Here is a 69,840-nt window from a genome sequence, read left to right as displayed (position 1 = left end):
CACCACTTCTTGTTCAGAACAGGTAACTTTTATGAGAACCAATTTTGAACCAGCCGATAGCTTCATAAATGTATCTTGCTCTAACTTCAGATATGTCCATAGAGCTTTGATATTTCAGGTTTGCTTTCCTTTGACCCGACATCAATGGGTCTGACTGTCCCTGGAGAAGAAACATCATCTTTGCAGCAATCGGCTAACTTGGCACATCAGCTTCAACTCATCAAGGATCTCCTATCTGCTCCTATCACCGCTCTAGTTGGCGACTCCAGTGAAATAAAGAACATCTTCGAGCAAATAGAATCCCAACTCCCGGAGCCATTGCAAATCAAGCTTTGGCCAGCCAGCAATCTTCCATTCTTCAGGGTAGAAGTGAATAAAGCACAACAAAGAATAGAAGCATGTCGCTCTCAAGCTTCTCTGAAAGCTGACATTACCCAAAAGTGCAAGGCCCTCGACCAGAAGAAGGCAACTCTAGATATCAAAGCTGACATGTCTGCCAACATGAACCGACTTGACCTCCTGAAGAAAGAACTGGTGGAACTCGAAGAAAAAGTCTGCACCACCAAGAAACTCATCCAGGCCGAGGAAGCTTCCATTGCAAACTCCAAACAAGAAACCCAGGAAATAGCCGAGCAGATACAAGCAGAGTTTGCAGAGATAAGCACCTTGAGTCGGCAGATAATATCAGGCGATGACAAGAACGACGAAGAAATCATTGCAAGAGCTGACGCTGTACGTGCAGAAGCCATCCATGCCATAGAAAGATTTATGAACTAGTAGGACTATTCAGAAAACATTTGATGTCGCCTGTTAAAACCTGAAACTTGTACTCATTTAAAAACATCTTAAGTCGATGGTTACACATCGGCTATTCTTACTTCTCATATATATTCCTTTTTTTACCCGGCCAACTCAACGTGTTGGCCTATCTTAGTACAGCCAGATGAATCTCATCGGCTTTCGTTACTCGCTTTCCCACATGCTCGGGAAATACTTCTTGAGGTGTTGGCCATTGACAGCAACAGGAAACTTGACACCGTCCAGCTCCTCGAGCATGTATGCATTCCCAGGCAAAACCTGATCAACCTTGTACAGTCCGTGCCAAGTTGGAGACCACTTGTCATACTTTTTATCTTTAGTTCCTAATGGCAATACTGCCTCCCAAACCAAGTCTCCAACCTGGAAATTCATTGGCTTGACCTTCTTGTTGTACGCACGAGCAACTTTAGCCTTATTTTCCTTGATTTTTTCCAATGACCAAAGCCTTAATTCTGTCATATCCTCCACATTATCGTTCATCAAGGCTGCATACTGTTCAGCAGATAGATCATTCTAAAACTCAACACGTCTTGATCCAGCTGTGATTTCCCATGGTAACACAGCGTCTTGGTCGTAGACTAAATGGTACGGCGATGTCTTGGTGGACCCGTGACATGAAATACGATATGCCCATAAAGCTTCTGACAACACTTCATGCCAGCGCCTAGGATATTCATCGATCTTTCTCTTTATGAGCTTGATGAGGCTCTGGTTGGATGCTTCAGCTTGTCCATTAGCCTGGGCATAATATGGAGATGATCTGATCAGCTTAATCCCCATGTCATCGGCAAACTTCCTGAATTCCTCTGATATAAAGACCGATCCTTCATCGATCGTAATAGTCTGAGGGATCCCAAATCTGTGAATGATGTGCTCTTTGACAAAGCTGATCACATCTCTTGACGCTACTGTCCTCATGGGCACTGCCTCCACCCACTTTGTGAAATAATTTGTGGCAGCTAAGACCCACTGATGACCCTTGCTAGATGACGGGTTGATCTGACCAATCATATCCATGGCCAACCTCTGAATGGCCACGGTTTGATGATAGGATTCATTACTGATGCTGGCACTATCTGAATTTTGCCAAACCTCTGACATGCCTGACATCCTTTGTAATATTTGAAACAATATTCAAGTATAGTGGGCTAGTAATAACCCGATCGCCTAATCAGCCACTTCATCTTATGAGCCGACTGGTGAGTACCGCAGGCTTCTTCATGAACCTCATCAAGAGCCAATTCGACTCTGAAGGTCCCAGACATTTAAGCAGCAGTCCTTCCAAGGTCCTGTAGAACATGTCATCCCCTATCAGAACATACTTCATAGCCTTGAGTCTTATCCTCCTGGGTGCCCCCCGAGCCGAATCCTTCAAGTAATTGAAGATATCGGCTCTCCAGTCTCCGGGTTCTAGAAATTGAACCTGTACATCGACTCTTTCGGCTGTCTCCTTATAGCCAGAAGCCATCTGTGCCAAATCATTGGCTTCATTGTTCAGAGTCCTACGTATCCAGTGGAAATTGATGTACCTGAATTGTGACATCAACTCACGGCATTGCATCCATATTGGGAAAAGAGCCTCGCTCTCACATCTATATTCTTCCGTGAGCTGAGAAATCACCAGTTTTGAATCTCCAAAAAAATTTCCACCGCTTCTGCACCAGCTGCGAGGAGCAGTTCCATCCCTTTGCGAACGGCTTCATACTCCACCAAATTATTGGTGCATGGGGCAGTCATCCTGATGGAAAAAGAGTAAGTCGCCCCTTGAGGCGACACCAACAGAATTCCCACACCGCACCCATCATCACAAGCCGATCCGTCAAAAAACATAGCCCAAGCATGAATAAATAGTGCAGCAATATCAGTACTGATCCTGTCTGCAACAAGATCCGCCAGTGCCTGTCCTTTGACTGCTTTTGCAGGCTGATACCGAATATCAAACTCTGACAATGCAAACATCCATTTTCCAAGCCGACCTTTCAGGACAGGAGCCGACAGCATATGCTTTATGACATCCGATTTGCATATGACAATTGTTTCCGCCGAGAGCAAAATATGACGAAGCTTTGTACATGTAAAGAATAAGCAAAGGCAAAGCTTCTCAATCTCAGGATACCTGGTCTCGGCATCTAACATGCACCTGCTGAGGTAGAAAACCACCCTCTCCTGGCCGTCGTGCTTCTGGACTAACACCGAAGCAATGGAAGTGTCACCCACGGATAGGTACACGTAGAACGGCCTATCTTGCTGAGGAGGAACCAACACTGGACGCTTTGACAAATATTCTTTGATTTCATCGAAAGCTTGCTGCTGTTCTGCCCCCCAGCGAAACTCATCATCTGATTTGATCTTCACTAAACCCATGAATGGTTCGATGCGCCCAGACAAATTAGAAATAAATCGTCTGACAAAGTTAATTTTACCGATGTGCCTCTGCAATTCTTTCTTCGTAGTAGGTGGCTTCATCGTCTTCACAGCTTCTTGACTCTTCAGGCCGATCTCAATTCCCCGTTCATGCACCAAGAATCCCAGAAATTGACCGGCCGACACGCCAAAGGCGCACTTATTTGGGTTCATTTTGAGCCCAAACCTTCGAGTCCGCTCTAAAACTTGACGCAGATCTTCTAGATGCCCCCAGCTGATTTGGACTTGACCACGACATCATCAATATAAATTTCTACCAGCTTGCCGATGAGATTATGAAAAATGTAATTCATGGCACGTTGATACGTTGCACCGGTATTTTTCAGTCCAAAGGTCATTACCAAATATTCGAACAAGCCGACTGCGCCTGGTACTCTGAACGCGGTCTTGTTCACGTCTTCTGGGGCCATGAAGATCTGGTTGTAGCCAGCATTACTATCCATAAAGCTCATCATTTTATGGCCAGCAGCTGCGTTGATCAATGTCTCCGCAACAGGCATCGGGTATTCGTCCTTTGGCGTTGCTCTGTTGAGATCTCTAAAATCGACGCAGACACGCCATCGGCCATCCTTCTTTTGTACCGGTACCACACTAGAGATCCATTCTGCATACCGGCACGGTCTGATGAACCCAGCATCCAACATCTTCTCCACTTCTTTCTTGACTTCTTCTAGGACTTCAACCTTCATCTGACGTGCTCATTGCTGAAACAGCCGAAACCCTTTCTTGAGCGGGAGCCAATGCTCGACAATGCTTCTGTCTAGACCGGGCATCTCAGTGTAGTCCCATGTGAAACAATCCCGATACTCTTTCAGCAGTGCAATCATCTCCTCACGCAAGGCCGGATCCAACTTCTTGCTGATAAATGTCGGCCGTGGCTTATCCCCAGGACCGATGTCAACCTCTTCCAAATCATCAGTTGACGTGAACCCGTATCCCAGTTTGCCGTCGTCTGAAAAAACGGCTGCGAACGCAAGCGAGTTCGAAAAATTATTCGGCCAACCGCACGAGCTGGCCGCTTCTATACTTCCATTATCATTCGAAACCAAATAATCGATGAGTGGCCAACTGCCAGAGCAGGCCATCGTATGTACGTGATGTAACAATTCCGACCCCAAATAGGATTTTTCTATTTTTTTGGGCCGGTCGCTGGGACCGGCCTCTCTATGTCTTTTACACCCCGTAGCATGCCAGGATGTGTCTACTCTGTGAGGCCAATGGATAAGACCAGCCTCAGTCTATTTTTTGTCGCTTCGATCCGATCACAATCTTCCAGGGCGATCCCTGAGATCGGCTCTTGCCCTTCCGCATCCCAGGCGTTCATGTCTGCGAGCGAGACCTCGCTGGAATCATCTGCACGGACCACCTCCACTTCATCGCCATCCCATTGGACGAGATACTGATGCATTGTGGAAGGGATACAACAGTTGGCGTGAATCCAATCCCTCCCAAGCAATACCGTGTATGTACTCTTGCTGTTGACGATGAAAAACGAAGTCGGGATCGTCTTGCGGCCCACTGTCATCTCCACATTAAGGACTCCCATTGCCTCTAATGGTTGTCCGTTGAAGTCATTGAGCATCACATTGGTCTTGATTAGGTCGGCAGAAGAACGCCCCAACCGGCGCAGCACCGAATATGGCATCAGATTGACTGCAGCACCGGTGTCAACCAACATCCTGTTAACGGGTTTACAATTAATGAAGCCCTTGAGGTACAACCCCTTCAAATGTTTGTAGCTTTTCTCCTTTGGCTTCTCGAAGATGATCGGCTGGGGGCCAAGATCCAACTGTGCAATAGGCAAATCCTCCGGTTGGGGTGCCCGGAACTCTGATGGGAGCACGAACACCATGTTCACATCAGCCGATGGCTTCTCATCGGCTTTTGTCTGCTTGGGGCACCACTCTTTTCTTGGAGGGCGCCTCTCCACCCTTCGCGGGTGCCTGACCTGTTCCGCGAGATCCGAACGTGCCTTCCTCAGCACGTCAAGGTACTTTGCTTCTGCCTCTTCTAGATTGCGCAAGCGCTGCACTCTGCGCTTCTGCGAGCGATTAAGCCCGTCAGGACACCACAGTGGGTGATGGTACCTGTCTTCTTCTTCTGGCTCGGAATCACCCCTAGTCGACCGCTCAACATGTTGGTTGTGACGCACTTTGGGCCCCAAGCGTCGAAACACCGAAGTATCGCCCGACTGATGTGTCTGAGGCCTGCACTCCAGACAATCATCTATAGTGGGCAATCGGCTCATGCCGGAATTCTAGCAGTACCTGAAGAACGGGCAATGCCAGTGGTCGCGTACAGCCTGGCGTCTTCCCAGCGTCCTCCCTGTGCGGTACTCGTACTCTTCTTCTTCCGATTGATATCGGCGACACAGCTTGTGCTGATACTCATATTTTTCCAAGAGCCGATCGGAAGCAGGAAGCTGATTACGGATGTGACGCACTTGCTCTTCAGTAATATGTTGTCGCCCTGGCTCATTTTGATCCTGGGGCTGTTTGCCAGAAATGGCCTCTCTCCTTTGCTTGTCACGACGGCGTACGGGCCCCGCCATGTTGATCTGGAATGAAAAATTCTGGCTCGTAGGAGTGAAGTCCGACAACTCCACCACGTTGGCTTGTGGGAAGGGCTTCGTGTCGACCTTCATCGTGTGTTGAGCCAGGATTAATCGGCCTTGCTCGATAGCCGATTGAATCTGACGACGCAGCTCCTTGCATTCACCCGTGGCATGAGTGAACGAGTGGTGCCATTTGCAGTATAGCCTTCCCTGCAGCTCTTGTGCCGTCGGTAGCTTGTGATTCTCTGGGAGCTTCAGCTATTTTTCTTTGAGGAGCAGATCAAATATCTACTCTCCTTTGGTCACGTCGAAGTCGAAGCCCTTCACAAGCCCCTGCTGTTTGTCCCACTTGCACGGGACAGGGTTTGCCCCCCCCCCCCACGAGTCCACTCTGCCACGGCCACTTCTTGCTCCTCGCCAGAGTCATCAGATTCATCCACCTGGGCCACGTTCACATGGCGCTTGAACTTGTCCTGGTACAGCTCAGGATGGTAAAGCTCATATGCCGTAAGCTTCTGCACCAGGTGTGCCAGAGAGGTGGATTCCAACTGAAAAGCCAGATCCTTGATCGGCTTAGCGAGTCCCAGAACTGCCAGATCGACTGTTTCCTTCTTTGTGATGCACGATGAGTAGCATCAGTTCTTGACCTCTCTGAAGCGCTGTATATATTCTGACACAGTCTCTCCTCACTTCTGCCTGACTTGGGCGAGGTCGGCAATTCCAGCTTCAGCAGCCTCTGAGTGGTACTGGGTATGGAACTGATCTTCCAGCTGCCTCCAAGTTCGAATTGAATCCGGAGCCAATGACGCGTACCATCCAAAAGCTGGGCATGTAAGAGATTGGCCGAAGAACCGGACCCTCAATGGATCCGACACCGAGATCATCCCAAGCTGCGTTAAGTATCGGCTCACATGCTCGATGGAGCTTGCTCCTTCCGACCCGTTGAATTTGGTGAACTCAGGGAGCCGATACTTGGGAGGCAACGGGATCAAGTCGTAGTCACTTGGATACGGCTTGGAATAGCCAATCGCTTTCCTCTTGGGCAGGATGCCAAACTGTTCTCTCAGTATTGCACTGACCTGCTCGACACTAAGACTTCCTGGGGCCGATGGCTCAGCACTCGGCCCAGTAGCATACTTTGCCAGCCACGCTTGTTTCTCCGCGTCTGCTCCAGAAGCTCCTGGGTTTACCATCTGCACCAAGCGTGTTGGATTGACGCTGTCAGGGATGTAGGCACACGTGTAGCCGTGCGGGATCTCCTTGGGTGGCTCGGTGAGGAACTGGCCTTCTCCAGGATCACCGCCGATCTTGTGGACGACGTAGATCGGCGCACTCTGTGGTTTTCACAAATGAGAACGGCAATAGCGGTCTAGAATGCAGTGCAGCTTCCTCCGTGTGACTCCCCAGGGTTGGTCCCGATGGAGAGTACTGGTTCTTGATTATCTCCTGGATGACGCGATGTGCCATGCGCTCGAGCTCGTTCATCAGGCTCTGAGAGTGCCGATGAAGCGTATGGGCCACCATGTAGTTCATCTCCTGACGCAGGGCCCTGGTACGCTCCTCTGATGGCACAGACAAATCTACGTTGTCGAGAGCGCCTTCAGGCGAGAACCCCTTCCACTTAATGCCATGGTTGCGGGTCCTCTCAAAAGAGCCGATGAGATCGGCTTCCAACAGAGCTTTGATCTCATCATACTTCTTCTTGTGTTCAGGAGGGAGCTCTTCGTACGTGATGGGCTTGGGAGTGGGTTCCTGATCTTGAGCTCCAGACATTGTCGCAGTGGACGTTGTTGCCGAGAAGGGTCCCACCGGGCATGCCAGAATGTGTTATCGGTCGAAACCCACCGGCGAGCAGCGACAGGCAACACGAAGAGCCGGGAGGTCGCCGGGGCGCTGGCAGGCACTGCTCCCTCGTCGACGGCCCGCAATTCCGTCACGCGCCCGGAGATTCCGTAGAAAGTCGGGCATGCCACCTGACCTATACCCGATCAGGAGGGTGCGAACGTGCTCCAAACAGTTTCCTGCGTACAAAGACACGTGTAAACATAAGTCCGAGCCGCGGTCGGCTCCCCGGGATGACTCTTGCATCGGATTTAAAGAGCCGATCGAGTCCCGGTGTCAGATTGGATCTGTTTGCATCCGGATATTGTTGAATAAAGCAAATAACTATAAAGCTGCTTCAATTAAATCTAACTAATCTAATCCATGACGGTAAAAGCTTCACTGTTAGATCGGAACATCCTACACGTGATTGGGCCTAATGAACGTAGCAGATAGCTAAACCATAACCCAAAACAGAGGCCTAAGAACTAGCAAGAGCCGATTCCCGGAACAATCCCTATCAAGGCTAAAATAAAGCATCTAGTATGCCACCGGATCATCCAACCCGTTTGCAAGGCCTAATCTAACAGATATTACGCCAACTCCTAAGGGTAAGAGCAAACCATAACATATTAGATCTACTAAACATAAAAGAAGCAGGGTGTTGCCTTCACGCAGCTAACTCTATGCAACGAGAGCTAGTATAAGATGATAACATGATCGCGTAAAGGCAACATGATATTCGTAGACAATTAGCAACAAAAGCACAACAAATCTACTAAAAGCCATGCTACGAACATCAGGATAACTAGCATTACTCTCCATCAAAAACGCTTTAGTACGAGTAATACCAAGGTAAAAGCAAGAACAACGCTGCCCTGATCGCAAGAAGCGATCATGGCAGCATGGCGCTTACTTGGATGAAACCCTAGGATTAGGGGTGGTGATGCGCCGAGATTGTTGTTTGTGAGACGTGATGACGTTCTTCTTTATGAATAACATAGGGTACATATTTATAGTCCGGAGACTTGGGAAACAATCTAAACTAATCTTGTCCCGATCGGACTCTATCTCTAATCTTGAACTAAATCTAAGGATACACGGCCCATGTGGCCCAGATGCTCACGCAGGAGCCGATTTACAAGCCTTCTTAATCTTCTGCTTTGAGCCAATCTTGCTTTCGGCCCATAAATTAATCATGTTAATTTATGGCGATAACAGTTACACGACGTCTGGATCGGAGGGCGGAGCAGGGTTCTAGCAATTCAAAAATCAAAACAGGTTAGCGGGGGCGCCCCCTCCGGGATTGATTTTGGCGGGTGATCAGCAGTTCAGGGTGTGGACGGGACAACGGTGCTTACAGACCGGAGTTCGACGAGCCGACGGTGCAGTCCGGCGGTAGCGGCGTCGATGAACTGGTGGTGCAGGCAGTCGGGTCCGGCGGCAACGGTGGTCCAAGGAGGCGGACTCGACGTGGTGTTTGGGTTTCAGACGGTGACGGCGAGGGGGAAACGCGAATGGGCGAGGCCGCGCACGGGGGTGGGGGAGGAGGACGTGCATGGCGGCGGGCAGAGGACGGCGCGCGCGGCGATGGGAGAGGCGGCGACAGATGGGATCGAGATCCTGTTTTTTTTTATGAACGGGGGTCGCGGGATAGGTGGACGGGGTGGGGCGGACAGACCAAAACCAAATGACAAAGGACGAAAGACCGAGGGCAGACCGACCGCTGAATTTTTTGTCACCCTTAGCCTCTTTTTAGTAGTAAGAGATAAGAGATAGAGATGTATACCTAGTATTTTGGGAGGCCTTCGAATTTGGGGGCGGTGTGCGGTCGCACGGGCTAAACGGGCCCAAAAACGGGCCTGCGTGGGTTGGTACTTGGTAGTGCTGAACAGGTAGGAAAGCGAAAAAGTCCACAGCAAGATATTTGTAGATTGTTAAGTGGCAATGACAGATCATGGAGCTAATATAAGCAGTATATAAGCATGTAGGTTGTGGATTTAAAAAGAAAAAATAAAGAAAATATCCCTCGTGCTGGGTATCTTACTGCTAACAGGTAGACCTGATCATTCATATTTTTATGTTTGTTAAGTGAAAATGACAACGACAGATCACAGCGATGGATTGCAAAGGGAAACTCATGTAGGTTACATATAGTCAGCCGTACCCGCAAAAAAAAAAAATTTACTATAGTCAGCAGGCTGATCTATGGAGTAGAAACTCATGTAGTTAATGGGGAAAAGGAGAAAAAAAAATTTATCTCTCGGCTGGGTCCCTCACTCCCCCAGCCTAAACTCAGGTCAGTTATATCAAGATCCCATTATCTGTCCATAACAGCTGAAAGATATGAATAAATTCTCAGCCCTAATGAAGAGTGGTTCTATCTAGGTCAGACTAACATAGTTCTTCGATCAAATTATATACTGCCATCGACGGTTTCCGGCAGTATGCGCTCCTGCCGGGAGCACGCGAGGATCTGGTTGTACTTGTCGTCTGCCGGGACGGTGTCGGAGCCGACCATCCTGATCTGCACGCCGATCCGCCGCGCCGCCGGAGCGAGGTACGAGTGGTAATACCTGGTGACCAGGCCCCACACGGGGTTGCCCGGGTGGAGCAGGTACCGGAGCTGGAGGTGGGACGTGCTCTCCCTGGCCGGGAACAGCCGCCGGAGCTCGTCCCGGAACGCGGCGATCGTGTGCAGCGACGGCGCGAAGTAGAGGTCGCTGTACAGCAGGATCCAGTTCACCTTGCCGAGCGCGCGCTGGTGCTCGCCGCAGAAGAAGGGCCCGTCCGTCATCTGCCACCCCAGGCTCAGGTACACGTACGCCGGCACGGGCGGCGCCGCGGCCGCCGTCGCGTTGCTCGCCGGGTTGTCGTCGCCGTCCACGACGATCTTCTTCTTGCGGAGGAGGCGCGTGTACGACTGCTCCGGATTGTGGCCGAGCCCGAAGAGGTTGGCGACGGGGAAGTCCTCCAGCGGGAGCAGCCACGTCGTTCCCGGGAAGGGCTCGCAGAAGAGGTCGGCGGCGTCCGGCGGCATGGCCACGAGGAAGACGCGGCCGGTGAGGAGCGCGTAGAGGAAGCCGCTGACCATGGAGAGCATGCGGTTGCCGAGGCCGTCGATGGGGAGCCACACGATGTACCTGCACTCCACGCCTGCCTCGTCGGCGCTGCGGCCGGACCGGAGCTGCTCGACGGACCTGGCGTAGAGCGGCGTGCCGGGGGCGCACCTCCGGTGGCGGGCCTCGTAGGCGCGCAGCTTGTGCAGGAGGTGCGGCGACGGCGCGTAGGGGAAGTGCTTGTAGTACCTCGACAGGAGGTGACGGCTCCGGCACGAGTCGCCGTCCATGCCGGGCGCGAGCAGGCCGCCGAGGAGCTCGTCGTGACCATGAGAGGCGTTCGTGAACATAAAACCTTAAAATATTGAAATGGAGATTTAATTTGTCAAAAATTTGAAATGGAGATTTGTTTGCGTATATGCATACAGCACATGCACGGACGGGGATGAGATGGAAACGAATGCCGACCTCCTCCATTGTTGATGGCGACGAGCTTGGCGCTGGCGATCTCCCAGACCGCCGACGCGCTCTCCCGGCCGAGGACGAAGAATGCGAGGAGCGCCATCAGGCTGACGACGAGCAGCACCCGGCGGCGCCTCGCCGGCGTCGTCCACGCCTCCGCCACCAGCTCTGGCATGCGGGCACTAGCGCCGCCGCTCGTAGTAGTAATCTCCATGGATGATCTCCGGTTGTCTACTCCACCTCGCTCTGTGATCGGCGGCGGACCATGATGGCTTTAATATATATGTGTAGGGTCGACGACGTAGAACAAGTCGACGTCTTCAAACGTACGCCACGGCGCGGCACCTTTATGGATCTGGCAGCTTGCTGAATTGAGTCGAGCTAAACTAGAGCTAGTGAGCCCTTGTCCCGTTGACCCCCCAACTAAACTAGCTAGACCAAAACCCAAGTGCCACTGGTTTTTTGCACACACGCTTCGATAATCCCTGCTGCCAGCTTGCTATGGCCTGGCTTCTCGTGTTCGTGAGTCGCCATGAAGCTGCCTAGCAAAACATGACTCGCGGGAAACCGGCGCACAGGCGCTAGAGTGAGAGTCATGCACAGGCCAGTCACAACACATTCATGAAGAGCGACGGCAAGGGCGGCATCGTTCTTGCGCAGAGTGCTAGAGGTGTGGAGTCTCTAGTGTGGCCGGATTGTGTAAACTCCAATGCGGCTGCTAATCAACATCAGATAATTGCATCATATCGCAAGGAACGAGGAGATGGCATATAACCCGGCGCACAGTCATGGGGAGTCGTGAGGAACCTTGCAGGAAGAGTGTGTGTGTGTGTGTGTGTGTGTGTGTGTGTGTGTGTGTGTGTGTGTGTGTGTGTGTGTGTGTGTGTGTGTGTGTGTGTGTGTGTGTGTGACAACCCACCATAACATGCACATGGATTAACCCTAAGTGACTAGGGTCAAGAAAATAAAAAAGAGGAGATAAGAGAGAGAGGAGAAGAACAAAGAGAAGTCAAACTAAGTCAGATTTGGTCAAACTTTACCCAATTTGAAAAGTTTGGAAACCTTGGATGTCAAACTCTCTGAAGAGTATCAAACAACAGATTTCAACAAATACATCCAAAATTTTAAGTATGGAATTCAAATTTCATAAGAAATAAGTTGAATTTGAGAGGTCATATGAAATGACAAACATTACTATTTAGCAATGTTCAACAGCTCACAGTTTGAAATATTGCTAGGCAAGTCAACATTTGGTTTACATGAGAATACAGTACAATTCTGGTACTGTGCAGTGGAACTAAAGTTGAGGAGTTTGGAGGGTGATATATGTAAATTTGAGGTGCTCAAATTTTGAAAGAAATACCGGGTCAGCCCTGCATTGGAATATTTCCAAGTCTGGAATTACAGTGAAAATGGTCACTTTTGGAGCCAAACAAAGTGGCATTGCATGCAGTATCTTTGAATGAAAATAACCCCACTTCAAAGATGGTTTAATGTTCTATGCAAATATGTCACTTATTTACATGAAAAAGTTTAGCAAGCTAGTCAAATTTGAATTCAAAAAGGGGTAGTTTGAAAAAGCTTTGCTGAATATTCAGAAAAACAGCTTGAGCACTAGCTGTTCAGAGCAATAATTGTATAGGTTAGAGTCCAAACAAAAGTTGTAGAGAATTATCAAAACTAAAACTTTTATTCTTGGATATTTTGAAGTTCAATGGAAGAATTTGGAGAAAAATGCACTGCAAGAATCAGGTTCAGAAGAGTTCAGTCTGAAATTGATGTAAACAGCAATGTTCAGAGTCATTTTATGTGATGTTAGAGGCAAAACTTGAGGATCTGACTGAAAGGAAAAATGTAGCCAAATGTTAGGCCTACAAATTTTATGTTGGGAGTTTTTGATGTTTACATATGAAATCTGGAGATACTTGGACTTGAACGTGGCAGGTTAGAGTATATCGACTGAAAACTCGGCATTTTTGTCCTAAATTCAGCAAAACAGTGATTTTTAGAGCAAAATTTAAACAGTTTAGAGGCAGATTTGGGTAAAGTGGACAACATGAAAGTTGGAGAGAGATTCTCCACCTATAATTTCTCTTTTGGCCAATTTCCATGTTCAGTAAAGAAACAGCAAGCTCTCCTGTTTATCTTGCTCAGCATCTGCTGGTGAAGTATCATAATATGAAGTAATACAGCACGTGAATACTCTATTTTGAAGAAAAAAGAATATGTGAATCCTTTGAATTATGCTCATTTGATCTTAATTATTTCCTGTTATATTTTGCTCATTACTCTTCTTGTTAATTAGAATAATATGAAAGTCATATATGCAATCAGCAGTTGGTGAATCCTATATATTTGAAGTGTGGTCACTTGCTGTTGCTGTATGTCTTGCTTTTGGGCCAGGGGTTCTAGGGGGAAATGAGAAGGACAGTGAGATCGGTGGTTGTGAGCACTCTCATGACCACGGCATGGATGATGACGACAATGAGGCTACTGAGAGCGATGAGGATGATGATGATGATAACGATAGTGAAGCAACGGAGACACTACTACAAAAATCTATTTTGCGAGGCACTTGAAAAAGAGGTCGGAGGCGGGCGCGCTCCTGGCCCGCCTCGGTTAACCGTGGCCGGGCCACCGGCCGTACAACCACCTCGGTTAATACCTTAACCGAGGCGGGCAACTAACAAAAACCATCTCGGTTAATATAACTTAACCGAGGCGGTTGGGTTAAGAAAACCGCCTCTGTTAACAAGTTAACCGAGGCAGTGCATTGTTAATAAACTGCCTCGGTTAATTGTGATTAACCGAGGCATTTTTCTTAAATCAACCGCCTCGGTTAAGTCTGCTATATAAACAGCACCCCCTCTTCTTCCTTCCCGCGGCTCCTCCTCCATTTTTGGGTGTTTTGAGGTCAAAATATCCAAACTTAGCATTCTAGAGGGGGGAGGTTTTGCCTTTGGATTTGGTGGGGGAGGACACCTCAAAAGGTTGATTTCTAACTCCTCACCCTCTCATCTCCTCTCTTTCTACTTGTTTTGGATCTAGATCTAGATCTAAGGAGAGAAAAAGCTAGATCCGGATCGATCTGACTCTTGTATGTTCCTGTGTGCAGGGTCTCCTCATCATGAACAGGGCAGAGTGGATGTACAAGATACCGAGGGCTGGCAACGATCTGACTTTCCTGCGTCATATGACAAAATTTGTTGCCGTTGCGAAAAAGCATCGTACAAGTCTGGGAAGGGAGGGCACCATCTGTCCGTGCAATAGATGCAAGAACAATCTTGTCCAAGAAGATGGCGTGGTGAAATATCACCTGATCCGCTATGGTTTTGTCGACAATTACACCGTCTGGAAGTTTCACGGCGAAGTGGATTCGAGCGCTACCGGTGCATCAGAACGAAACTCGTCGACGACGACATCGTCGGTGAATGAACGCGGACAACAGCCTTCATCATCATCGGCAGCAAGAAAGGGCGGCGATACTGGGAATCGTGATTATGTCAAGATCAACGAACTTCTCCAAGACATGGCAGCCAATGATGGTGATGGGGATTGTGATGAGTAGAGTGATTTTTTGGGGCCCGAAGATGCAGAGATTTTTGAGAACCTTGCTAATCGCATGGACCAAGACGATGTTCTGTTTGGGAATCCGAAGTGGCTCAAGAATTTTAAAGAGACGAAGCAGGCGGCAATTGATCCGCTGTATAAGGACTGTCCGAAGCAATGGACGGCATTGCGTTTTAATCTCCAATTGCTGACACATACCCAGAGGGTAACAAGGTGCCTGCCAATACGTATCGAGCGAAGAAGATGATCCGGCCAGTGTCGATGAAACTTAAAAAGTTCCATGCGTGCAGTAACCACTGTATCCTGTATCGGGGCAAGTATGAGAACTTACAGAGCTTTCCGCATTGCGGCGCGAGTCGGTACAAGAGGAATGCTGGTTGTCGCGCCGACGTGGATGACGAGGGACCCAAGAGTAGGCAGAAGAAGAAGAAGACGGCCAAGCAGACCCCGGTGGTTCCTGAGGACGAGGAAGAAGAGGGCTACGTGAAGAGGAAAAGTCCTGCCTTGTCAGTGTGGTACCTCCCTATGATCGATCGCCTGCATGCGCTATTCGGGAACCCAGATGATGCCAAGCTGATGTTGTGGCATGCATCGGTGGAACGCATTAAGGGCGATGGCAAGCTACGACACCCCTCCGATGGCAAGTAGTGGAAAAGTTTCAATGCAAAGTACGCAAAGGAGTTTGGTGACGAGGTGAGGAATGTCAGGTTCACACTAAGTCCCGATGGGATGAATCCGTTCGATGACCTCAGCAGCACACACAGTACTTGGCCGGTCATCCTGACCATCTACAACCTACCTCCCTATCTATGCCTGAAACGTAGGTATCTTTTACTAACCATGCTTATTTCTAGCCCGAAGCAGCCAGGCAATGATATAGATGTGTTCCTGGAGCCACTCATGGAGGACATGAAGATGCTATGGGAAGATGGGGTAAAAATGATGGATGCGTTCGTAAAGAAGGAGTTCACTCTAAAAGCCATCATCGTTGTCACCATCACCGATTACCCTAACCTTTTTGCACTGACGGGGCAGATGAAAGGCAAGTCAGGTTGTGCAGTTTGCATTGACGGTACCTACTACACTTATCTTGCTGGATCGCAAAAATTGGTCTACATGAGGTATATGCTATTCCTCAGCAAAAAGCACAGGTACCGGGATCCTTTGATGAATCAGTTCTTCTTTGATAAAGAGGCGGAGCCTCAAACTGATGAGCCAGAGAAGATGAGTTATGGGCAAAATGTGTTTGAAATGGTGAAGGGCATAAATGTAGAGTTCGGAAAGAAAAAAGAAAGCTAAGGATGATGGGACCACGGCAAATAAGAAGAGGAAGCAGGATATGATGGAGGAGGAATAACCACCAGTTCCTTTCAAGAAGCAGTCTTATTTCTTCAAGTACCTGTCGTACTGGAAGGAGCTAGATACGCCCCATGCCGTCGACTGCATGCACCTTTCGAAGAATGTTTTTGAAAGCACTGCCGGTATCCTGCTAGACATGACGACTAAGACGAAGGATGGTCTGAAGCCACATCAGGATCTTGTGAACCAGGACATTAGGCCCGAACTTCATCCGACCCGAGCGGCGCCGAGCGGGAAAGTGGACCTTCCGGGCGCAAGCTACAACCTCATGACAGATGAGATCATGAGAAGAGGGTTGTGTGCCAGTGGCTTAGGGCTGTCAAGGTGCCGACTGGTTTCTCTTCGAACATCAAGAGTCTGGTCTCGATGAAGGACTTCACACTAACCAGCTTCAACGCACATGACTGCCACGTCATGCTCACGGTGTTCCTCCCAATTGTGATCTGGGCAATTGGTCCAGAGTACGTGAAGATGGTCATCACACATCTCAGTTACTTCTTCAACTGGATCACACAAAAGGTCATCGATGAAGCTGAGCTGCCAGGCATGAAACAATTCATCGCAGAGACGATTTGCCAGCTCGAGATGTGCTTCCCGCCGTCTTTCTTCGATATCATGCCACACTTGATGATGCACATGGTTGACCAGATTCAGGACCTCGGGCCTATATACCTGCACCAGATGTGGACGTACGAGAGGTTCATGTCGACACTAAATAGTTACGTCCATAACCGTGCTTACCCAGAGGGCTCTATGATCAAGGCATACACAATGGAGGAGGCCATTAATTGCTGCACCAGATATATCCGGGATGGAAATGCGATTGGGTTGCCCGTCCATCCGCACGAAGGCAGAACCTCAGGGATGGGGTGCACGGGGAGGAAAGTACGCACCGATGTAGAAGAAGAAATGCTGCAAGAAGCTCATCACAATGCCCTTAATCAGTTAGTTGTCATGGATAAGTGGGTTGAGAAGCATATGAAAGAGCTCCGTCGTGGTCGTGACGGACGCACAGAGGCTTGGGTACAGAGACAGCACAAGATCAATTTTACGATGTGGATCAAACATCAGGGAATACCTCGCTATGGCGAATCTGATGAGTCGAGGCTTGCGTATGGCCCATCTTCCCAAATCACCTCGTGGCAAGGGTACGACATTAATGGATACAGGTTTCACACGAAAGAGAAGGATAAGAAGAGCGCAGCATAGAACAGCGGGGTTCTATATGAGGGCATCGACGAGGCCACTGGGGACACCAAGGCATACTTTGGGCAGATGGAGCAGATATGGGAACTTGACTACGGCGGTGAACTACAGATACCCATCTTCCAGTGCCAGTGGGTCAAGCCAAATGCGGTTGTCGTGGATGAGTATGGGCTAACCACCGTGGAGCTTGGAAGTGTCGGGTACAAAGATGATCAGTGGGTACTAGCAAATCGCGTCGCTCAGGTAGCCTACTACCCGAAGCCCAGAGAAAGAAAGAAATATGTGGTTGTATCAGGAAAGCAGAGGATTGTGTGAGCTGATGGAGTGCAGAGCCCCGAGGAATACAACAACTACGCGGAGTTTTCGCTCTTTACCGATCATCCACAAAAGATCAAGCAAGTTGAGTCCCGCGTCAAAAAGACAAAGATGAAGCCATGGTACCGCCCGGATGGTGAGAAGAGGACAGTGCTAGCGTCTAAGCCAAAATGAGTTAGATTTAATAATTAATGTAATAATTAATGTACTGAGTTATTGAACTAGAGGTTCCCAGCCGTCGATTTTTGTAACTTATTATTGTAATGGATGAATTCACAGTTGAGTAATCAATTCTGGAGATAATTGGTCTCGAGAATGACAGGTTTTTTAAAAAGCTGAATATTCAGAAATTTTCTGCAAAATTTGGTGCCTTAAGATTATTTTATTTCAGAGTAAATTTAGAAAATGCTAGAGGCAAAATCAGCAAAAGTTACTGAAACCACATGTTAGAGGCCAAATCAAAACATCCTTAACACTATTTTTTCAAAATAAGGTTTGCAAATGTTAGAGGCCAAATCAGCAAAAGTTACTGAAACAAAAGTTGTCAAGAATTTTGAAACCTATAGCTTTGCTTTTTGGGGATTTTGAAGTGCAGTGCAAGAATTTGGAGAAAAATGCATGGCACCAAAGCCTTGGGATGAAATTCAGGGAAACTTAACCGAGGCAGGCAGCATACAGCGCCCGCCTCGTTTAATCTTAACGGAGGCGATTAGTTTAAACTGACCGCCTCGGTTAATCTTAACCGAGGCGGGCGGTATAAACTGACCGCCTCGATTAATCTTTTCTATATAAGGGCATCCTCCGCGCCGGCCCGTTTCAAACTCACCGGCCACCTCCTCTTTCACCCCGAAGGTCTGCCGCGCCGCCGCGCGAAACCCTAGCACCGCCGCCGTCGCACTCGACGCCCGCCGCTGGCCCCTCCCCCACCCCTGCGCCGCCCCTCCGCCACCCCTGCCCGTCCCTCCGCCGTCGCCTCCACCTCTGGTACGCCTCCCTCCACCTCCTCCTCCTCAGCCGCCCCCTCCGCTACCTCCTCCTCCTCGATTTGAGCGGGCGGCCGCGCCATGCCGCCGGCCGGCCGCGCCATGCCGCCGGCCGGCTGCACACCTGCGGGCTCGGCGCCGCTCGATTGGAGTGGCCGGCCGGCCCTGCACGCCTGCGGGCCCAGCACTGCCATGCCCATGGCCATGGCGACCATGGGCATGGCAGTGTAGCGGGTGCGGCAGAGACTTAGCATTATTTTCATGACCTGCGTTTTCGTTTTGATTATTATGCGAGTGAAAGTAGAAACAACATACTGTCTGACTGGCAAGGCTCCTGATCAAGGGCAGGAATAGGCGTTTTGTAATGTGAAAAGTACTTATATATTTCCATTTTCCATTCAAATCAAATATAAATGCATACTTTAAGTTACTTTTTCCAAATTAGACTGTCATCATAATGATCCGTCTCGATGTCAAAGCCAACTAGTTAAAAATGGGCCAATGGGCATTAGTTTTTACGCTTGACATCCATGACCTCATCTTTCGGTCCTGTATGCTTTCATGTTTTCTGGTTTGAGCAAATGATTGGCTTCAAGAAAAAGTAAGAACAAAACTGTGGTAACTGGTAGGTGAAAGTATCGGCACTGTTCCCTGATGTGTGCAAATAAAAGTGTTAACTGAAAATTAATATAGGATACTGGTTGCGTTCCAACAGTCCATGAACTGCTTGTGCAGTGAGGTATCTTCCAAGGGCATGCTCGTGGTTATACTACAAATATGGAATGCTCTACACATGGTTTGCAATGCAGGCTGCATAATCTGAAGAAAGGATAGCACCAGCTGCAACCAAGAAATGAAACTATGGTGCTGCCTGCAATAAATAAGATGCTGTGGCATGGTACATGTATCACCTTTGTAACGTAACATTGCATGATTGAAATGGTACATATTATTTCAAATGGAGTTTGAGTAGAGGCATCTGGAAATGTGTTTTAAGTGAAATTAAACACACTGTATTTCACTGTTCTCTTGGTGCTTGTGATTTGTTGGCTCAGTGCTACGAATGTATAGCTCAATTTATTTCCAGGGTAGTCTGGTCAGCTTTTTGCAGAACAAAAGAGAAACTGTAGTTTTTTCCACTCATCAGTGGGCCAAACTGTTTTCGAATTTGAGGCTGTCATCAATTTCTCATGTTTTAAGCAACAGAAAATAGCATGCCTGCATCCAAATTGTCCTTTTATTTGCACTAGAGGATCCTCCTTCATATTGTGTCCTTTCTGTATAATGAAGTTTCTTGCAACAACCTTTACTTATTGCGATGCAAACAAACCTGTTGCTTGCCAACACATACTGTAGTATTTTTATACGGAGATCCTCGGACAAAACAATCGCAAACACAGAAGGTTGCTTCTGAATGCTTCCTTCCTGCAATCCATTCTATTCTTATGATATGATGTTATGCCATCACTGTTTCTGCTATCATTAAGTAACTACATCTAAAATCCTAAAGCACTGGTAGGATTCTTTCCTTTTGCTTGGGATCCCCTGAATCTATGAGCTATGAAAGTTTATGTTTTGAATTTTGATTTACTTCTGCCACTGGTTGCTGGTTTTGCTTAATTGCTTTTGAAATAAAATGTTGGGCCATGTGTCCAGGCTACATCACATAATTGTTGGATTTAAGGCCTATAATCTTAGCTAGGTGCTAACATATTTTGCATGTCTAACAATTGCTTTCATTAGCTGCAGATCCTATATTAAAATTCAGGATAGTGCTCTATGTTAACAGAGCATAGAGCACTGCAGTGTTAACTGAAAATTGAGATTATTTTCTGAACCAGATTGTTATCTGTTAGTTTATAGCATAGCACTGACCCTGTTTAGTGTTTGAACTAGATTGATCATCTTCAATTGTATTTGCCTTGTTACAAATAAAAGTGGCGATAGATAACTCTCTAGCATGAATTGAGATTAATCAAACAGGTTTAATTGTATTTGCCTTGTTACAAATACGGAACTAATTTAGTTGTAAATTTAGATGCTATAGATGTAAATTAATTTGAATAATTTATTTAGTTTCAATCGAATTCAGCGATCGAGCTTGTAAATTACTGCACTTGTACACTATTTTTAATCTAGTAGCTACTGAATGACAAGTTAAGTAATCTTAATTGAATTAGTACCTGAATCATGTGTACCTTTTTCAATAGTTTTTTGCTTTTTGTATTGGTAGTACTAAGCTTTATATAATCAACTGTTTTTTTGGTACAACTATCTGAATTAAAAACTTTATAGAAAATAAAGCAATGGCGGGCGAGCCTATTGAAGAATGACGCCAGCCGAGCCCGGCTCCTAGTGATGATGGAAGCTCGTCGTCAGACGAGAGCACTTCATACGAGGAGGAGGTGCTAACACCACCTATCGAGAAGAAATGTTGTACGGAGGAAGACAAAGATCCGAACTATAGTCCTACGCCAGATCGTCGTCCTTCAACACGAAAATCTCGGACCGAGGCACGAGATGCAGCAGATGATGAGGATCGCGTGAGTAAATATCGAATATATACACCCGGAGCATCTGATGGCGGCCTTCTCGCTTATGTATAAAACTAATGTGAATTCTTGTCCTCGACAGCTGCCGGCGGTGCCTTTGCGTTTGGAGTACTCTGAAGAGACGGAAGAACAACCGGAGGAATGTGGGTCCGATCCCACCCCGAGCACATCAGCCAAAACTGCCGCCAGTGCCAAGAGTAGTGAGAAGAAGAGGGGCCAACACGGGAGGCATAAGATTCACGACACGGTGCATGTCATTCGCAAGATAGGGCCACATGGAGAGCCCTTGGAGCCAGAAGAAGTCATCGGCGTCTTCAGCAATCAGTGCTCCTGTATAGTTAGGCGGTACGTGCCGATCACATATTCAGATTGGAGGAAAGTCCCTGCAGCCTTGAAGGGTGTCGTCTGGGGAGAGATGAAGTGACGGTTTATATACCCAGAGGACCAATTTGATGAAGAACTGTGCAAGCGCCATGCTTTGTTTATTGCAGGCAAAGCGCTTCGCAACTTGAGGTCGCACCTCAATAGGCACTACGTGCAGGAAGGGAAGACACCCTACAAAGACTACAACTTCATCACTCATGAGATCTGGGAAGAGTTTGTTGAAAAGATGAGTACCAATGAAGTAAAGGTCAAGGGCCAGCAGTACTCTGAGCGCGCAAAGAAGAACGTGCTACCCCACCACCTGGGCATGACAGGGTACGCCGCTAAGAGGAAGAAGTGGCGAAAGGAGGAAATGGGGGCAGCTGTAGCCGGGCCGGAGAATCCATTCGAAGGGGTCGAAGAAAGGGGACGTGACTACTTCTATGCCCGTCGGCCTAAGAAACTAAAAGAGGGCAGGGCCAAGTATAATAAGCCAAAGGCTGAGGAAGCAGAGAAGGCTTTGATTGCAGTCAGTGCGGCCAAGCAATAGGGGAAGTTCAAACCAATCGGTCAGCACGACTTGCTGACAGAGGCCCTAGGTAACCCCGAGCACTGTGGCTGCGTGAGGGGCGTATCCTCGAGACATAGCTGGAAGAATGTGGACTCATGGCAATCCGACGCCGCCTCGCACTACACGAGGCTGAGATACAAGGAAGGCCTCATCCAGAAAGGCATAGATGATTTAATGAAAGACATTGCCATGGGGACGATACAAGAGGCCTTCATGAGCAACGACCCCAAGATGGTGGAGCTGAGGACGCAGTTGTTCCTACAGGCTGGCGTGTTGCCACAACAAGGTACCTCACAACCCCAATGGTACCCAGCCGATGAGATCACAGAGGAAACATTGGCCACCCTCCAAATGCCCTTTGGTAGGACGAGGAGGAAGAAGGATATAGCACAGGGATTAGTACAGCCGCCAAACTCTGAAGACAGGTATAACGGGCAGCCTATCCCGCCCAAATACGCCCTTGTGCACCTGGCGTGGGCGGCAAATGAACACGAAAGGGATGAACTTGACTATCCCACTGAAGAAGGAACCACAACCATCGGTCGTGCTCTTGGCTTCGCGTGCTATGGAACAAGGCAGATATTGTCTTAATTGAGAAGCCGGCGTCAAAACTAGCGCAACGGTCGCCATCTCCCCCTAGTAGCCCAGGTGACGACGACAATGCTGGTGGCTCAGGTGGCAGTCCTCGACATAGCCCGCCCCCCGAGATACAGGTGGTGCACCGGGCAACAAAACACCGCCACCAAGTGGTCAAAAGGGCCCCAGGCAATGTCCTCCTGCGCCGAAGAAGCCTACAGAAGAAGATGACGACAAACCGGCCCACCTCACTACAGAGCAATGGGCCGCGTACCAAATAGCAGAAGAATTCACCTACACAACGGCGTTTGATAGGTACACAATGACAAATTTGACTATGATTGTCTTATAATCGTTGTCTTCAAATTTATTCAAAAATATTTTCTTATAATTATTGTTGAAATTACAGGGAACCAACACCGCCGGAAGTCTGGCCCCTTTTTCCTGATTGTCCTGATAACTTCGAGCATGGAAAGTTTATGTTGACCTTGGGCCAGCTCGTCCAGGAGGAGTCATGGGAGGTTCGGAGGTTTCATCTATGGTACATGCATGCTGCGAAGTTAGGCATGGGGGAATTCATTGTCAGGGCCCGAAGGAGTACTTCCACTTGGAAAATGACTGTATTTTCACCGTCGACTTCCATGACATGCATAGGCTGCTGCGGCGCAAGGAGCTCAACGTCGCGCAAGTCACCCTTTATGCCCTGTAAGTGAATATACCTGTCCATCGATAATGGTACGCTCATTACGATCAGACTAACAATGACATGACGACGATTTGCATTGTGCTTTGCAGGATGCAATCATATGCTTCCCAGCAATTAGGGGATAATATTACCTTCCTATCTCCTATGCATATTACCCAAAGGGCCATTACTGGTCACGATGTATCGGACACGCACCCAAGGCTAGTGAATTTGACTCTGCTGCAGCAAGTAGAGGTCCGAGTTAAAATGCGAGGCGAGATCATGTATAGAAAAGGACAATACATCTTAAGCGCCATGAAGAAGGTCGAAGACGATGGGTGTATTCTTGCCGCGCACCAATTCGGGTAAGTTAAAATGATACTTGCAATAGCTACTGGACTGGGTTCACCGTTTCTCATGTTTTAAGTATTGAGATTTATATTGTTTCAATTGTGTAGCGGGGGACTCGTGGGCCACTGGGTTGTATTTGTCATATATCCTCAGGATGGAAAGGCGGTCCTATTCGACTCCTTGCGCCATACGAACAAGGAGGCATATAAGGATTTCGAATACTGTTTGCAATAGTAAGTGACGACATAATTTCTTATGCACTCTAAATATATTGAATTTGTTGTTGACACTAGTGGTTCGCATACAGTGCTTACAGGAAATACGTGGAAGACCCCGACTGCTATGATCGGAGGTCCGAGAGCAAGAAGCAGAAGTATGGCACAAAACTGCGTCTGAGACGAGATTTCCCGGTACGTATGAAGATACTTATGTGCTATTACATCGTGCGTGCAATCTTTGTGTCCTAATGACTGTCTTACATGAATACAGTGCGCGAAGCAACCTACAAACTCAATATTGTGTGGATATTATGCTTGTGAGTTTCTCAAGACTTGCGGAAGTTACAACAGAAGCTGGCGACAGCTCAAAAAATCCATAGGATGGTGGCGCAAGTCAAGGGTGGACAGGACAAGCATCAGCTAAACAGTATCTGATATTTGTAAGTTTGTCACTGACAAATGTTGTCATGTTGGGGGTTTCTGCTTCTATAACGAGAGTGAGCTAGCAACGGACGACAAGTTCGTGAGGCTACGCAACTGGAGAACCCAACTCAACATGAACAACTACAAGTTGCCGGATCTCGATTAGGTGCCATAGCTTCTGTAATCATTTGAACATGTACTCTGATGTTGAATCGATGTACTGTATTTGTGAATGGATGTAATATATTTCATGAACATGTACTATGCAACTCGGATCGACACATTCATAGATGTAATCACGTTTGAACATGTACACTGTTGTTTTCAAATTCGATTTGAAAATCAAAATCAAATATGCTTTTTTTATTATGAAAAATCTTAACCGAGGCGGTCAATTTACATTTGTCCGCTGGGTAAAAAGTATTAACCGAGGCGATCACTCAGCAACCAACCGCCTCTGTTAACCAGTATTAACAGAGGCGGTTGTCTTAAGCTAACCGCCTCGGTTAAGCTATTAACCGAGGCGGTTACCTGACCGCCTCCGTAAAAGCCTCATTAACCGTGGCGTCTAGTCCGAGGCGGTTGCCCCGCCCGCCCCGGGAAAGCGTTTTTGTCCGCCTCCAAAATGATTTCTGTAGTAGTGAGAGTGATGCTGATGACGACAACGACAATAATGCTACGGAGAGTGACGAGGATGATGGGGATGGTGTCGAAGCTTACTTGACTTCTCTTCTCTTTTTGATGCTTGGTGCCAGTGGGGGAGAATTACCATAGAAGGAGAATTATGATAATCGTCTTGGCTGTCCTGGGTCTGGCTGCTATCGGCTTAACGTGGCATGACAAAACAGAACATCAGCGCATCGTATATATATTCTACTTATCAATCTTATTCGTGTATGGACATTTAAGACTCATGTAATAGTGCTAAGATGACCATATAGCGGTTGGGTTAGGCTTAAGGCGTCTGTGAACTTTGTGCGGGACTTGGTACTATTCATGGTTATTTGTGTGATGTCATGTTGGGTTTTTTTTATTGGTAATTTGGTATATCTTGTCACATGCATCACGGATATTATGTTCATGCATTTTGTGGCACCAATGGATGCAACGATATTCATTTTTTATCCTTTGCATTCCGTATGTCAGTCACGGACCACAGCAGGGTTAGAACTCAGAATGACTGCGTGGCTGAATGTATGGTTCACATTCTCTAAGAGACTAAGATACTATTTTTCAGACTCTCTTTTTTTATAAGATACTAGTTTTCAGACTTTGTGGCCCTTGAAACATTCTCTAATCATGTAATGTAACAATGGGGTCACAATTGCAACACTGATCTACTGAATCAGTCTTTTTTTTTTGTGTGCCATGACGATGCAAAAACTGGTTGTGCAAGACAAGAAAAATCAAATTGAGCAGTCTATTTGGTGAGCTACTGCTTCTCAGTGCGCTTTTTAGTCTTTAACGCTGCCGGACATCTCTCTTAGTCCTCATCAATCTCCATAATCGAAGTGATATATACTCAAAAAAGTCCTTTTTAATTATGGTATGTTCACTTGATCTGAATTGTTTTCTTCTAATTTCTGGGCAAGTTGGGCTAGAACAGGCGAGCAGCAGCAGGCATAGGCCAGGAGAGGCTACGTCCCTGGCCCCACTGGCAGAGACGTTCTCAAGCCCTCAACCTGACCCTACTTTGAGACCGTTCAGCTTGTCTTGTTTTGGCTTGTCTCGATTTATTTCGATTTATTTTTTTAGTACTATTTATTCTACCAGTCCTACACTATTTATGCGGTCAGCGGTAGAGGCTCTTCATCTCCTGTCGTCAGCTCCTCGCATTTCACTTTCCCCAATCCAGCAGCCAAACCCTCGGTCCGCAACGCCCCCGCCTCCGCCTCCGCCCCCGCCCCGCCGCGCCGCCGCGAGGCAGGATGGCTTCGGCGCCGGCGCTGCTGGACGATCTCACCGAGGAGATCTTCCTCCGCATCCACCCTGCTGACGCCGCGACCCTCGTCCGCGCCGCCCTCGTCTGCAGGCGCTGGTGCCGCCTCATCGCGGCCCCCGGCTTCCGCCGCAGGTTCCGCGAGTTCCACCGCGCGCCCCACATGCTCGGCTTCTCCTGCAACATCGACTCGGGCAGCTTCTATAGCCTGCCCTCTACCGTCGCCCGCTTCGTCCGCACCTGCTCCTGCCTGAAGCGCGTCGACATGGAAAGCTCGCGCGTGATCGACACACGCCACGGCCGCGTCCTCCTCGTCTGGGAGTCGGACCGGGGGAACAAGTACTTGTTCGTCTGGGACCCCATCGGGAAGGAGGAACATAAATTGCCCTGGATTTTCTGGTACCCGGACAGCTGGAACGCGGCCGTGTTCTGCACCGCTGCCGGCTGCGACCACCTGGACTGCCACGGCAAACCCTTCGCCGTGTTCTTCGTGGCCACAAGCCACACAGGGATTTTCAACTTCGTCTACTCATCGGAGACTGGTTCGTGGAGTGACGCATCAGATCCTTTTGCTCAACAAACCGATGACGCTTTGGTGTTGGAGCCCAGCGCCCTTGTGGGGAATGAACTCTACTTCCTGCTTCAGACAAAGACCCAAATCCTGAAGTGCAACATTAGCACAAGGGAAATGCATATGATTCACCTACCACCATCTGCTTGCTTCTCAGAGCGGCGCATCGTGCTCATGGCTACGGACGACAGGCGACTGGGGTTCGCCACCGTGTCTGGTTCTAATCTCTGCCTGTGGTCGAGAGAGGTTGCTTCTGACAAAGATGCAGGATGGGCACAGAAGAGAGCCATTGACCTGAAAACACTGCTCCCTGATGGTGCCCTCGTAATGCCACCTGATGTTGCTGGCTTCGCGGAGGGCATTGGTTTCATTTTTATGGAAACAAATTATGGACACTTCAGAATTGATCTAAAGTCTAGCTATGTGAAGAAGCTCCGCACTGTCAATGGTGTTTCCATCATTTTCCCCTACATGAGCTTCCACACCCCAGGTACTAGCCTCATATCCCTTGTCTCTCTATCTTTAGCCCAGCACAGCTGTGCTTATTTGTGATCAAAATCAATTAGATTATGAAACCAGAGTATCACAATTTCATACAAAAACTGTGTTTCTCTGACATAGATACGGACCGAATTTCATATTGGCTAGATATGCCTAAGAATTTATTAATCTATTTCAACTGTTATGGGCAGATGATAGGATATTGATAACTGATCTGAATTTAGGCTTGGGCCAGTAATGTACCCAGAAGGAGATACTGTTTCTTTAATGAAAAGCCATTACCTAGATGGTTTTTTACAACATATATCAGCCTCCCGACAATCTTTAACCTTTTACATTCCTTCTCTTTGATTTATCATTGTCACTTAACAAAAAAAAATTGATGCTTGTATTTAACACAAACAGAAGGGTGTTAATGATCTGGTGTAGTTGTTACCAGTAAGGTATCCAGCAGGAGAGATCTATTTTCCTTTTTAAAGTCATAACCTACATGTGCTTCTACACTGTATATATTAGCATCCATGATCTGTCATTGCCACTAGATAATATAGAAATATAGATAATTGTATTTGTACTAAACAGAGAGGTGTTTCTTTCGTGAGTTCAGTCCAAATTCTCTTATTTATCAAGCGTGGCTGTTGCCTGACAGCTGTGGTTTGTTTGCCTGTTCTGTAAGCCAATAATTCATTTGTTCTGTGTCTAGTTAGAATTTTGAAGCAAATAATCATTGAGGAGAAATTTGTTCCCAACAAGCTGATGTCATGTTCAAAATTTCTGTATTCCTGCAGCGCTGGGAGCAGCAGCAGCCTCTACAGGTGAGGGACCAAGTACTTGTTTTTCAAGTGCAGCAAATGCTTAAAGTGCTGATCTGTAGGCTTCTCAGCCCAAGTGGAAATTGGGTTGTGGTCCCTTGGTAATGGTTACTAGTGTAAGCTTTATGATGTGAGAGTTATTTAACATCAGTAAAACTAGTTCTAGTCTTAATTTGCTGGCCTTTTAGGGTTATGTCTTTTCTTTAAGAAACCGGTATCTCCCAAATTTAGTAGCTTGTCCATTAGCCTTATCTGTAAGCTGGCTATCACAGCCCTGCATGCACCCAATCTACGTGCATTTTCTGAATTTCAGCTTGCACCAAACCCTGGGGTGGATATTGTTCCTTCTATATTAAAATATGTATGCTGAAGTGGATGGCAATTTACAGTTAAAATGCTGCTGCTGCAAGACTGAATACTGATATTTTACTCTTGAGTAGTCTCACTGTCAGAAGAAAGTATAGTTGAAAGGGCAGCTGCATGCCAGCACTGATAGGGCTGTACGATTAGAGATCTGAGAGGTTCAGGAGAAAGAGAAACACCCATACCTCGTTTGAAAAAGGAAAAAATTTCCTTACGCAATGCGCGGATATTGATATTTGAATTGACCACATTTTTGTAGTAGGTAAATTAGGAAAAAGTCTATATCACCCCCTCATCTATGGGAGGTGGACTACATAACCCCTCAACCTATAAAAAGGTCTATATCACCCCCTAAACTTTTCAAAATCGGTCAAATTACCCCTAAAGCAGTTTCGAAAAATCATAGTAAATCACAGAAAAATCATAAAATGAAAAATCCAATTGTGTTGGACTCCAAATGAGTAGATCTACACAGTGAATATATAATATGATATGCTTTAGTATATTTTTTTGCTGTAGCTTTAGATTTATGCTTTTCTTCATAGTTGTAAAAAAATGTACTGAAGCATACCATATTATATGTGCACTGTATAGATCTACTCATTTGAAGTCTAACACAATTGGATTTTTCATTTTATGATTTTTCTATGATTTACTATGATTTTTTAAAACTCCTTTAGAGGGGTAATTTAACCGGTTTTGGAAAGTTCAGGAGGTGATATAGACCGTTTTATAGGTTGGGGGGTTATGTAGTCCACTCCCATAGTTGAGGGGGTGATATAGACTTTTTCCGGTAAATTATAGAACCCTGGCGACCTCTTGAGTAGCAACCTCAGAACAACGGACTCTAGAACTTCATGGTAGCTTTGTTCTCCAAAATTTGAAGTTTGTTTTCAGATGTTAGAAGGTACAACCATGAATTGACTGATGATTAATTCATGAATTGCCTGATGATTAATTAGGAGCCAGGTTGGTCTGATCAGACATACATACAGTTCAGATATTGTTGGATCATATTCTGTCCCTAATGCCCAGGTATTATTTTGAGATAGTGCAGTGGACATGCGAAGTGTTTGGCAAGCAGGTAGTTGACACTGTGAAAAGCACACCATTGTGAGTGAAATGTTAAATGCTGGTTGGCAATGTCCGATGTTCTGTTGGTGTGGGGGAATACCCATGTCAATATGGAATGGAACAAAATCTCAGTGGAACCTTCAGTCCCTGCAACTGAAATCTTGAAGCTGAGGCAGTAGCAGAGAAGAAGAGTTTATGCTGTTAACTTCACCAATTGCATCATGCCAGTAACTAACCTGCTACTTGAAAAAAAAAACAATTTGAACGTGGCTGAGGCAGCAGTGGAGAAAGTTCTGAAGCATGAGGAAGAAAGAATTGATCATCTGTTCCCAGGCGTGCTTTTCTGATTCTCATTGATTAGATTCAGTTATTTCTTTCCTCGAGCAGATGGTTGATTGGTCAATACATCTGACTATATTATCTTTCTCTCGCCATCGCAATTGAAATATTTTGTACTTTTCGCCGATTCATCGCCGTCTCGCCGCGCCGCCGCAGCCGCCATGACACAACGCCGCCCGCCCCTCATGCCGTTGACATGGGCCGGGGAGATACACCAAGACGGTGGACATGGGTTTGACAAAAAGGAAAAGAACAGATTGGGCCAAGAAGAACACGTGCGCATGAAAGCCCACGCACGTGCCGGCAAGTATCTTATATATAGCTGTCCGTTCGGGGATCAGGATCATTCGTAGGCCGCCTATCCGTTCCCCCGATCGCCGTCGCCGCCGGCCGCCATGGGGGTGGTAGTCACCAGAGCCGCGAGGAAGAGGAGGCTGGAGGAAGAGGAGCGCCTCAGGGACCACATCAGCGGCCTCCCCGACGCCGTTCTCGGCGAGATCGTCTCGCTTCTCCCCACCAAGGAGGGCGCCCGCACGCAGGCCCTCTCCTCCCGGTGGCGCCACATCTGGGCCTCCGCTTCTCTCCCCCTCCTGGACCTCCGCGGCGAGAGCATCACCTCCGACGAGGTCTCCCGCATCCTCTCCTCGCACCGTGGCCCCGTCCGCCGCTTCTTCGTCCGCGTCGTACCACGCGAGGGCGGCGCCGCGACACTGGACGGCTGGCTCCGGTCCCCCGCCCTCAACAACCTCCACGAGCTCGACTTCCACCTGAGCTTTCCGCACCCGCCGCCGCTGCCCGAGCCGGCGCGCCGCTTCGCCCCCACTCTCCGCGCCGCCAGCTTCGGCGGCTGCAGCTTCTCGGACGGGGACGCCACCGCCGGCGCGCTCCACCTGCCGCTCCTCAAGCAGCTCAGCCTTGTGAACGCCAGGATCTCGGCGGGCTCTCTCCACGCGCTGATCGCCGGCTGCCCTGTCCTGGAGAGCTTGCTTCTGGTCGAGAACCTTGGCTGCCCGCGAACCCAGATCGTGTCCCCTAGCCTCAGGAGCATCGCGGTGTGTTCTGGTTCGGGAGGCCAGCTCAGGCTGCAGCGCCTCATCATCGAGGATGCCCCATGTCTGGAAAGGTTGCTGTTCTTCAGAGATAAGGAGGACATGGACATCTCGGTGATTTCGGCGCCGAGGTTGGCGATTTTGGGGAAACTGACTAGCAACTTCCTGAGACTCCAGTTTGGCACCACCACCAGTCTTTCAGAAGGTACCGGCAATGGCTCTAGCTTAGGTTCTAACATTCAGCTTCATGGGGGAAAGAAAAATGCATGGCGTCTTAAATACCGGAATCTTATTGGAACCCTTGACATCCATCTGAAGGAAATTGTGTTGGCAGGCTATCTTGGGAACAAGTCGCATGTTAACTTTGCCAAGTTCTTCATGTCGAAAGCTAGAGTGCTGGAGTCAGTGACGCTTGAGTTACTATTAGAAGAAGATGGAAATAGGACGATTAGCAGCGCGTGGGTTGAAACACAACGTAGGCTCCTCCAGATCAACAAGAGGGCGAGGCATGTGCAGTTCGATTTTGTACCTCGTAACATGTCCATTAGCAGGTCACTTAGCGATCGTTGTGAGCGAAAGCAACTACATGATTTGTCAGCGGCCGACCCCTTTGAAAGCTTTCGCTAGCAATTAGGTCTCTATTCCGTTCCGATCCATGGGTCGTTAGGCTATACTGTTTTCCCGGACTTGATCGATCAGTCACTTGCTTAAAGTGTATTTGACTTTTTTGTTATCTATTTTTCTAGAGTAATTTTATTTGTTAAGAGATTTATTTCATTCTAGCCAGAGAAGTGCTCTTTGCGATGTCCATTGTTAGTTTCCATCTGGTTGTGACAAGAATGATTGGATTTGCATATATATGCCCCCAATGCAATCATTGTCACAAAAAAAATGTCACTTTTTTTTCGAGGGCACCAAAAAAAATGTCACTGTGCAAGTAATCTGAATTTTTTTTTGAGGGTCAACGGGGGGAGAGCATCCCCACGTGAATCATTTCATTGTGACCCTTAACGGCCCGCATGATAATCAAAATTTTACACCATTTGCCTAGCATAAGGCGATTTAGTAATCTGAATTTGGACATGTTAGTTTCGAACTTTGATCTATGCAAGATACCTCGTGAAGTCCCGCATATCTTCTTGCTCCGGGCTCCTACATACTAAATGGCGGACAGTTTTTAGCAATTTTTTTAACAGTAAATTTCATTGTTTCAGGTAATATAACCCTAATGCTCTTCCATATTTTGCTTGGAATGGATCAAAATTGTTTCTTTATACGCGCAGGTGCAAAGGAATCTGATCGACTTTGTGGAGTCAAAAACACAGTTTGCGTTTTAATTTGTTTTGGTATTTGTTGATTGGCTGGGTTTTACTCAAACAGAGACTCCGATTGCACTGGGCCAAAAAATGGACTGGACCAAGAACGTGCGCAGAAGCCCACGAGCCGGCAACTATATTGGCAGGTCCGCCTGGCCATTCGTGACTGCGTGCTTGACGCGCCTCGAGTTCCCGTTCGCACACTTCGATCACCACCGGCCGCCGCGCTTGCTCCATGGGAGTGGCCACCAGAGTCAACAAGAGGAGACGGGAGAAGATACCGAAGAGTGCCTTGACTGCATCAGCGAAGTCCCCTACTTGATCAGTGATAACAATGGCTGCCCTCGATCGAGTCCAAATTGTGAGAACCGTCCAATTTGATACTATTTTAAACGAACCGCCGGTCATTATCACCCAGATGAGAGTTAACACGTGCTTGCCGTAGAGCGTGCCACGTGTTATCCCACATCTAGAGACACGAATAACCGACACGTCATTCATTCAAAATAATATCAAATCCGGTAGTCCCGGTATGTGCTCCAACATACGCCCAGAATCAGCATATGCACATACCGTATACAATCGAATACATAGCCAACAATCCACAAAGAGCAGTTATATAAAACCAGAGTTCGAGACTTAATATTACAAGTTCAATATAGGTGGGTTTCAAGCTTCACTTTACAAGCCTTGGGCTCACGCGAGTCATATTAAACAGAGATTTAGAGCTTATTGAAAATACATGCTCTCCCGAAGCTCAGCTACGATAAAACTTACTTAAGATGATGATGCATTGCTCAAGGACATCACCACAGCAGCAACAGCCTACTCTTCCCCCGCATTAGGATCAGCGGGGTAGAAATGGCCGAACACCACTTCGGGCTCACCTGCAACTAGGTTTAGAAAGCAACCTGAGTACAAAAGGTACTCGCAAGACTTACGCGATTACGTACACAAGGATCATGCAATGGCTCAAGTAAAAACTTTAAGGTTAAGTAATTATTGCATAAGCACTAGATCTCTACACTATCACCTATCAAATTAATTAATCTTGCCCAACCCAACACTTTTAGTTGGTTAAGAGAGTAACATAATCTATAACTGATCATAGCTGTAACATGAACCATTCTCAGCATAAACGATATTCTATGAGGAGTTCATGGGTTAAAGAGCGTGCTCATAACCGAGAGCGCGGCAATTCGAATTGATTATAACCTTGCAAGGGTGTACTACTTTACCCACACGACGCGAGGACCATGCGACTCACCCAACCGATCACGCCGGGCAAGGGGGTACTCACGTCAACCGTTCCCAACAAGGCTCAACCGTTGAGGGTACGCCCAGCTTGCGCGTGGAGATTTAGTTCCACCGGAGACTTCTCTAAACTTTCCTACACATAGTTCCACTCGGGGACACACTAAACCTCCCTGCATAGCCCTTGGCCACGCATCTGGGACCGGACCTCAATGACCAAGTCAAAGAAGGTAATTGGCTTATCCGTTCCATTATATTGGATATGTGGTAGCACGGAAAGGTGCTCAAAACCAACGTCATCCACTCGGTCCTTAATCGATCCAAGCGGACTATGCCCATGTGACTTCATTCTCTAGGCCCTACCATTCCGCTCGAATCTCGATACTACCAACTTCTACTTGCCCCAGCTCAAGTGCGATCAAGGATAAACAGGTAAGTGTGATACTCCAAACCATTCCTTTCTAGCAAGCAATATAAGTATTCTAAGCAGGGCTAAGCATATAGTCAGATTAAGTAATTAACTATCTAACTAGTGCCAAGAATAGGGATAACAAATCAAGGATGGATTATGCATGAAGATAGGTATCAAAATGCAATACATACATACTACATTTATAGCCCAACAATACCCAGTGGAATAGCTAAACTAAATTAGATTAGAAAGGTGCAAGGAATATGCTTAGCTGCTTGCCTTGGTTAGCTTCCGACTCGACCACGAATGGGATTCCGGGTTCAGGCTCCACGGACTCGGCGGGTTCCACGGGTTCGTTCTCCGACGGTCCGGTCACTAAAATGCATGAATGCGATGCAAGAATTAAAGAATGAACTAAAAAGCAAGCATAAATCATGAAATAATTTTAGCATGCAGAGAACATAACAAAGAACTCATGAAAATTGGTTTTGCAGCAAAAACATTTTTCTATAAATAACCATAAATAGATCAATTTTCAGCTACTCAAAGCAAGACAAATCAGAAAAGGCATGCAAAATTAACTAAACAAATCCAAGAAAAATATCATAGAAACTAGGTAGAAACACAAGGCTAACAAAACTAGTTTTGCCATTTTCTCACTTTCCAGAAAAAAGTTCTATATTAAACCATATTTTGGACAGCAAGCACGAAATCGAAATGATACCCTAACCAAAAGCAAGGAAACACATGAGTAAGTTGCACTACTGGAAACTACACCTTACAAGGAGTCTAACAAAATTTAGTTTGGCATTTTTCAAGCAGTACACAAATAAATAAGCAATAAACTCACTTTTGAAAGATAAATCGATAGATAAATCTACAACAAATTAACATGCACAACAATATTTTTCCTAAGTAGATCTCAGCTAGAGGAATCCAACAAAATAAGTTTCATAATTTTTGGAGCTACACACGAATTTACACAAATTTTGCACGATTGCTACACAAAGAAAACACTGGAAAAAAAATGTTGGGGGCACCCAAGCCGGCCAGCCCAGCGGCTGACAAGCCGGGCCCATGGGCCAGCGGCCCACCAGGCCGAGTCAAGGCCACCCCGGGGCCTTGACCCGCGGCGGGGCGCGGCGACCGCGCGCGGCGACGGCGAGCGGCGGCGGCGCGAAGCGGAGCCGAAGCGGGGCAGGGGAGGCGCGCACGGCGAGGAGAAGGCGGCGGCGAACCTCACCGGTAAGAGCACGGGCGGAGAGCGGCAGCGGGCTAGCGGCACGGCGGACAGGGGCGGCGGCGGGCGAAGGCGAGCGGCGGTGGCCCTGCAGGGGAGGGGAAGGGGCCGGGTGAGACGGGGAATAGGTCGAGGAGGGGTAGGAGAAGCTTCCCGTGTGAGGGATCGAGGCGGCGCTCACCGTAGGCGGCGAATCGTGGCGGCCGGCGGCGACGGGAGCTCGGAGCTAGGGTTTGAGGCAGGGAAGAGGGCCGGTCGGGCACGGGAGCTAGAGGGGAGAGGGAGCGGGCGGTCGCGCGGATAAGGACGCACGTGGATCGAGGATCGACGACGCGTGGAACGAGGTTTGCCGGCGGTGGCGACGCGTGCCGCGGCGCCGAGCAGAACAGGGGAAGGAGAGGATGGAGGGGCTGACAGGTGGGCCCGGACGCGATTTTTATTTTCTTTTCTCCTTTTTTTCCCGGGTTGTGACACAAATCATGTCCCCTCGCCAAAGCATCATGGGGAAAAGTTTCTCGGCGAAAAAAAGAAGAGAAAACTGATAATCATGTTTATCGGTGGTGACCGGTTTGATAAAAATTCTCGGTAATTTTAAATTCGTACTAACCCGTTACCTCCTAGGCCACATGTTTTCTCATTCTACGCATTGTGATGTCTTGTTTTTCATATTAGATTGTTTGCGTACAGTTTGAGGGAATTTTTTTCCGATTTTTTTTTTTTGAGAAATCCGATAAAGTTAGCCCTTGTCTGGAAAGAGATTTGCTAGGGTTAAGCTTTGTTTGAGCTTTTTGGCATTCAAATTTTAAGTGATGCTAAGAATGGCATGCAACCGGACATCTTGAGAGTTTAGACAATCCAAAGATCAATATGGCCGCGCATAGGCGCTCGAGCAGCGGCGCCCCGCTGCCGTCGTCGCTCGCACGCGCAGAGCACGCGGGTGGCCAGACCATGCTTGCGCGGCCCAAGGTGCGAGTAATGTGCCCGTTGCCATCCATAAGTTCAAGATTGAGTTTCCCTTCGGGGCATTCGATTGACAATAGTTGTGGGCCCAAACAATTCTTTGAACTACACCTAAGAGCATCCTGTGAAAACAGAAAAAGAAGAATCTAATACCACCACCTTGATGCAGGTACTGATCTCGAAAGGATAAAACATTGGAAACGAAAACGAACAAGAACAAGAAACGAGACCATTGTGCTTCTTTTGCGCCCATGAAGCAATTAGCATGTCCTTTCGGAGATAAAGCACTTAGAGAAGAAACCCAACAGAGAACTTTCCTGCCCTGGGGTGGTAGAGAGATGCTTCCAAGATGCAATACCTGAACTGTATGCCACTGCATGCATCTCTGTTCACTGGCCATTGCAGCTGTTCTTCACAAGTGAAGAGCAGGGGAAGTTTGAGCTACTGAAAATGGGCAGCAAATGCTCACCTGACAACCCAGAAGTCGTACCCGTCACCGAAGCTCGTTCTCGGTGTTCTGGAACACGACCTCGACGATCTCGTGCAAGTTGAGCCTGATGACAGGCATCCCGGCTCGCGGCGGCGCCCCACCGTCGGGCCTCGCCGGGAGCTTGAGCAGCGTGTTTGGGACGCCGTTCACGGCACGCCGCCGCCGCCGTCCGGCAACGAGTTCTCAAGCACCAGCATCCTCGACGCCGCAATGCTCGGGAGCTCGCCGGAGGCCGACTGGGAGATGGGGCACGGGGAAGTGGCTTCGCTGAAAGTCTGAATCGAGCATATCCTGGCCCTCTGTTCCGGATCGGACGGCCCTTGGCTGCCCAGGGGTGGACGGTAAATGAAATACCGTCCACCCCGGACGGTAAATTGGGATGCCGTCTCCCCCTGGTCGTCGTGTCCGGCCTCCGGCGGCAAGGCTGCCCGCCGGCGAGGCACCAGGCATCGCAGATTCTGGCTGCCGCTCCGCACGCGCGCGATGGGGGCTGGTGCAAGTGGCCCGCCGCTATGGCGTCCCGTCGCACGGTATGCCGCGTCCATGTCCGACATGGCGCCATGGCGGACGATGCTCAAGTCCGTCGCGCGGTTACGTTGGGACGAGCGGCCGGGCGGATGGGAGGCGATGCCGTGGCGGCCGCCGGCAGCTCGACGTCGGGTTGGGCGGTGCGGCGGTCCGGCCGCCAGCGGCGGCCCCGGCTGCCCTCGCCGTGGCACCAGGTTATCACTTTGAGCGAAAGCGATGCACCATTTTCTTTTTCAGTTTTCTTCTTTGCCCGCGCTATAGTGCTTAAGAAAATGAAAATGATGGCAGATCCTTGAAAAATCTATAATCCACCATCATCAGGTCATCCTATATGTTTTCAATCAGATCATGTTTATTGTTTCACTCCTGAACCTCTGAACGCTCTTTTCACCTGCACGACGCTTTGCGTTCTTGAAGGTAGCTAGCTGCTGGTAAATAAGTTTGTGCTGCTTGGTTAGGTATAGTAGCTACAACTTGTTGGCCCCTCCGATGTGATTGGTGGTAAACAAAAGTTGAGTGGGAATTTATTGATTCCAGAACTTGCTGGTTTCACTTGAAAAAATTGTAACTTTTTTCCTGCAGCATTGCAGCAGCTTTCAAAATTTGAAGCTCCTTCTCGGTGTTCTGAAACATGGACTCGACGAACTCGTGCAGGTTGAGCCTGAATGCCTGATGTCGGGCGTCCTGGTGCACAAATTGGTGTCGATGAGTAAAAAACGTCTCAGCGGAGGTATAAGATTGGGTGGATTTAGCAAAGAAAACAACTAGTGGATTTTAGGGGTAGAAGAACCATAAGTCTAGCTAACCGGAAAAAAAAAGTAGTTTGTCCACGATAGCGCTAGCATTGTTGGAAGGCACCACGAGCTCGCCCTGTTCATGGTCCGGGTTCAGCGGGTTGTTTGAACCAACCCGCCTAGCCCGCAATGGAGTCAAGTTGAACGGTTTGAGACCCGTGGGTTAGATAGGTTTCGACGGATTCATTGCCGCAGTTCCGCAGCGCATGGCCGATCACAGCGTGAAGTTGCGGCTTGCGAGAAAACTGTCGTAGTGGTCACCACCACCGGGGAAGGGAGTAAAGCTTCTTCCAAGATGTTGTCTTGCTCGGAGAGAAGTCGACGGAGAGCTGCTTGTGCTCGAACATCCGCGGCCTGGCGATGAGATGCAGTCGTGATCCCCGCAGTCGACAGGAATGGGTTCGGAAGAACCTGTGGTCGCTTGTGCTGCTTGTCGGCGGCGATTGCCGATTGGTGTAGTGTAATGGCATCTGGTGGTGGCGTCCTCGCTCCTTCCAGAATAGCAGACCGCAGGAGGCGGGTGTCTCGTGTGAGATGAGGATTAATTGAATGGAAAAATAGAGTAAACAGCAGCAGAGTGGCATGAGGAATCGATTTTTGGTGGCCGGCGACAACATCTACTACTCCCCGCAATGGATCTAGAGAGCAACGCTCCATTGACGGACGAGCGGCGAGAAAACTGGATGCGGTGCGAGGAAGAAGACGAGTTGAATAACTTTTCGCTTCCTTTTCTTTTAAACGGGCCCGCAACAATATATGTCACCGGGTTATGCGGTAGAACCCGTGCTAAGGCTATCTCCAACCATTCCCCCCATCCAACTCCCCCCAAACGTACTATTTACTATATTTTACTACCTCCCTCTAAAAGATTTCTCCCCCTATAACTCCTTCTCTCCAACCATTCCCCCCATATCTATTCCCTCTATATACTATCACTCATTAACTAACTATTTATTTATCATTTTTGAATTTAAAAAAATCATACAATATTTGTACTGTCATAATACGCATTATCATCATGTTACGGGGCTCAAACGAGATTAATATCATGAAGAAACAGTGTGATTAGAAATATAGTGGGAGTTGAAACTCACCCTATATATGGAGAGAGTTTCAAGTCCCCCTTATATAGGAGGAGCTTTGGGAGAAACCGTTGGATCGGATTTTCCCCCAAAGCTCCCCTACGTGGGGTGGGGGGCCATATAGAGGGCACCGTTGGAGGTAGCCTAAACCTAACCCGCCGAGGCATCCAGAAACGAATTGTTACGGGCCGGTTCGACGGGTTTGGTGGGTTGAAACCAGCCCATGTACGCGACCACCAGCTTGGTCAGGTGAAGACAGGTGCCACAAGCTAAAGGGTTAAAAAGGAGATTTTGGAGCAATGTTTTTTCACCACTCAATTCCAAACTAGAAAAAAAGGACAGGGATGAAAAATACATATTCTTTGTGTTTTCTTACAATTTTTTTACCTTTATTATTTTGAAATGATGTACAAATTATTTTAACTAAAATATATCGTTCTATCCCAAATATAATCGCCGGGATCGAATCGGCCTCAGCCGATTACCAAAACTTGGAATTACGGACTTTAGAGCGGTTTAGTTACCAAAAATTTTCACCTCCTTTTTGAACACATGTATGAAGCACTAAATGTAATTAAATAACAAAACTAATTACACAGTTTGGATGTATACGACGAGACGAATCTTTTGAGCCTAATTAGTGTATGATTAGCCATATGTGCTACAGTAACCCACATGTGCTAATGATGCGGTCAAAGGCCTCAAAAGATTCGTCTCGCGGTTTCCAAGTGAATTCTGAAATTAGTTTTTTAATTAGTGTTCGAAAAATCCTCCCGACATCTGATAAAACATTGACGTGACACTCAAAATTTTTCACCTTTGGGAACTAAACTCCCCCTTAGTTATAGCGGAGAGCAGATGTTTTCAAAAAAAAAATATATATATATCTGTCACGTGGGACCCCACTGAGTCCCATCTCCTTTTTACTCGTTTCCTCCCCCACAGATCCACATCCTCCTCCGCCGGCGCCGGCCACCCCGACGGCGGAGCCACGCCGGGTCGCCCCTCCTCCCCAGTCTGCCAGCCCTATCCCTTTTCCATGGAGCCGAGCGCCGAGGAGGCCGCCGCCAAGTGCGCCAAGCCCTCCCCCGCCGGCGAGGACAGCCTCAGCGCGCTCCCCGACGACGTCCTCGTCCTCATCCTCCTCCGCCTCCCCACTCGCGACGCAGTTCGGACCAGCGTCCTCTCCCGCCGCTGGCGCCGCGTCTGGGGCCTCCTCCCGGAGCTCCGCTTCTCCTTCACGGAGCCCCACGGCATCCGCGGCGCCCTCGCCGCCTCTGCGGTGCCCCTCCGCTACCTCCTCGTCGGGGGGCTGCGGGGCGCCCCGGCCGAATCCATAGCGACCTGGCTCCCAGCCGCTGCGCGCTGCCTCACCGGAGAACTTACCCTCATCGACATGGGTAGCGCCGGAGGGGAGTCCGAGGAGAGAGGTGTCCTTGAGCTGCCCTGCTTCGACAAGGCCACCTCCATCTCGCTCGACCTAGGGCTGCTCGCCCTCTCCGTGGCGCCCGCCGGGGTCTTCGCCCGGCTCACCGAGCTCTCCCTCATCCGTGTCCGGTTCCACGGACCGTGCGAGCTCGGCAGAGCCGTCTCGTCACCGCGGTGCCCGTGCCTGCAGAAGCTCACAGTAAAGGACTCCCGGGGGCTGGACAATCTCGCCATCAATTCCGAGTCTCTCAAGCTGGTGGAGCTTCGGCAGCTGCGTGGCTTGCGGCAGCTCACCATCATGGCGCCGGTGCTCCAAGAGTTAATTGTGGTGAGCTGCTTCTCTTATGATCAGACTCGACAACCGGTCGCAAATATCTCAGTTCCTCAGCTGGAATCGCTCTGGTGGGCGGATGCTTATGATCCAAGTTCCGTGCATCTTGGCAAGATGGAGAATCTCAAATCGCTGAGCACCATTTTTTGTGTATATGGACCAGAGGGCTTTCCACAAAATCTTTCGTGTCTAATGTTAATGTCGCGTGTTAAGGTCATCGAATCTCTTACTCTCGGACTGGCCTATCCGCAGGTGAGTTCACTCCAGCTCTTGTTTCGAATTGTCATTGTGCGCATTATGTTTGACTTAAATGCACATATTTCATAAATGGACTGGATTATCCATCTAACTGTCCTGTGTCTATGTGGAATGTCAGACGAAATTGAGTCACCGCATGCTTTTAACAAATTAACTAACGAAAACTAAATTCATTATTTTGAAAAATAATAGCTTCGCTGTGACATTGAAACAAGTGTTCTAATCAAGTAACTTGGACTGCTCATCCAATATAGAATTTGGGGATATTACATTTCTCTGGATTATGCTGCCATCTTGGAGTAGCCATTGAAAAATTCTCGGTTGTTTTGTTTTGTTTTGCTTTAGTCTCTGCAACATTTCTGACCATATTCAATCTTTCATTATTTTTCCTAAATTGAATGAGAGATGAGATCAAGAACATTTTGTACAGAATTACCAGTATAGTTCTTTCTAGGCTCGCAGTGGCAGGTTTTATCATATAAATTTTCAAGTGAGCTTGTTAGCTTAATAATAACCATTCCCTTCATGATGGCACCATTGGCCAATTAGATGTTTTAGCCTCTTTCTAGCTTTCATATAGAACACTATTTTTTTATCTGATCTTATACCGGTACACAGGAGATAAATTACTACCAATACTTGATGGAAGACATGACAATACTCCCTGACATTACGTCTTTGCACCTGATTCTTAATGTGGGAGGACATTCCTGTGGGGCCTGTACATTCCATATTCTCAGGATGTCTCCTGGTACAAAACGGCTGATAATGGACATGTCTTCGCGTTTCATCTTGGAGGTAAGACTATCCTTTATCTGTCTAAACTTAGGTTACCAGGGAAGTAGCGAAAGGTTCCATTTGTTTCCATTCACAAAGGTGTCATCTGCTAGTGGCCCTAACTGTTGGTTGCATAATTAATTTTTTTAGTTCCAAAATTGTTTGTTCTGTGCTAAATATGGCCAGTATCTCCTAAAAATTCACAACGTCAACACTTTGTTGTATCATTTTGAGATTGGAGTATACTTTCTAGGTTAACGTATGGCTCTGGACAGCAAGTTGACTGAGTTGTTGCATGGGAAGCTCTATCTTGATATAGCACCCAGCAGATAATAGCTAGTAATCCCCGGGCATGTAATATCTAAAAGATTACTAAATTTCTAAAAGGCTTCATACTTTGAATCAATAACTGAAGCCCTAAGGTCGATTCAAAATCTTACTGAATATGGTGTATTCACAGCGCAATGCTCAAGGATCTGTGGAATTTTAATAACCAAGGAAATATCTGATGCAAAAACAATAATCTGTAAACATGTGCACAAACTAATTAGGGGCCATTCGCCCCTTATTCTACAACTTTGATGGAGCAAATTGGGGAGAAATAGTGTCAGCGATTATAACAAGGACCAGATCAAGGAGAGGCATGTTCAGCAGCGGCCCAGTGGCGTGATAGCCTAACTCTAGCTCAGTTTCTTTGTTCCACAGTGTAGATGTGGGGTTGCACTGTGCTGATGAAGAAGTTGGGGCTTTTTTGCAAAAATTATGTGTACCTAAAGCTAGTAAAACATAAAATGCAGGTTATTGAGACTGCCAATTTAGGATCCAATTGTTTCTATGGAGTTTGTTCAAGTACCTTCAGCAGCTGATATTTCCCCTTATTGATATTCATATATGTTCATTGTACCACTTTCTCTTAGCATAGAATAGTGATATTTCTGCAATCAGTTAGCTTCCTCATTTCCTGGTAGGATCCTATAGCTAATGTTGTCTTTTTTTACTACCTCTAAGGCTCTAATATTCAGGCTATACACTCTTTTTGTGTCATCCAACAATATCGGTTAATCTTAAATGAGTTAATTTGCTTCTGGTTTCAGGCACAAGCTGAATGCCCACAGGGCTGCATTTGTGATCAGCCATCAAACTGGAAAACTGAGGAGCTCAAGTTGAATTGTCTCCGTGAAGTGGAAATCCGAGAGTTCAGAGGGTCAGATCATGAACTTGTTTTTCTGAAGCGACTGTTCACTTGGGCAAGGGCAACAAGCCTAAAAAGGATAGCAGTAGCTTTCAAACTTTCAGTTGCTGAAAGCACAATTAAGGAGTTGTGCAAGATGTTGCGAACCTTCTCCAGGCCAGAAATATGCATGGACTTTTATGTGTATCAGGACATGGTTAAGGTGTTGTATGCATGTGAAGACTAAGGCGCTACTTCAAGCACTAGGCATATTTTCTTTTCTTAGTTTTCTGTACGGCCTGTACTCAGAATGTTATTGGATCCATATAAAACTGTTAAGATCCTTCATTCTATGTTTTCAATTGCTTTATGTTTGGTTCTTACTCATGAAGGTTTAAGCTACATGTGTTTCCATTTTTGGTCATCAACGAACAAACTACACTAGAGAGGAACTTGTCTGTAAATCAGGTTAGACCTGGATGTTTACTCCTTAACTTCAACTTGCAATGCAGGTGAAGAATCGATGTGATTCCTTTCTTGTTTAAGAAGCAAATGAGAGGGCATTTGAAACTGAAACAAACAGTACAAACCAATAGCCTGATTTTAGTTTGGTTCAACATCATATGCCTTGAAATTTGATGAGTAAATTCCCTCTATGTCACTGAGAAATGTAACTCATCCCTTATGTGCCATTGAAAATTAGAACATCCCTTCAATGCCATTGTTTTAAATTTTCCATCCCCTCTATGCCATTGCCGTCAAAAACTCAGTGACGGTAATGGCATATAGAGGATGAAAAAATTAAAACGATGGCACATAAGAGATGAAAAAATGTCCATCCGTTAGTGTTTTTTGACGGCAATGGCATAGAGGGGATGGAAAATTTAAAACAATGGCATTGAAGGGATGTTCTAATTTTCAATGGCACATAGGAGATGAGTTACATTTCTCAGTGGCATAGAGGGAATTTACTCAAATTTGATTGCATAAGTCTGCTGACTTTTGTTGATATCACACAATCTGGTAACCATGCAAATTTATGCTTGCGAATTCTGGATTCTGAATCGGCCTGATGCCTTTCTTACTCCCAGGCTAATCAGCTTATAATGCATTAAGGGAAAAGATCATTGGACAGATTCAGCTTGATGCCTTTTTTACTCTCGGGCGAATCACAAGCAGAAATAAATTACTGACATCACCATCAAAGAATAGCAAGTTCATCTGAGATTTTGGCTACAACAAAACACTGTCAGACTCATCTTGATTTCAGCTATATAAGTAGAAAGATTTATCCTATGAGACATTATAATTAAGTAGTATGACGAATCGACCGCTAATGCTCTCTGCACCTTGCTCGTCAGTGTGGGAGGCCAGCGGCCCTGCCGCAGAGAATGGCGTTGGTCGGGATGCTGTACTCGTTGGAGAAGCTCTGCTGCGGCGTCCACACCCTGAGGTAGAGCTGCTGGCCGAGGTACTGCCGGTCCCAGATCGCCGACCTCAGGTTCCACATCCCCTGGTTGTCCAGCGACACCAGGATCGCCGACCACCCATTCGGGTACACCTGATGCCAGCAAACAATTGCCAATGTTCAGTTAATTAAGTTTCCTTCCTCAAAACAGTGTTCAGGATTACAATGTTCAGTTGAGTTCAGCTCAGTTTCCTTGAGACAATGTTCAGGATGGATTCAGAGCCATGTTCTATAGCAATCTACTTCCAAGTTACTAGTAAGTTACAATACCTGAACCGTATGTCTTGCCTGCGCGTCGACCAAGTTGTAAGTTTGCCGCTGCATCTCAGTCCACTGGCCATCGCCATACCTGAACACATTCAGACGATGATGAAGTATTCAAGTGTGAATGAAGAGTCTCTGTTTGTTTGCAGATGGTCTTCAGAAGTCTCTGTTTCAGGTACTGCAAAATAGATGCTCACCCAACAACCCAGAAGTCGTATCCGTCGAGGTGCCACGACTGCAGCTCGTTTTCGGTGTTCTGGAACACGATCTCGACGAACTCGTGCAGGTTGAGCCTGACGACGGGCGTCCCGGCGCGCGGCGGCGCCCCGGCGGCGCCTGGTCTCGCCGGGAGGCTGTCCCACTCGATGACATTGGCGATGTTGTAGTTGTCCGCGAGCTTGAGCGGCGTGTCGGGGACGACGAAGGACACGCCGTTGACGGCGCAGCGCCTCCGTCCGGCGATGGCCGGCGACGAGCTCGCGAGCACCAGCGTCCTCGACGTCGGGATGGCGCCGTAGTGGAAGGAGCCCTGCGGGTTGGGGCGCGCCGCGCTGGCCGTGAGGTTCCACCGGAACGAGCGCGCCTGGTTGACGGACCAGCCGTACTGCCCCGGCGGCGGGGCGGCCGGCAGCGGGCCCGGCGCCCTGGCGGCGGCGCCGGCGTAGTGCAGCGTGGCCACCGCCGTGAGGTCGGCGGCGGCGAAGCGCGTGGACACGACGACGGCGTAGTCGAGCGGCGGCTGGTCGAGCGCGACGAGGAAGGCGAGCGACTGGCCGGCGTGGACGTCGAGGGAGTCGTACACGTTCTGCACGGGGTGGGTGCCCTCCACCTCCGCCAGACGGAGGCGGTGGCCCTGGATCCGGACGTTGACAGAGGCCTTGAGCCCGACGTTGGAGACGCGGAAAAGGTACGTCCCGCCGCGGGCGCCGACGAACGCCGGCGGCGACCGGGCACCATTGATGAGAAGGCCGTCGGGCGGCGGGAGCGGGGCGCCGGCGTCGAGGGTCCGGCGGAGCTGGCGGTGGCCGGCGGCGTACCAGTCCCCGACGAGGAGCGTGAAGTCCCCCGCGGGCGGCGGGTAGGGGACGGGGATCTTGGGGCGCTGGTAGACGTTGAGCGCGCCGAAGCCGCCGGCGGCGCGGTGGAGCGCGAGGGAGGGGAAGTAGGTGAAGGAGCCGATCTGGTCCTTGGCCTGGAGCTTGTAGGTGTAGTTGGCGCCGGGCGGGATGGGGCAGTTGGTCCCCGCCACGCCGTCCTGCCACGAGTTCTTGCGCTGCTTGATGCCGTTCCAGGTGAGGAGGAAGGGCTCGTCGAGGCGGTTGACGACGGTGACGATGAGGTTGTCGTTGGTGACGCAGTCGATGGGCGGGCCCGGGAACTGGCCGTTGATCAGGATGCCCTGCATTGCCGCATTGGGTTGGTGGCAGTTGGATTGGATTCAGCAATCAGCAGCGGCAATATCGGGAGTGATACAGATACCCATACCTGCTGGGTGGTGCCGAGCGGGCTGATGGGGCCGTAGGTGACGGTCCAGGTGAAGTAGCGGTAGGGGTCGTCGGCGCCGGCGAGGGGCGGCGCCGCAACGGCGAGCAGCAGCACCAGCAGTACAGCTGCTGCCATTGCCGCCGGCATGGCTCCGGCGTTTCTCTCCAGCTGGCTAGCTAGATCTGCGGCAGTGAATGGCAGAGTGCAGCGGTGGAGTGGAGTGACCGGGAGGGAGAGGCAGGGTGTCCGTGTGGCTTTATAGCGGGGATGGTGGATTGCTTTCTCTTTTCACGGCTTCTCTGCCATTAAACTAGACAGGTGTGGTGAGGCCGGATAAAGCGGCCGGGACGAGGACGAGCACTACTGCACTACTAGGCACCATTCCGCGTCGCCGCCGGACCCGAGTAAAGACTAAAGACGGGCCGGGACAGCGCCGGACAACCTGTGTCTGCTGTCTCCCCCACCGATCCTCGAATTCAAGCTAATCTTATTTGCACCTCCAACACTCTTAGTTGCACCATATTGACAACGCAAGCCGAGACGACATAGGAGGGCAACTTCACCCAACCATAGGTTGCAAACTGCTGATCTTATTTGCACCTCCAACACTCTTAATTCAAAATTTTATACTACTTCTTTAAAATAGAATTAAATTTTGAACTAAAAAGAATTAAAGGTGCACCTAAATATTACCAATTTGAACCCCCTTCCCAAACCACACGTGATTGGTGGTACGATACTTTTTTCTTAAAAAAATAATATAAAATAAAAATAGTGCAACAATATTTTCAAAAAGAAATTTTAATAATAGCATGTGTGCATGTTGTTTCTTTATAAGAACATTTAAGGCCAGTCTTACAAAGAGTTTTATGTTCATGGCATTAAATTATATGCTACATTATCTATCTTGCTACATTTCTCTCTTTTTTTTTTTGTTTCAAAAAAAAAGAGAGAAATTATGCACACCCAGACTGGCCTAAAATTAAAGTAAATAGGATTGCTCAATTTCCCCTTTTTGTCTGCTGCAAACAAAAGCAACAGTACCAACCCATTTTTCAACTTGTTTTTCTTAGCCTCCAATCGCAGATATATAAGTCTATCTAGCTTCGTGCCTCAGCCTAGTTTTTAGTTTTTACGTACGGCTGGATATCTAAAATTTTATTTGGCTTCACACTAGTGTACATATTTAGAAATTTTTTGACAATGTGCTGATATTTTCATTTGTAATAAAATACTTTTTTATTGATGTTACAAGCTAAATTGTCGTAACCAAACATTTGTATATTTCCGGTGGACAGAAGCACATGTATTCTCAACAGCTTTTTGGGCTAGTGCGAGAGAATTTTCTCGATGGGTCTGGAGAACAAATTAATCATTTCCCCGGACCAGGAAACGTACCTTAGCCTGCAAGACAATGGACTCAAGAGTGTCCAAGGCATGCATGGATACCCAGCAGCAGTAAAATATAAAAAAAAGGGAACAAATGATTAAAGGCGGACATGCATAAAGAAAAGTGTCCTGCCTTGTTCAAACCAATCCACCATGCATGAAGCCATTTCATGGGCATAACACGTAATCTAAGGAATGAACAACGGTATCTCGTTTCGTGACCATAGTGGAAGGTTTTTTTTTTCCACCTTTCTTTCTTCAGTTCTTTGTGAAGAGAAGACTGATATATAAATGCTGAATTCTTCTCTCCTTTTTGTCCACCTTCAAAGTATTGTGCCTGTATATATATAGTCTCTCTGTCCCATAAAGACTAAAGAGTGCAATTCTAGTCTTTTTCAGATTTCAGATAGATTAGCGGTGATGTGAAAAGACTCTCATATCCTTATTTGTTGGCCACAATCAAATCTGGCCGTTTAAACAGATAGGTCGTTGAGATCCAATCTTTAGGATTGTACTTTTTATGAGATTTTTTTTCAAGCGCAGGATTTCACTCTTCATATATAGGATGGAGGAGTACTCCATAAATATATGCACGTGCATACTGCTCAGTACTGACGCAATGGCATATTGAAGAATTCTAACTAGCTCGTTTTGCTCATGGCCGTGCCGGCGAAATCCAGGGCCATTATACTAACAAAATTGACCAATAAATAAAAATATATAAAAAGATAAAGGTTCCTATTTAACTATATTCTGGTTGCATAAGAAAGAAAAACGCTTCTAAAAAAAAACGCTTGGAGCTTTGACTTGCTCAAGTGTGACAGGCCGGCCTTCTTCAAAGGCATGATTTTGACCGAATAGTGCTTGGTGGGCTAGTGGGCCGTAGAAAAAAAAATAGGCATCATCCCACATGCCCGGCCTTTGGTACTTTTGCTCCACGTTTACTGGCCTCCAGAGACGGTTTGAAAGTTGAAACCAGTGGCTAGCTAGCTATAATCCATCAGACAGTACAGTAGTGCAGGTTCACAGTAGGATGATCATCTCACTTGCACTCTTTGTTGACTAAACCACCATGCGTCATCATGTGGACGCTCAACTGCTTTCTACTCTCGTCGATCCGAATTGAATGAAATACTCGATCGATCGATCTCAAGAGCTAGCTAGCTAGCCTGCCTACAATGCTAATATAAAATAATACTACTGTACTCTCCGCGTGTGTCGAGCGTGCTTTTCTTTGGTTTGATTTGATTATTGGACGGTTCAGCAAACGCCGCGTGATGAGCCTTTAGTTTTTCCCTTGATGAACGGCCGCTAAACAGCCGGGACCCAGCGTGGACGTACGTACCGTTGCATTAGCGTGGGTGATCGACTGGTTTTGCGCAGCATTGCATTGCATTGTGTACTGTGTCCCCGCCACGGCCGGCCTCATCATTACGCATTTACTATGATGCATGCTCCATCGCTCACACGCGCTCTCTCTCTCTCCTAAAATATAATCATTTTTAGATTTGATTAGAGTCAAGCTTATTCAACTTTAACTTATCAAATTCTTATGAATGAATTATTTTAAATATAAACATTTATATATTATGATAACTGCTTTGATAATAAATCTAGTAATATTATTTTTATTTTATAGATTTTTATAAATTATTTACTATTTAGAGTTAAAATAGAATAAATTTGATTTTTGACCAAATCTAAAAATACTTATATTTTGGAGGGATTACATATACTAGCAGCTATCCGTTACTAGCTTATTTAGATATAGGCTCCGCCTCCGCTGCATCACAAACATCACAGCACAGCTCAAAAAAAGAAATGAAAAAGTAGTGATTGTTTTTTTTTAGCACATGATTGGTTGATTGGGCTTCCCTGGCCTGACTGACATCCTAGTTCGGGCCAGGGCTGTAGCAGTTCACATATATTATGGCCTGAGTCATACATGGGCCAAGGGAAGAACCATCAATCAGTAGCAGCCCAGCCTTGTGGTAAGAAAGGAATGGGCCTCTGTTCCCTTGAAGAGTAAACCTCGTCTTCCTCCCAAACTTCAAAAAAACAAGCAGAAGAAGAAGAAAAGAAGAAGAAAAGGAAGCACAAGGAAAGGAATATTCAGAGCGCGCCCTGTTTGGTTTGATGTGATGATTGTTCACGGCTAAATTTGGCACGTCAGATCTGTTAAAAGTATGTAACTCACGGCTGTGACCGTGTCATGGTTGTTGCGGTAGATAACAGAATATCCTAGATAGAAGATAAGAGTTTGTTTTATAGATGGATATCAGTTAACCGCACTCAACAACCTTGTAATCTTGTTGTGTACTCTCCAAGGCATTTGCCTATATTAACAAGCAACCGTGGCAAGTCAAGATAGGCAACCACGTTCCACATATTCTCACATGGTAATCAGAGCCTCTTCTTCCTAATACATCTACAACCTTCCAACCCTAGCCATGGCGTCCTCCTCCAACTCGGCGCCATCTCCTCTCGGTCCTCCGGTCGCTGAAAAGCTGACCAGGGACAACTTTGTGCTATGGAAAGCACAATTCCTTCCGGCGATCCGTGGAGCCCAACTCATGGGTATCCTGGATGGATCGTCTCCTGCACCGCCTAAGGTCCTCTCTGTCGAGAAGGATGGCAAGGCGGAAGAAAAGCCCAATCCAGCATATGAGGTGTGGGTGTCCAGAGATCAACAGCTACTCGGCCACCTCCTCAACTCCATCAACAAGGAGGTGCTGGCACAAGTCGCTACTCTGACCACATCGGCAGAAGTATGGGCGACACTTGAGGGAAGTTTCGCCGCTCAATCCCGTGCGCGGGTCACGAACCTGCGTCTGCAACTCGCCAACTTGAAGAAAGGAGACATGAAGATGGCGGACTACCTCGCCAAGATGAAGAACATCAGTGATGAGATTGCATCTGCTGGTAAAACGGTAGATGCAGATGATATGGTCGGGTACATTCTTAACGGCCTTGATTTTGATTACAACCCTGTTGTTTCATCTGTTCTTGGTCGTGCTGACCCCATTACGTTGAGCGATCTTCATGCTCAACTAATGGCCTATGAGCTTCGCCTTGATATGTTTCGGGGCAACGATGGGAGTCAGTTCCAGTCCTCGGCAAACTCTACATCTCGAGGGCGTGGTGGATCTCGTGGTCGCGGGAACTACCGTGGCCGTGGACGCGGCAATGGTGGTCGCAATAATGGTGGTCGCAGTGGTGCAAACCACGATGGCGGTCCCAAGCAAGGCGTTCCGCGAAAACCGGTCTGTCAGATCTGCAAGAAAGGCAGTCATGAAGCACCTGACTTCTGGTACCGCTACGACGACTACGATGAGCACCAGAACAAGACCGCCGGCGCAGCTTCCACTGGGTATGGGGTGGACACCAACTGGTATGCGTCAGTGGCGTGTCCGACCACATCACCAGTGAACTTGAGAAGATGACCGTCCGTGACAAGTATGGCGGCCAAGATCAGGTGCATACAGCCAGTGGAGCAGGTATGAAAATTAGTAACATTGGCCATTCAGTTTTGCATACCCCCAAGAAAAAAACTACATCTTAAAAATATTTTGCATGTGCCTAGAGCGAACAAGAGCTTGCTTTCTGTTCATCGTCTTACTTCAGATAATGACGTTTTCCTTGAATTTCACCCAAATTTCTTCTCCATAAAGGATCGGGCAACGAGGCAAATTCTGCATCAAGGAAGATGTGAAAGAGGTCTCTATCCTCTTGCGCCTCATCATTCGGACCTCAGTTCAATCAAGCAAGCTCATGGAGTCAATAAAGTGTCATCATCTCGGTGGCATAGTCGTCTAGGTCATCCTGCTTTTCCTATAGTAGATCGTGTTCTTAGAGACAATAATCTTCCTTGTGTTAGTTCCTCAAACAATGAGTCTGTTTGTGATTCGTGTCAAAGAGCTAAGAGTCATCAGTTGCCGTATGGAAAGTCACACAGTACCTCTAGTTCTCCCTTGGAACTCATTTTTTCGGATGTTTGGGGTCCTGCGCCTGTTTCTGTTGGCAGGCATTCATATTATGTTAGTTTTATCGATGACTTTAGCAAATACATCTGGATATACTTGATCAAGCAAAAAATCTGATGTGTTTCAGATTTTCAAAAATTTCCAAAACCTTGTTGAACGCAAGTTTGGTAGGAAGATTATCTCTATGCAGACCGATTGGGGTGGGGAATATGAGAAACTAAATTCCTTTTTCCAGCAAATTGGGATAGCTCATCGGGTTTCCTGTCCCCATGCTCACCAACAGAATGGTGTAGCAGAAAGAAAACATCGCCATATTGTTGAGGTTGGTCTTGCTCTCCTGGCCAACGCATCTATGCCCCTAAAATTTTGGGATCAAGCTTTCTTGACCGCAACCTACCTCATAAATATTCTCCCGAGCAAAGTCATTAATTATCATACTCCTGTGGAGCTTCTTCTCAAAGAAAAACCTGAGTACACCTCTTTGCGTGTATTTGGTTGTGCTTGTTGGCCAAATCTCAGGCCTTACAACAATCGGAAGCTTGCCTTTAGATCTACCCGGTGTGTGTTTCTGGGATATAGCTCTCTCCACAAAGGGTTTAAGTGTCTTGAACCCTCCACAGGTCGGGTTTATTTGTCCTGTGATGTGGTCTTTGATGAAAATATTTTTCCTTTCAGTGAGCTTCATCCTAACGCTGGTGCTCGCCTTCAGCGCGAAATTCTCCTTCTACCGGAACATCTTCACAGTCTTGGGGATGCACTACTGAATCTAATGTTACTAATGATCATCCTAGCACTAGTACCACTTCTGTTTTGCAGGACGCAGGAGAAAATTCTGTACAAAATGGTGTTCATGCAACACAAAATAGATGTGATATGGGGGAGCTTATTCAGCCAACCGCTGGCGATGGCTTCGAGGCGGATTCGCCTGCAACGTCCGGTGCGCGATCCCAAGCGGATTCTCCAGCAGATGCTGCAACGACCGGTGCGCGATCCCAGGCGGATCCGGATGGGCCTGCGGCTGCACCCCCAGCGTCGCGCTCGTCGCCGCCACGCGTCCCGGACGCATCTGCGTGCACCCCGGCCGGATCTTTTGCGCCTACTTCGCCCCACTCTTCGTCGCGTGGGGGGGGGGGAGATCGAGCCGGATGGATCATCTGTGGCCGGTTTGTCTGTGGCACCTCCAGGCTCACCGACGGACTCAGACTGGTCGCCTGGTGCTACTCCATCACCAGAACCTCAGCGTCCCACTACCAGGTCGCAACGTGGCATTGTTAAACCAAAAAAATTTACTGATGGCACCATTAGATATGGCAACTTGTGCTCTACAGGTGAACCTCAGTCTTTACAAGAAGCTCTTGGGGATTCAAACTGGAAGAAAGCTATGGATGAGGAATACTCTGCTCTTCTGAGGAATAATACCTAGCATCTTGTTCCTGTTAAGCAAGGTATGAACCTGATTGACTGTAAATGGGTGTTCAAAATTAAAAAGAAAGCTGATGGGTCCATTGAAAGATACAAGGCAAGACTAGTGGCAAAAGGATACAAGCAGCAATATGGTATAGACTATGAAGATACTTTTAGCCCAGTTGTTAAAATTGCTACAGTACGACTTGTCTTGTCCATGGCGGTTGCAAGAGGTTGGTGTTTACGGCAGTTAGATGTACATAACGCGTTTCTTCATGGTGTTCTGGAAGAAGAAGTCTATATGAAACAACCTCCTGGTTTTGAGGAAAGTAATCTAGTGTTCAAGTTGGACAAAGCCATCTATGGTCTGAAGCAAGCGCCAAGAGCGTGGTATTCTAGGTTGAGTACAAAGTTGATTAGTCTTGGTTTTAAAGCCTCAAAGTCATATACTTCCTTGTTTATTTATCAGAAGGAAGCAGTGAGCATTTATATGTTGATATATGTGGATGATATAATTGCCACTGCATCTTCAGAAGAAGCTGTTTCAGCCCTACTGTGTGATCTTAAGAGAGAATTTGCTCTTAAAGATCTAGGGGACTTACATTATTTTTTGGGTATTGAAGTCAAAAAGAACAAGGAAGGAATCATCTTGTCACAAAGTAAATATGCACGAGATATATTGTCACGAGTTGGAATGGCAATCTGCAAGGCAGTAACAACGCCTCTTCCTGCTACTGAGAAGTTGTCTAGGTATGAGGGAGATCCTTTAAGTGCTGATGATAGTACAAAATATAGAAGTATTGTGGGTGCACTACAATATCTCACTTTAACAAGACCTGATTTGGCCTTCTCTGTAAATAAAGTTTGTCAGTTTCTTCATGCGCCGACCACGATTCACTGGACTTCAGTCAAGCGCATTCTGAGGTATATCATGTTTACAGTTGAAATCGGGTTGAAGATTTCAAGGAAGAACTCCTTCCTTGTGAGTGCATTCTCAGACGCTGACTGGGCAGGAAGTATAGATGACAGGCGCTCCACAGGTGGCTTTGCTGTCTTCTTTGGTTCGAGTCTTATCTCCTGGAGTGCACGCAAGCAGGCCACGGTGGCACGGTCAAGTACTGAGGCAGAATATAAGTCTATGGTTAATGCTACTGCAGAAGTAATTTGGTTGGAATCCTTGCTTGCTGAACTTGGAGTGTCTCTAAGAGCTCCTCCTTGTCTATGGTGTGATAACTTGGAAGCCACATATTTGTCTGCTAATCCCGTGTTTCATGCAAGGGCTAAGCATATAGAGATCGATTTTCATTTTGTTCGGGAAAGAGTTGCACAGAAGCAGGTGCAAGTTCGGCTCATTCCATCCAAGGATCAGCTAGCAGATGGTTTTACCAAAGCTCTCCCTATTCACAAGTTTGAAGAATTCAAGCAAAATCTTAATCTTCAGCAAGTGTGAAAGTTTAGATTGAGGGGGGGGTGTTAAAAGTATGTAACTCACGGCTGTGACCGTGTCATGGTTGTTGCGGTAGATAACAGAATATCCTAGATAGAAGATAGAGTTTGTTTTATAGATGGATATCAGTTAACCGCACTCAACAACCTTGTAATCTTGTTGTGTACTCTCCAAGGCATTTGCCTATATTAACAAGCAACCGTGGCAAGCCAAGATAGGCAACCACGTTCCACATATTCTCACAAGATCCGGTCAGACCGGTCTGACCTGTAGAGTCCGAGTAGAATTAGGCAAGTACTTTAGAGTCTTTTTGTAATCCTACCATGAAGGGGTACGTCTTCCCTGGCCTATAAATATAAAGGCTAAGGCCGATTGAGGTTATTCCCAATCGAATCAATACAAAAATCGCATTACTTTTTATCTCTCAAACTCTAGCATTTTCCAACCCTAAATTGCTTTCTTCCTTCATCTCGACGGCGTTTGAAGATGTTCTGAGTGGCCTGCCGACCTCAGAGCAACCCTACATTCACGAGCTCCGACGCGGTCCCTCCCGAGCTCGTTGTTCTAGGTCTTCGCGAGTTCCCTTCCTGCACCGGTCAGACCGGTCGGCGAAACTGGTCAAACCGGTCCGCTCAGGGTTCTTGCTGTGTTGATCGTTTTGACGATCGTCGCGCGTTCTAGCGCATTCGGGTGTGTTTGGCACAACTCTGTGTCAACACACTTTTTGGCGACTCCGCTGGGGAACAGATTAATCTGGTTTTAAAACCGATCTAATCTAACTTCTTCGAGAAGATGGGTACTCATGGTGAAATCCACAACAACAACATCATCCAGACGACCATGGAGGAGCTCATCGAAGAGGAGCGCAAGGCCTACCTCATCGTTGAAGAGCACCTGAGGGAGCACTTCCTTCAGAGTTTCAAGAAGGAGCGAGGAGGCCTATTCAAGAGGGTCGGGGAGTTCGTGATGCCATTATTCAAGCTGAACCAAGACAAGGTCGAGGTACTTCCTAATGATCCCTCTGAATTGGTCAAGCAATTCTCTCTCATGGTAGATTCGAAAATATCTACTGCACAAGTAGCCGTGGGAGAGACTTTTGCTGGGCTCAACAATGAGATTGCAGTGCTAAAAAAAATGTAAAACTGTCGAAGGTGGCGCTCAATTCACAGAAGCAGATTCGGCTGGCACATCTTTTTACCCAAGATCAATTCTATAGGATGCCGCCGAACTCGTTCCCAGAGCAAACTCCGCTGCCATCTACTGTCCACACGCCATCGGTCCAACCGGTCTCATCGACCGGTTAGACCGGTGTAGGCGGTCAGACCGGTTACACGACCGGTCAGACCGGTCTGACGGGGCAGCACCCAGTGCCCTCTGCACCGCACACGTCTAACCCTAGTTCGGCCGTCCTTAGCCGAACCAATGAAATAGTGATGCATACAGGGCCTCATGCTATGTCACAGCAGGGATCTGGACCTCATCGAGGACCGATTCCTAATACTAACATGGCTTACACCGAGCCTACCGCACAACGTGTTTTGTCCTCTTCGTATGCTTCGGCCAGTGGTGCTTATCAGGCCGATTTCAATAGATTTAAAGGATTTGGCCGGTATAATTAAATCTAAACTTGGGATTGATATGGGTGGGTCGCGTTTATATCAAAAGCCATATCCTCCTGAGTTTGATTTTATTTCATATCCTGCTGGTTGGCGCGTTCCTGAGTTTGTTAAATTCAATGGTGAAGATTGTCGTACGACTTGGGAGCATGTTAGCCAATATGTCTTGCAATTGGGAGAAGCTGGTCTTAATGATGCTTTGCGGGTTCGCTTATTTTCTTTGTTTTTGACCGGAACCGCTTTCTCTTGGTTTTCTTCACTTGTGCCGGGATCAATTTTAAATTGGAATCAGTTAGAGCGCAAATTTCATGATCACTTCTATAGTGGGGAAGCCGAAGTTCGATTGCTAGACTTGACATCGGTTAAAAAAACCGAGATGAATCGGTTTTGGATTACTTCCAAAGATTTAAAGCTTTGAAAAACTGGTGTTTTAATTCATCCCTTTCGGAAAAGGATTTGGTGGATTTGGCGTTTAATGGCTTGCGTTCTTATTTGAAAGAGAAACTTGAAGGTTTTGATTTCATTACGGTTAATCATTTGCAAATGCGAGCTATTGGCACCGAATTTAAGTATAAGAATTCTAAAGATTCCTTTAAGCCTCATCGGTCCAATACGCATGTTGTTGAGAATGATTCCGACTGTTCGGACGATGAGGAAAAAGGAGTGTACGCCGCTGAATTTATTTGGCCATCAAAGGACAAACCTTCTACGTGTCCTTCGCTTAAGCCGATTCAAAAGAATCGGCAGAATGAGATGAAGTTTACTTTTGATGTTTCTAAGTGCGATAGAATTTTTGATGAATTGCTTAAGCATGGAAACATTCGTTTATCTCATGCTATACCACTGCCTGAAGAACTAAAAAGGCATGCATATTGTAAGTGGCATAATTCTTTCTCGCATGCTACTAATGATTGTAATGTTTTCCGTCGACAGATCCAATCGGCTGTAGATGAAAGACGATTGGTGCTTTTCTGAGATGCAAGTGGACAAGACTCCCTTCCCTGTCCACACTTTGGAGTTGAACAATTCAAAGGTTCTCCTTTAGCCGGAGCAAGCCGAAGGGGCTCAAGGAAATAATATGGTGATTGGAGATCCAAGGCCAATGAATGTGAATCGCAAGATTCTGGCCCGAGAAGTCATTGCTGAAAAGACTCCAGATGGGAAGCCGACTTTGAGGATTTTTGTTAATGCTCCTAAGCCCGGGGGGCAAGCAAGTTCATCTAGTCATCCTGCTGTCCAGGCGCAACCGGTCAAACCGGTAGCACCAACCGGTCCGACCGGGTCTAATGACCAGTCAGACCGGCCCAGGGAGTAGCCCCGGACTTTCAAGCCGAAACGTCCAGAAGAGGGTACTTGGAAAACAAATGTGCCAAACTGCAGGGGAGGCGTACAAATCATGGACATACCTTTGGGCAGTTATTGAACAAGTACACTAAGGCCGTTCAACAAGATCGGCCATTAAAAAAGAGACTTCGTTCACCACTGCGTCGGGGTAATGCTTCGCCTTCAAGGAGGGAATTCATCAGGCGCAAGGGTGATTATCGTCAGTTTCCTCCACAAAAGGTGTATGCTACTATGCCTTGGTCCCCACCGGCGTCAAATGTAGTTAATCCGGTGTGGGAACATGAAGGGATTTGGCTCCAGTGCTTTCCAATGCCATATCTGCCACCATATCAAAAGGGGGACAGGTCTAGAATGCCAGTACACGACCGATTGGGAGCACACCAATCTGGCCCAGCTTAGCAGGCGCCACCAGTCAGACCAGTCCCCTATGACCGGTTAGACCGGTCTCAGCAGAGACCGGCGCAATTTGTTCCTCCGTGGGCTGAATACCGCATGAAGGAAAGGAAGTCAGAGGTGCAACCAGAAACTACTCCAGAGAAGGCTAAAGCCGATACTGTTGTTCAGATCGGCGAGATTAAAGTGGTTGTGCAAGATAAGGGTAAGGAGCCAATGGTGATTGATAAATCGGCTACTTCTTCTGCTCCGCCTGTCCAGAAACCTTTTATTGCTAACAATCATGAGGCTGGTGGCAGCAAGGTAGCGGACAAGTACCATCAACCCCATTGGTGTCCCGAGGGTTTGACGCATACCCAAAAGAGGAAGCTCCAACGTCTTCGCAATAAGGAAAAGAGGGAGCAGGAGGCAGAGAAGGCGAGGGATGAGTATTTCAACAGGTATAGGCCTATGATCCCTCAAGGCAAAGTATGGCAGGCCAAGATGATTGAACAACCATCAGAGGGACCGGTCGAACCGACCCCGGCGACTGGTCAGACCGGTTCTCTCAACCGGTCAGACCGCCCTGAGCCACCGGTCAGACCGGTTGATCCCAGTACAGCGAGCGCAGCCAAATCAGCGGAGCCTGTTTTGGTTTCTCGGATCGACGAAGTGGAACCAGCTCCTCCGGCTACGGAAGAAGAGGAACTGGTGGATTATGAGCTGTCCCCGAAGCGCAACAATTTGGAGATCAACGTTGTGCACATGTCTTCGGATTACCTCATAATTCCCGAAGAGGAGGTGGCTCATCTTCAATTTGGGCCTCGTGATGTTGTGTTCTAGAAGCCCAAGGAATCGGATAATCACTTGAAAGCTCTCTACATGAGGGGACATTTTAATGGAAAGCCGATTTCTCGCATGTTAGTGGATGGTGGGGCAATTGTAAATCTTATGCCCTACTGATTGTACAAGAAGTTTGGCGGGAAGGACGAGGAGCTGATCAAGACCAACATGACGGTTAGCGGTGTGGGTGGAGGTGATCCCATTGGTGCCAAGGAGGTTGCGTCCATGGAGTTGACCGTTGGAAGCAAGACGCTCGCCACAGCCTTTTTTGTCTCGGAAGTGCAAGTTAACTTCAGTTTAATACTTGGACGTGATTGGATTCATGCCAATCAATGTGTTCCATCTACCTTGCATCAATTTCTTATTCAGTGGATCGGTGATGAGGTTGAGATAGTGCCTGGTGACACTTCTTCCTTCATAGCTACCGCCGATTCCAATTCCATTGGTGCCAATGACAATGTTAAGTGCTTATCGGGTTGGATCTGTCCGATTATGAGCTTATCAGTTGCACCAAGGAAGGTTTTATTCCTGCAACTCTAAAGTCGATGGAAAATTGGCTAAATCATTTAATGCTGTAAAGATGAGTTCAGCAGGCGACTCAGGTGCAACCGGGTCCTACGACCGGTCAGACCAATCCTCTTCAGATCGGCCATCAGAGCCGACCAGTCAGACCGGTCAAACCGGTCCAGCGCAGAGTGGCTCCAGCAGCGTATTGAGCACTATCGGGCGTGTGCGAATGATAAGTGTGAAACTATTAAAGAGCCAGAAGATATGGACAAGCTGGGCCAAGGTTTTACGTCGGCTGATCCTTTAGAAAAGGTAGATCTAGAAAAGATACGTCTAAAACGGCCTTTGTGTGTCCCGGATTTCTTGGTTTATTTGAATGGGGTGGTTATGACTTTTGGTTCGAAGAATGCTGGTGCAACTTATCAGAGAGCTATGAATTTAATCTTCCATGATTTGCTTGGTGTCATCTTGAAAGTGTACATTGATGATATTGTCATTAAATCGGCCGGTTTGGATTCTCATTTAGCCGATTTAAGACTTGCTCTTGAAAGGATGCGTCGGTATGGTTTGAAGATGAATCCACTCAAATGTGCTTTTGGAGTATCGGCTGGAAAGTTCTTTGGTTTCATTATTCATGAGGAGGGCATAGAGATTGATCCTAAAAGAATTGAAGCCATGAAGAGAGTTGAAGCTCCTACTTATAAGAAGGACTTGCAAAAGTTTTTGGGCAAGGTGAATTACTTGAGAAAGTTTATTTCTAACTTGTCCGGGAAAATTGATGTTTTTACTCCTATTCTTCGGTTAAAGAATGAAGCCGAATTCACTTGGGGGGCAAAACAGCAAGAGGCATTCGAAAAGATTAAATATTACATATTTTCGCCACCGATTCTTAAAGCACCTAAGAGAGATGTTCCTTTTAAACTTTATATAGTGGCCGAAGAAAAGGTTATTGGAGCTGTTTTGACTCCTTCCCTTCGGTTAATGAAACCGAAGGGAAGGAGTATGTTTCTACTTATATAGGCCGACGACTTATTGATGCGGAAACAAGGTATACTTTTATTGAAAAGTTGTGCTTGTCTTTATATCATGCTTATACCAAATTGCGACACTATCTACTATCTAGTACATGTATAGTAGTATGTCAAACCGATGTGATAAAATATATGTTACAAAAACCGATTTTGAGTGGTAGAATCGGCAAGTGGGCATATGCTTTGATTGAATATGATTCGGCATGTGACCCTTTGAAATCTATGAAAGGCCAAATCGTAACGGACTTCATTGTTGAGCATCGGATTAATGATGAGCACAATTTAGAAATCAGCCATATTTTTTGCACACCATGGAAGCTTTATTTTGATGGATCGGTTTGTGATGATGGAAGAGGAATCGGTGTTGTTCTTATATCTCCAAGTGGTGCTGTTTTTTAGTTCTCAAACCGATTAGAAGAATATTGCACAAATAACCTAGTTGAGTATGAAGCATTATTATTTGGCTTGGAGATTTTACAATCCATGGGCGTGAAGTATGTTGAGATTTTTGGTGATTTGCTTCTTGTTGTGCAGCAAGTATCCAAGGTATGCCAATGTTATAATGGTTCATTAAATGCATATCTTGATAAATGCCTCGACATTAGTTCTTCTTTTGATGAATTTGTTATAAGACATTTGCCAAGAGAAGAAAATGGACAGGCTAACGCTCTGGCTCAGCAAGCATCTGGCTATGATGTCAGAAAAGAAAAATTCAACATTAGAAAACTGATGCAAATTGAAGCCGAGCTACATGTTCTGAACGAACCGGTCAAACCGGTTGAAGCAACCGGTCTGACCGCCCAGACCGATCTGACCGGTCCAGAGACAGGTCTGACCACCCCGTCGTCAGGAAACACCGATTCGGTTACAGAAAAGATCGAAGATCAGGATTGGAGAGTTCCTATATTCTCTTATCTTAAAGATCCTGGTCATGGTGCAGAGAGAAATATTCGGCGTGCAGCATTCAAATATATTTTGATCGATAATGAACTTTATCGACAAACTACCGAAGATTTGCTTTTCAAATGTTTGGACTCGGATCAGGCCAAAGTTGCTATGGGAGAAGTTCATGAAGGCATATGTGACACTCATCAATCGGCTCCTAAAATGAAGTGGTTGCTTAAGAGAGCCGGTTTTTATTGGCCTTCCATGGTTTCGGATTGTTTTAAGTATTATAAAGGATGCGAGGAGTGTCAACGGTTTGGAGATTTGCAGTTAGTGCCTGCTGCATCGTTGCATCCTATTATTAAACCATGGTCGTCCGAGGTTGGGGGTTGGATTTTATTGGACAAATTAATCCTCCATCTTCGAAAGGGCATCGCTTCGTGTTGGTTGCTACGGATTATTTTACTAAGTGGACCGAAGCAGTTCCTTTGAAGAATATGACACATAGAGAGGTAATTGAGTTTATAACTGAGCATATTATTCATAGATTCGGTATTCCTCAAACTTTGACTACGGATCAAGGTTCTTCATTCATATCGAAGGAAGTGCGTGGATTCATCGAATCTTACAAGATCAAGTTGCTTAATTCATCTCCGTATTATGCTCAGGCCAATGGACAGGTGAAAGCATCTAGACCCTCAAGGTATGTTTCAGTGATTAATGACAACCATTATTGTGACTAATGAGTTTGTGCTGCTTAATGAAATCTTATCGCTCATTGGATCATATGTTAAAGAGGCCCCTAAATTTCATTATTTAAAAAGGCGATCTCGGTATTCAACTCAAGTATATAACAAGACTAAGGATCTTTCTAGTCCTAAGTGTCGCAAGGTTGAGAAGGACACTTAGGTTAGTATATGTTTTATAGTTTTGTAGAGGTCGCACTATTAAGAGGGGTTAAGGCCAAGTAACTTGAGCATGGACATGGTCAATCAAAAAAATGGATGCACACATTGGTCACTCAGGTTCTTGAGAGCTCAAACAAGTGCTATTCAACTCATATCTCAAGCAAAGATGGATTTCATTCAAGACTCAAATCAAAACAGACAAAATCAGGAAAAAGTCTTATCACCGGTTTAACCGACGCCTTCAAGTTTCTATACGTCGGTTAAACACTGTCACTGAAGCATGGACACTGAGTACACCGGTTAAACTGACGATATTTGAAATTAACGTCGGTGCAGTTGTCCAGAATTTTGGTTTTCCAGGGGTTTCTGAGCTTATACTCACCGATTAAACTGACGATGGATTTGAGCTAACGTCGGTGTAGTTGTCCAGAGAGTTGGTTTTTCAGTTAATCATGGGACAGCTACATTCATCGGTTAAACCGATGATACGTCGGTTAAATTGCCAGAGCAGTAACGGCTAGTTTTTCAAAAGGGCAGTTTACATTCATCGGTTAAACCGACGATGACTTTTGGAGGACCGTCGGATTAACCGGCATTGTGTACTTTTCTGGCAGCTTTTCTCCAACGGCTCTATCCATGTGAGCTGCCTATATATAGCCCTCCAATGGGTCATTTTATAGACTCTTGACACCAGGCAACACTCATACTCTAATTCTTTTGTTGAGAGCCACCTTAAGCTTCACATTCCACTCATTTGATCATTCAATCATCCAAGAAGCAAGGCTATGGATATGAGTAGGGAGAAACTTGTGTGCATCCGTTCTTGGTGATCAGTCTTGCTCAAGTGAAGGCCCTATCTTGTTACTCTTGGTAATTGGCATCACCTAGGCGATCTTGGTGATTGAGGTGCTTCTTGCGGAGCTTGCCAAGTTGATTGTGGGAGTCCGAAGAAGATTGTACGTGGTTTGAGCTCCACCACGCTGGGATGGTGAACGGAGACTCTTAGTGAGCACCCTCGTCTTGGTGACTTGGGAGGTAACAAGACTCTAAGTGAGGGTCACAACATGGATTAGGGGTGTGTGACAACACATCGACACCACGGGAAAAAATCCGGTCGTCTGTTGCCAACTCTTTACATTCAAACACTTACTTTCATGCAATTTATTCATGTGTTTGACCCTAGAGATTATAACTTAGCTCTACCTTGCTTAGCTTTATATCTTGTTGTATCCTTTATAGCTTGTGTAGGTTGCTTAGTTAGCCGGTTGGTGAATTGAGCCTTACTAGTATTGCATAGCTTAAGGTTGCTTTATTTTGATTTAGAAATTTGAAAAATGCCCAATTCACCCCCCCTCTTGGTCCATCGATCCTTACAACAGGCCGAGTCAAATAATAAGATTTTGATCAAGCTTATCAAGAAGAAAATAGAAAAAATTCCTAAGAGGTGGCACGAAGTGTTGTCCGAAGCATTATGGGCTCATCGTATATCTTGTCATGGTGCTACCAAGGTTACTCCTTTTGAGCTTGTATATGGTTAAGAGGTCGTTTTACCCGTTGAGGTAAATCTGGATGCTTATAGATTGGCTAAGCAAAATGATTTGTCCGTTGTTGATTACTACAATTCAATGATGGATAATATTGATGAAGTGACCGACAAGCGATTGAAGGCTTTGAAGGAGATTGAGAAAGATAAGCTTCGGGTTGCTAGAGCTTATAATAAAAAGGTAAAAAGTAAATCTTTTCAGGTTGGAGATCTAGTTTGGAAGACAATTTTGCCTCTTGAGATGAAAAGCAATAAGTTTGGTAAATGATCGCCAAGTTGGGAGGGTCCGTACAGTATTGTCAAAGTCATCTTCGGAAATTCTTATATGTTGGAGACGTTGTAAGGAGATCGTCTACCCAGGACTATCAATGGAAGTTACTTAAAGAAATATTACCCCAGTATGTGGCAAGAAGCTTGAAGACGAAAGATGGCCGATTCTTAAAGATCGCCCTTAGCAGTGTTTTTAGGTCCTTATGTTACATGATGTATTATTATTCTTGCTTTTTAGCTCATATATTCACTAAAAAGCAGGGGGCATATGTTGATGGACAAATTTGGCACGTCAGGTCCGATCGGTCTGACCTGTAGAGTCCGAGTAGAATTAGGCATGTACTTTAGAGTTATTTTGTAATCCTACTCATGAAGGGGTACGTCTTCTCCGGTCTATAAATATAAAGCCTAAGGCCGATTGAGGTTATTCCTAATCGAATCAATACAAAAATCGCATTATTTTTATCTCTAAAATCCTAGTCTTTTCCAACCCTAAATTGCTTTCTTCCTACGTCTCGACGGCATTTGAAGACGTTCTGAGTGGCCTGCCGACCTCAGAGCAACCCTACGTTCACGAGTTACGACGGGGTCCCTCCCGAACTCGTTGTTTTAGTTATTCGCGAGTTTCCTGCTTGCACCAGACCGGTCGGCGAAACCTGACAGACTGGTCCGCCCAGAGTTCTTGTTGTGTTGATTGTTTTGACGATCGTCGCACGTTCTAGCGCACGTTCTAGCGCATTCAGATGTGTTTGACGCAACTCTGTGTCAACAATGATTAGGTTAGGTTGTCTGCAAGCACTCGCCAGAGAGCGACAGCAACGAAATCCGACGAATATTCAGAATACCTTTTCGAAAAACAAACGAATATTCAGAATTGCCCCCGCGCTTCCAAAGAACGATTCCCTCTCTCCTGCTGTCCTTTCCTCCGTCTCTGTCCGTCTACCGCTGCGCTGAGAAACAACCAATTTTCCGTTCCTCTTTTTTTTTACAGCTACCAACAACCCAACCCTGGTATTAAAAAAAACTGACTGAAACTGAAACTCACACACGTCCTTGTAAGCACTGTAACTACCTGGATCCACAGCCATTCTTTTCTTCAATCCATAAACTGCAATCAATTGTCCTAGCTCCTCTTTGATTTTCCGCCAGGACCGACTGAGGGACTGTTTGGCTCCAGGACTTTTTTTCAAAAATCCATATCACATCAAAAGGAATCTTACTATTTTATATTATTAAATAAAATCTGTTTATAAATGTTTTTTGACAGCTAAGTGCTTTTTCGCGAGACGAATCTAATGAGCCTAATTAATTCATAATTTGCTACAATGATGCTACAGTAACCATTCGCTAATTATAGATTAAGATACCTCATTAGATTCGTCTCGCAGTTTAGCCCCAGGATTCTGTAGTTAGTTTTATAATTAATATTTATTTAATACTTCTAAATACTAAAAAGTCCCTAGGACTTTTTTGAAGTCCCTAGGACTTTTTTGAAATCCCTGTTCCTAAACACCCCCTGAAAGCACGTCTGAATGTTGGGAAAACCACATACAGACAGACAGTCAGTAGCGACTAATCAAATCATTCCTCACGGAAGCGAAGCTAGTATGACTGAAGAAACGCGAGCAGGCCGAGCAGCGTGCGTGTTCGACTTGATGAAGTATCGAACGCACGCCTTCAGAATGTACTCCGATCCGGCTCTGGATAAGAGCGAGCAGGACTGGACCCAGCGGCGATTGCAGAGCTAGCAGCACTTGCAATTGTCTGACTGGCCGCGACAGCGACGCCGCCATTGTTAATCATATCGCCGAGCTCCGCCGGCATGCAACGCGTGCCATCATGCAGCGTCAGGTCAGGGCGTCCAAGAACAGGAACGAAGCTCATCGGAAACGGCCGGATTCGGGTGCGAGAAGATGGGGGATTCTTGCCGTCCGCCGCGGCGCCCGGTCTTCCGGCCGGCGGCAACGGGTCAGTTTCTTAGCGCCGGCCGGTTGCAACAACAGTCTGGCGGGATGATGGTTGGGGGGAGAAGGGCTTCTTCTTGCTTCTTCCTACTTCTTGGGTGTGAGCCATGCTTTGCCTGACAAAGAAGGTGAGTGAGTCCAGCTGAAAAACAGATGGATTTCAGTCTGTTGGTTACTGAACAGATGGTACTGCAGATGGGTTTCTTTGATGATGGGGAACAGCCTGTTGGTTATCAGAATTTCAGCAAGGACCACCTCCGTCAAGTTCCAAGAAAAAAAAGGACAGCATCCAAAGTTTCTATTCAATGCTGGAATATATATATCAGCAAGATCTTTTTCTTTTCATGACATCTCTGAATCGGACCGGAACGAATGAATGATATGCATCTGGAAACCACATTACAGAAGTAAAACCCGAAAAAGAACATGGATAAAAGCACAATCACAAGTTGACCACATATACTTGCATCAATTCATCTGTACTGTTCGTTTGTTCCATGAACAACAGCAAAACAATATTTATTCAACAGAAAAAAAAGAGAAAATGGTATAATCGACAACAGATATAGGTAGATAAACTCTCTCAGGGCGAAAATTGTAGCTCTGCCCGGAACATGGATTAACAAGCCGCAAAACTGTAACTAGTATCATCTCTTTCTGATGTACAACCCAACGCCGACGCACCATCAGTTCCATCTCGAGCGCTCAAGGCCCGATCTCCCCTGTATTGTATACAGATAGACTACACCAAAATCTCCTCATGTCATGGCTCCCACCTGAAGCTGTAACTGGCAGCATCGCAATCCACCAAAGTCTGTCTCTCTGAACACTGATGATGCAGCAGCCTCTTCATCATTTCCAGCCATAGCTCTCGGACCGGCCATCTTCCTCCTCACAGCTGACGGTGGCCGCCGATGAGACGGCGATGCCTGATGTTGAGAAGTGGAGAGGGCCCTGGGGAGATCCAGACTGTGAGCTGCTTTGCTCCTGGGGGATCCAGAGCCCTCCCACAAGCACAATTGGCTGGCTTACAACGGCGGATCCAGGCGCTCTTCGGTTGTGCAGCCGGTACTTCTGAACAATCAACATCACAGAAACCAAGTTAGTAAAATATCCTCACAGGTCACAGCAACAACAAGAACTGAGTGGATGTTCTTTAGGTAGATTGAAAGATTATGACGAATTGCTCACCTGAAGATGGCTTTTCACCTCATCGTTCGTCAGGCCATCCACCTTCATCAGCTCCCTGATTTGCTTGGGAGTGGCAACTGCAGTCATACCATGGAACTCATTAATTTCATGTTTGTGCTTGCTTCTATGACAATGAATTAGGACACCTGAACAAATTTTGAGAATTATCATAAGGAGAACGCACACCTTGGGCGCCACCGAGTTGATTCAAGGCTGCGACGAACTGGCGGTGAAGCTCCGGCGACCAAGTGCGCCTGGCCTTCCTCGCCGCCTGCTGCTGCTGCTGCTGCTGCTGCTGAGATGTCTGCTGCGGTTGAGACTGGAGGCTAAGAGAAGGGCCAGCCGGCGCCATGGCGACCGCCCTCGCCGCTGCCTGCGCGAACCCCACGACCTGGCGACGGCTTTCCTGGGCGGCGCCGGCAGCAGCAGCCGGAGCGCTCTTGATCGCCGGCGGAGACAGCAAGGACAGATCCGGCGTCCCCGCGTCCGCGGCCTTGTCATCCGCTCTCAAGCACAGCGGCGCGAACGCCGGCGCGCCGGAGCCCACAGCCTTGAACGGCAAGAAAGCGCCGCCGCCGCCGCCGCTGGGGGACCTGGCCTCCGGCGAGCTCCTCCCCTTGTCTTGCTTCTGCGACCGTAAAGCTCCGATTTTTAGGCCACCGACGCGCCCAAAATTTCACAAATCGACCAAGCCGCTGAAGCATCGAATCGTACCTCTGATGCCGCATCCTCCCGGCCGGAATCGCCGGTCCAGAGCTGCGCCGTGCTCATCCACTTGCTCTTGTCCCCGGCGGCGCCGTCCTCCTCCGCCGCCTTGCGATCGCTCTTCGTCTTCGTCCCCGCCTCCGCCTTCATGACATCGATCACTGCGCACACGCCGCCGCATCGCCGCATAAAAAAACCGCCCCCAAAAAGGAAAGGCCCACGAACAAAAAAGAGAGAGGGTAAATTTCCTCACCTTCGGCGAGGAGGCGCGCGCAGAGCGGGAGCTCACGCCTGAACATCTCGATCTTGCCCCGCTCCTCCTCGAGGCGGCGGATGCAGGCGTCGACGTCCGACGCCGGCGCATCCCTGGCCTGCCGGACGGCCTTGGAGGCGAAGTGCCTCAGATCCAGGCTCAAATCGGAGCCCATCCCGATCTCCAAGACGTCGAGCCCCATCGGAATGGATGGATTGAATTGAAACTACGCTGTCCTGCGTGTTGGAAGGGGGAGGGAGCTGCGAGGCGGATGGGAACGGAAGGAGGTGGGGGAAGGTGAGCTCCATTTATAGACCCCCGCGGAGAAGGAAAAAATTGAAGATGGGAGTGGTAGAATCTCCACATCCACAAGGACGAGTTTTCACGTCCATCCATACTTCTACGACTAAGCCCTCCAACTTTGTGATATTTTTAGTTTTCTATAGCTGTATCTACAATCTACTTCTATTATTGTGTAGTAATAAATGGGATTGGCCAAAGATTTTGTAGAGGAGCCTTTTGCCTCTAGCCAAGTTAGATTGTTAATATCTTTTGTAAATCTCATATATGTAAGTGTTAATATATTGTGTATATTGTTAATAGCTCTGTAAGGGAGGACCCTTCCGAAGGTCTGAATGTTGCATAAATTTCGCAGAATATAAATTTATTTTTTGCATAATTTGGTAAAAATAGTTATCCATCCTAAAGGGGATCTAACTATACCGTATAAATATTTAGGTTGCTATTAATGACTTATAGAAATTAAAATTTGATATGAAAGAGAGTAACGTCCAAAAACCTTTAATTTGTGCCTAGATTGTCTATCGAGAAGCATCCGAGTCCCTAAGAAATGAGCATATGTTTCCAACTTTCGGTCTTTTCGCAAAAAGGAGGATATCAATTCTTGGATTCCATATTGAGGTTAGATATGAGATAATTGGTAGCGAAACAGATCCAAATGAATATAGTATGTCATATAGGTTTCGTGAAGATATGTATATATTCATTGCATTGAATGCTTTTCTATTTTTTTTTCCATCAAATCATTAGTTGTTCGCATACGAAGTTTTGAGAATGATATCGCCATTGTTGCTTCTTGTAAATTGATGCTTAGCATCAAATGTTTGTCATGTTTTCTTTTCCCAATCTAAACACCTTATTGAGCCATGTTGGGCCTGTTATTGGACAGGCTCAAAGCTCATTAACCTAGAATCTAGATTGAAACTAGAGCATATTCATTCATTGCAAACATCGCACAAATTTGGTCACGCGAATGGAATATACCTGTTATTTTCTGCAAGCAAAGGAGGTTCCATGACAGCATGCATGATGGTTAAGAAGCTTCCTCACCCCAAAAAAAAGGACACGATAGGTTGCCCCTTTGAAGATAGGCATAGGCCTGTACACCTTGTCTTTTATTATGGTAGTGACATCATTTCAATATGGCATATGCATATGGGGATGGAATATCCTTCTTACATGATATGTTTTGTTGGGTCCATCTTTGCTATGCAGAATAGCTGTGCTGCTGTGTGGTTAAAAAGGCACATTATGCATCTTATCGCACATAGGACGCTAAATTTATTTTATTTATACGACTTTTTGAGAGAAATCAACTTTGTCTACTAATAAAATTACAAAAAAAAATCTACATATCTCCTCTGTAGCATCTGATTTGCTCTTTGGAAAAAAAAAGTGAGAAAATTTTGGTTAAAAATAAAAACCGGTTGGGTAACAAATAAAAGAGGTCGAGGACAGAGAGAGGGAGAGGAGGAGAACCCCCGCTGTCCGTCCAATCCTTGGTGCTGATCCATGGGCAAAGCGACAGTGCAAAAGGCCAAATAAATTAGTTGGATTCTTGCAGGATATGCCGTGCGATTTTTGGACGGCTGCCGATTCAGATTCTGATGCTCCACCTTGAATCCAACACTCAAATTTTCCACCAATTTTCTTTAAATCTTCACGATG

At 47.0% G+C, this 69,840-nt stretch overlaps 5 protein-coding genes and 1 non-coding gene across 9 annotated transcripts; 3 read left to right on the top strand and 3 right to left on the bottom strand.

Annotated features, from left to right (window-relative positions):
• Nucleotides 1-10,034: 10,034 nt before the first annotated feature.
• LOC120659248 (galactoside 2-alpha-L-fucosyltransferase-like) lies at nucleotides 10,035-11,314 on the bottom strand. Its single transcript, XM_039937330.1, has 2 exons — nucleotides 11,146-11,314; nucleotides 10,035-11,032 (listed from the first exon to the last, which is right to left on the bottom strand). The coding sequence occupies exons 1-2, from the start codon at nucleotides 11,312-11,314 to the stop codon at nucleotides 10,035-10,037; spliced, it is 1,167 nt and encodes a 388-aa protein (XP_039793264.1).
• Nucleotides 11,315-26,173: 14,859 nt separating this feature from the next.
• Nucleotides 26,174-29,973, top strand: LOC120660472. Of its 3 annotated transcripts, none has more exons than XM_039939019.1 (3): nucleotides 26,174-27,311; nucleotides 28,026-28,137; nucleotides 29,460-29,973. In XM_039939019.1, the coding sequence occupies exons 1-3, from the start codon at nucleotides 26,240-26,242 to the stop codon at nucleotides 29,542-29,544; spliced, it is 1,269 nt and encodes a 422-aa protein (XP_039794953.1). In that variant the 5' UTR covers nucleotides 26,174-26,239; the 3' UTR covers nucleotides 29,545-29,973. The 3 variants fall into 3 exon arrangements, with proteins under 3 accessions (XP_039794953.1, XP_039794966.1, XP_039794960.1); XM_039939032.1 differs by having other exon boundaries at nucleotides 26,177-27,311; nucleotides 28,111-28,137; nucleotides 29,460-29,972; XM_039939026.1 differs by lacking the exon at nucleotides 29,460-29,973 and having other exon boundaries at nucleotides 26,181-27,311; nucleotides 28,111-28,556.
• A 9,982-nt stretch (nucleotides 29,974-39,955) lies between these two features.
• LOC120660459 (F-box/LRR-repeat protein At1g55660-like) lies at nucleotides 39,956-44,227 on the top strand. Of its 2 annotated transcripts, XM_039939011.1 has the most exons (4): nucleotides 39,956-41,046; nucleotides 41,671-41,850; nucleotides 42,924-43,211; nucleotides 44,092-44,227. In XM_039939011.1, the coding sequence occupies exons 1-4, from the start codon at nucleotides 40,075-40,077 to the stop codon at nucleotides 44,113-44,115; spliced, it is 1,464 nt and encodes a 487-aa protein (XP_039794945.1). In that variant the 5' UTR covers nucleotides 39,956-40,074; the 3' UTR covers nucleotides 44,116-44,227. The 2 variants fall into 2 exon arrangements, with proteins under 2 accessions (XP_039794945.1, XP_039794937.1); XM_039939003.1 differs by lacking the exon at nucleotides 44,092-44,227 and having other exon boundaries at nucleotides 39,957-41,046; nucleotides 42,924-43,383.
• LOC120660450 (L-ascorbate oxidase homolog) lies at nucleotides 44,128-46,499 on the bottom strand. The gene is made up of 4 exons (XM_039938991.1): nucleotides 46,218-46,499; nucleotides 44,930-46,131; nucleotides 44,739-44,817; nucleotides 44,128-44,561 (listed from the first exon to the last, which is right to left on the bottom strand). The coding sequence occupies exons 1-4, from the start codon at nucleotides 46,362-46,364 to the stop codon at nucleotides 44,358-44,360; spliced, it is 1,632 nt and encodes a 543-aa protein (XP_039794925.1). The 5' UTR covers nucleotides 46,365-46,499; the 3' UTR covers nucleotides 44,128-44,357.
• Nucleotides 46,500-50,533: 4,034 nt separating this feature from the next.
• LOC120696351 lies at nucleotides 50,534-50,669 on the top strand. Its single transcript, XR_005684127.1, has one exon. It is a non-coding gene; the product is annotated as a small nucleolar RNA Z247 (small nucleolar RNA).
• Nucleotides 50,670-66,156: 15,487 nt separating this feature from the next.
• On the bottom strand, nucleotides 66,157-68,213 carry LOC120660441 (transcription factor NIGTH1-like). The gene is made up of 5 exons (XM_039938985.1): nucleotides 67,873-68,213; nucleotides 67,629-67,780; nucleotides 67,101-67,542; nucleotides 66,915-66,991; nucleotides 66,157-66,797 (listed from the first exon to the last, which is right to left on the bottom strand). Exons 1-5 carry the CDS (start codon nucleotides 68,072-68,074, stop codon nucleotides 66,576-66,578), a joined length of 1,095 nt encoding a protein of 364 aa, XP_039794919.1. The 5' UTR covers nucleotides 68,075-68,213; the 3' UTR covers nucleotides 66,157-66,575.
• Nucleotides 68,214-69,840: the final 1,627 nt, after the last annotated feature.

The sequence above is a fragment of the Panicum virgatum genome, chromosome 2K, assembly GCF_016808335.1.
Source record: "Panicum virgatum strain AP13 chromosome 2K, P.virgatum_v5, whole genome shotgun sequence".
In the NCBI taxonomy this organism is placed as follows: domain Eukaryota; kingdom Viridiplantae; phylum Streptophyta; class Magnoliopsida; order Poales; family Poaceae; genus Panicum; species Panicum virgatum.
This window is presented reverse-complemented; position numbering and strand designations above follow the sequence as displayed.

Bases quoted from the DNA above. Each gene is read 5' to 3' on its own strand.
- LOC120660441 (XM_039938985.1), bottom strand. From the start codon at position 68,074: ATGGGGCTCGACGTCTTGGAGATCGGGATGGGCTCCGATTTGAGCCTG. The intron at 67,781-67,872 runs GTGAGGAAATTT...GCGTGTGCGCAG, and splicing joins CGCGCGCCTCCTCGCCGAAG to TGATCGATGTCATGAAGGCG. The intron at 66,798-66,914 runs GTGAGCAATTCG...TTGATTGTTCAG, and splicing joins AGGTGAAAAGCCATCTTCAG to AAGTACCGGCTGCACAACCG.
- LOC120659248 (XM_039937330.1), bottom strand. From the start codon at position 11,314: ATGCCAGAGCTGGTGGCGGAGGCGTGGACGACGCCGGCGAGGCGCCGC. The intron at 11,033-11,145 runs GTCGGCATTCGT...CAATATTTTAAG, and splicing joins CGCCATCAACAATGGAGGAG to GTTTTATGTTCACGAACGCC.
- LOC120660450 (XM_039938991.1), bottom strand. From the start codon at position 46,364: ATGCCGGCGGCAATGGCAGCAGCTGTACTGCTGGTGCTGCTGCTCGCC. The intron at 46,132-46,217 runs GTATGGGTATCT...GCGGCAATGCAG, and splicing joins CGCTCGGCACCACCCAGCAG to GGCATCCTGATCAACGGCCA. The intron at 44,818-44,929 runs GTGAGCATCTAT...GAATGTGTTCAG, and splicing joins TACGACTTCTGGGTTGTTGG to GTATGGCGATGGCCAGTGGA.
- LOC120660472 (XM_039939019.1), top strand. From the start codon at position 26,240: ATGGCTTCGGCGCCGGCGCTGCTGGACGATCTCACCGAGGAGATCTTC. The intron at 27,312-28,025 runs GTACTAGCCTCA...TTCTGTGTCTAG, and splicing joins CATGAGCTTCCACACCCCAG to TTAGAATTTTGAAGCAAATA. The intron at 28,138-29,459 runs GTGAGGGACCAA...ATGATTAATTAG, and splicing joins AGCAGCAGCAGCCTCTACAG to GAGCCAGGTTGGTCTGATCA.
- LOC120660459 (XM_039939003.1), top strand. From the start codon at position 40,075: ATGGAGCCGAGCGCCGAGGAGGCCGCCGCCAAGTGCGCCAAGCCCTCC. The intron at 41,047-41,670 runs GTGAGTTCACTC...ACCGGTACACAG, and splicing joins TCGGACTGGCCTATCCGCAG to GAGATAAATTACTACCAATA. The intron at 41,851-42,923 runs GTAAGACTATCC...TTCTGGTTTCAG, and splicing joins CTTCGCGTTTCATCTTGGAG to GCACAAGCTGAATGCCCACA.